This window comes from Nerophis ophidion, linkage group LG05, assembly GCF_033978795.1.
Source record: "Nerophis ophidion isolate RoL-2023_Sa linkage group LG05, RoL_Noph_v1.0, whole genome shotgun sequence".
Lineage (NCBI taxonomy): Eukaryota > Metazoa > Chordata > Actinopteri > Syngnathiformes > Syngnathidae > Nerophis > Nerophis ophidion.
The window spans coordinates 3139167-3211255 of NC_084615.1; the positions used below are offsets into that span (position 1 = coordinate 3139167).

The 72089-nt window shown below is 39.3% G+C and overlaps 1 protein-coding gene across 1 annotated transcript; it reads left to right on the forward strand.

Moving 5' to 3' along the window:
• Positions 1-12332: 12332 nt before the first annotated feature.
• Positions 12333-45438, forward strand: LOC133552515 (zinc-binding protein A33-like). Its single transcript, XM_061899732.1, has 6 exons — positions 12333-13274; positions 25718-25813; positions 37469-37702; positions 37803-37825; positions 43603-43718; positions 44753-45438. The coding sequence occupies exons 1-6, from the start codon at positions 12738-12740 to the stop codon at positions 45319-45321; spliced, it is 1575 nt and encodes a 524-aa protein (XP_061755716.1). The 5' UTR covers positions 12333-12737; the 3' UTR covers positions 45322-45438.
• Positions 45439-72089: the final 26651 nt, after the last annotated feature.

Below are 72089 nucleotides of genomic sequence, written 5' to 3' on the forward strand. Positions count from 1 at the left end.
GTAAACAGCATGTGACACTCTTAAACAGGACATTACTGCCATCTACTGTACATGATGCACCACAACACCTCCAGGCAACTTCAACCCTTTAATCCTCCTCCATTCACATCCCATCTCCCAGGATTGTAAATAACCTAATGTGAATAATCAAATGTATTTCTAATGTATATACTTGTTCTTATGCTATCTGGACTCACTATGTTCTCTGCTCGCTGTACATATCCTACCAAGTAAGATCTACACTGTTTCAATGTAGGAGCCTATCTCAGCTACAATCGGGCGGAAGGCAGTGTACACTCTGGACAAGTCGCCACCTCATCGCAGGGCCAACACAGATAGACAGACAACATTCACACACTAGGGACCATTTAGTGTTGCCAATCAACCTATCCCCAGGTGCATGTCTTTGGAGGTGGGAGGGGCCTATCCCCAGGTGCATGTCTTTGGAGGTGGGAGGGGCCTATCCCCAGGTGCATGTCTTTGGAGGTGGGAGGGGCCTATCCCCAGGTGCATGTCTTTGGAGGTGGGAGGGGCCTATCCCCAGGTGCATGTCTTTGGAGGTGGGAGGAAGCCGGAGTAGAACCCAAGCAGTCATGGGGAGGACATCCAAACTCCGGGCGCAAGATCGAACCCTGGACCTTCGTATTGTGAGGCAGACGCACTAACCCATCTACCGCCGTGCTTCCAATATCAATATTCATATCAATACAACCAAAATCTCACGATACATGGCCCCATTCATTCTTTCCTTAACACGGATCAATCGTCCTGTCCCCTTAGCAGAAAAACAGCCCCAAAGCATGATGTTTCCACCCCCATGTTTCACAGTAGGTATGGTGTTCTTTTTTGGTTTCATCTGACCACATGACATCCTCCCAATCCTCTGCTGTATCATCCATGTATCCATTTTGGTATAAACTCAACTGGTCGTGTTTGGCGGAAAAAGAATACTGAGTTGCATCCCAAGAACACCATACCTACTGTGAAGCATGGGGGTGGAAACATCATGCTTTGGGGCTGTTTTTCTGCTAAGGGGACAGGACGATTGATCCGTGTTAAGGAAAGAATGAATGGGGCCATGTATCCTGAGATTTTGAGCCAAAACCTCCTTCCATCAGTGAGAGCTTCGAATGGTTGACCAAATACTTATTTTCCACCATAATTTACAAATAAATTATTTAAAATTCCTACAATGATAATTCCTGGATTTTTTTTCCACATTCTGTCTCTCCCAGTTGAAGTGTACCTATGATGAAAATGACAGACCTCTGTCATCATTTGAAGTGGGAGAACTTGCACAATCGCTGGCTGACTAAATACTTTTTGGCCCCACTGTGTGTGTGTGTGTGTGTGTGTATTTATATATTAGGGGTGTAACGGTACACAAAAATTTCGGTTCGGTACGTACCTCGGTTTAGAGGTGAAGGTTCAGTTCATTTTCGGTACAGTAAGAAAACAACAACACATAAATGTTTTGGTTATTTATTTACCAAATTTGTAAAGAATGGCATAACATACATACACACACATATACACACATAACATACATATACACACATAACATACATATACACACATATACACACATAACATACATATACACACATATACACACATAACATACATAAACACACATATACACACATAACATACATATACACACATAACATACATATACACACATATACACACATAACATACATATACACACATATACACACATAACATACATATACACACATATACACACATAACATACATATACACACATATACACACATAACATACATATACACACATATACACACATAACATACATATACACACATATACACACATAACATACATATACACACATAACATACATATACACACATATACACACATAACATACATATACACACATAACATACATATACACACATATGCACACATAACATACATAAACACACATAACATACATATACACACATAACATACATATACACACATAACATACATATACACACATATACACACATAACATACATATACACACATATACACACATAACATACATATACACACATATACACACATAACATACATATACACACATATACACACATAACATACATATACACACATATACACACATAAACACACATATACACACATAACATACATATACACACATAACATACATATACACACATAACATACATATACACACATATACACACATAACATACATATACACACATAACATACATATACACACATAACATACATATACACACATAACATACATATACACACATATGCACACATAACATACATAAACACACATAACATACATATACACACATAACATACATATACACACATAACATACATATACACACATATACACACATAACATACATATACACACATAACATACATATACACACATATACACACATAACATACATATACACACATATACACACATAACATACATATACACACATAAACACACATATACACACATAACATACATATACACACATAACATACATATACACATACACACATAACATACATATACACACATAACATACATATACACACATAACACACATATACACACATAACATACATATACACACATATACACACATAACACACATATACACACATAACATACATATACACACATAACATACATATACACACATATACACACATAAACACACATAACATACATATACACACATAACATACATATACACATACACACATAACATACATATACACACATAACATACATATACACACATAACACACATATACACACATAACATACATATACACACATATACACACATAACACACATATACACACATAACATACATATACTCACATAACATACATATACACACAACATACATATACACACATAACATACATAAACACACATAACATACATATACACACATAACATACATATACACACATAACATACATATACACACATATACACACATAACATACATATACACACATATACACACATAACATACATATACACACATATACACACATAACATACATATACACACATAACATACATATACACACATATACACACATAAACACACATAACATACATATACACACATAACATACATATACACATACACACATAACATACATATACACACATAACATACATATACACACATAACACACATATACACACATAACATACATAACATACATATACTCACATAACACACATATACACACATAACATACATATACACACATAACATACATATACACACATATACACACATAACATACATATACACACATAACATACATATACACACATATGCACACATAACATACATAAACACACATAACATACATATACACACATAACATACATATACACACATAACATACATATACACACATATACACACATAACATACATATACACACATATACACACATAACATACATATACACACATATACACACATAACATACATATACACACATAAACACACATATACACACATAACATACATATACACACATAACATACATATACACATACACACATAACATACATATACACACATAACATACATATACACAAATAACACACATATACACACATAACATACATATACACACATATACACACATAACACACATATACACACATAACATACATATACTCACATAACATACATATACACACAACATACATATACACACATATACACACATAACATACATATACACATATACACATATACACACATAACATACATATACACACATAACATACATATACACACATAACATACATATACACACATATACACACATACCATACATATACACACATAACATACATATACACACATATACACACATAACATACATATACACACATAACATACATATACACACATAACATACATATACACACATATACACACATAACATACATATACACACATAACATACATATACACACATAACATACATATACACACATAACATACATATACACACATATACACACATAACATACATATACACACATAACATACATATACACACATAACATACATATACACACAGGGTCCATTGCCAGGGTTAATGTGGTCAACATATATAAAATAAAAACTAAATAAGTTAAGGCTCAGAATGGTTTCTTAACAAAACCTTTCTATATATAAAGTGCTTTTTTTTGATTGATTGAGACTTTTATTAGTAGATTGCACAGTACAGTACATATTATTAGTAGATTGCACAGTACAGTACATATTATTAGTAGATTGCACAGTACAGTACATATTATTAGTAGATTGCACAGTACAGTACATATTATTAGTAGATTGCACAGTACAGTACATATTCCGTACTATTGAGCACTAAATGCTAACACCCCAATAAGTTGTTGAACTTGTTTAAGTCGGGGTCCACCTTCATCAACACCGCCCGCAGTTTTTTGTGGACATGTTCCATAAATATTGATGTTAAAGATTTAATTTTTTTGTGAAGGAATGTTTATAAGTAAGTTGATGAATCCAGATGGATCTCTATTACAATCCCCAAAGAGGGCACTTTAAGTTGATGATTACTTCTATGTGGAGAAATCTGCATTTAGAATGTCTTTTCTTTTCATTTTTATAGTTTATTTGGAACATGAGCACATTTACAACACAATCCATCACACAGTTTCATATCACATCATGTCCGAAAAGGAGTAGGAAGAAGCAAAGTTTATTTAATCCTCGGCCTTTCCCAGGTCAGAGCGCCCACAAATAGATCATCTGCTGACTCTCCTTACAGCAAAATATCAAAGTGACATCCTTGAATAAGTAATACAACAGTTCTGTAATGTCATTCATGAATTCAGTCATCACCATCATACTGAGATGAAGAATATATTATTTTCAATAAGTTTGAAAGTGTTTCTCCTAATTCTTCTTTGTACTTTGTAAGCACTATTCATTTAAACATCCTCTTAAAGTGGATCATATCAGGACAATCTTTAACTTCTTTACTTCATCCATTCCATCATTTAATTCCACATACTGATATGCTAAAGGTTTTAAGTGTTGTACGTGCATGCAAATGTTTTAAGTTAGATTTTCCTCTAAGGTTATATTTCTCCTCTTTAGTTGAGAAGAATTGTTGTACATTCTTTGGTAGCAGCTTATAATTTGCTTTGTACATCATTTTAGCTGTTTGCAATTTGATCAAATCATCAAGCTGTAATATTTTTGACTCAATAAATAAAGGGTTTGTATGTTCTCTATATCCAACATTATGTATTATTCTATTTGATCTTTTTTCCAACAGTTAACAAATGTAGCGTTCCCCATATTTCTGTTGTGTCACATGCGGTCTGCTTCTTCCTCCGCTGCGGCGCACCTGGACACGCCCCCGCGCTCATCAAGCGGACCACGCCCACTCTCCGCCGCAGCTGGCCGCAGTCCACACCTGTGACTGATGACGTCAGCTGCTTAAAAGACCAGTGGACCCAGGGATCCTGGCGGGAACTTTCTTCTCTGAAGTACAAACTCTCCGTCACCTGCAAAGTGAGCTGTGCGTCTCACTCTTGACCAGGTCTCCTTCGTCCTCGGATTGCTTCCTTCGTCCCTCGACTCCTGGCTTCCTTCCCCGGACTATCCTGCCTGTCTTGCCATTATTGGACTGCATCGAGACCCCAAAAGGGAACAAGCGGTAGAAAATGGATGGATGGATGGAGTCTCTCAACACCAGCTCCAACACTTTGGTAAGACACTCCAGTTCATCCACACACACACAGTCTTACAACACACACTCTTGGCTTTTTGACACACACATCATTCTCTAGTTTATTAGTATTGTTATTATTATTATATTTAGTATTATATAATATAAATACATATATATTTTTACTTTGTATAAGATAAATCTTTGGACATTACTGCCATCTGGTGTCCGTTTGCCGTCACGTCCTCAGTAAACCATAACAGTTTCTGCACAATAACTCCGATATGTAACACTAGCGAGCAGAAGAGAATATAAAGTGATTTTTGGCACAGGACCTATTTTGCTTCATTCATTATTGAAATGTTTTTTGCACCTTATGTTGTATGTTTTGGATATGAGATTTCCAGTTCATTTTATCATCTATTAATACCCCCAAAAATCTGGTTTATTTTACCCTTTCAATGTCTACTCCGTCTATTTGTGTTCGTGTCTGATGCTCTTTTCTACTGTTACCAAATAGCATTATTTTAGTTTTACTGAGATGAGAATTGAATCACTTGTTTATTTTTCAAAAAGTTTTCAGTTATTTTTATATCTTTCTTTCCAAATAGTTGAAGAAAGACCACTAATTTGCACTGTTATACAATTTAATAAATCAGAAAGTGATGACATAGTGCTGTATTTTACTTCTTTATCTCTTTTTTTCAACCAAAAATGCTTTGCTGTGATTAGGAGGTACTTGAATTAAAAACATGTTCACAGGGGGTACATCACTGAAAAAAGGTTGAGAACCACTGTGTTATGGTAGTGTGTGTGTGTGTGTGTGTGTGTGTGTGTGTGTGTGGCCCTTTAATGTGTGCCGTCAGTGAGTGTGTGGGTGAGCGAGGTGAATAAAAGTGTGGTTAAAAAAAAAAATCTGAAAATATTACTTTATTTATCAAATTTTTTAAATTTCCTTAGAAATCAATATCGTACAATAGAACTATATTTTCAAAAAAATAAATTGCATTTTGTTATAAAGAGTTCTCATAAGAATTAAATTGTATATTTTCTATAAAATTCACTTTTCAACACAAAAGTCATAGAGTGCTGGTGTTTTGTTGCATTGGCTGTGTGTAAGACCTCCATAAAGCCACGATTCTCAACTAATTGCCGGACTCTTCATTTACCCTGGAGTCTGGAGCTGTGGAGACCCACCGCCCGGTAGAGTGAAGAGTTTGGTCCCCGAGAATACATCAGCCCTGGAGGGGTGTCTCCCCTGCGCTCCAGGAGAGCAGGGGAGACACTCTGGGAGCCGGAAGCAGACACTCTGGGACCCGGAAGCAGGAAAGGTGCAACACATGTTTGATGTGTTGTCAGAAGCAGCTGCTGAACAATGTCGGCAAACCTCCATCCTCCATTGTTGTTTCACGCAGCCAAAGTGTTCCCAAGTGGGAGATCTTAACGAGACAGGAGGGTCTTCCAGCTCTGGCTTTTACATGTTGTCCTAGCCCGGTCGCTGCTAGCATGTGTACTTGTTAAGTACACCTCCAAACCGAACCGAAACCCTCGTACCGAAACGGTTCAATACAAATACACGTACCGTTACACCCCTTAATAAATATATATATATATATATGTATGTATGTATGTATGTGTGTGTGTGTGTGTTTACAACCCCCTGGGCGCTGTTTTGTACTGTTTTTGTACTTATTTTGATTACTATTATTTCTCAATTGTTTGTAAAGGTTGCAATTCATAAATAAAGGTTGATTAAAAAAAAAGACTGCTTATGCTCTTTATATGAACTCAAAACAAGACATTTGTTGCCTACCGAACAAAAGGGCTATTAAGGGTTACTTTCAAACATTTGTCATCAACAGCAGTCATCAGTCAAGACCATTGAGTCTCTTTATAACAGCGCCTTGAAATTCCTGGACAAGAAGAGTATACGATATCATCATTGCCAAATTTTGACTAAATACAATATTTGAAGTTTTACCAATTGTATTTTGTTACACACAGTCAAACTGCTTATTAAATGCTTCAAAATATCTCTGCTCCCCAATTGCTCTGCAAGGCAATTACAAGACTTGCAAAGTGGTAGCAGATCTACCACCCGGGCAACGTCAAAAGGCAACTGTTATGTTCCATTCCGTAGAACATCTTTTGCCCGGACTGCCTTTTCCATAAAAGGAGCCCAAATATGGAACTCTTCACCTGACTCTTTGAAATGTACACCTGCACTTGTCACTTTCAAAAAAACAAACAAATTGTGGCTAGTTGAGCAACAATCGTGTTTTCATGTTTAGCTTTTACTAATTTTTACTAATTGGTTCTTATCTAGTTTTCACTTTGTCTGTGTTACTATTATTATTATTGGATTTTATCTAGTTTGCACTTGGTCTGTATTATTACTATTATCATCAACTCCTCTTTGCCTCCATCTTTTTATTTTCCTATTTTAATGATGCCCCAAGTGGAGGAGTTCAAGTACCTAGCAGTCTTGTTCACGAGTGAGGGAAGAGTGGATGGTGAGATGGACAGGCGGATCGGTGTGGACACTGTATCGATCCGTTGTGGTGAAGAAGGAGCTGAGCCGGAAGGCAAAGCTCTTAATTTACCGGTAGATCTACGTTCCCATCCTCACCTATGGTCATGAGCTTTGGGTTATGACCCAAAGGACAAGATCACGGGTACAAGCGGCCCAAATGAGTTTCCTCCGTCTCTCCCTTAGAGATAGGGTGAGAAGCTCTGCCATCTGGGAGGAACTCAAAGTAAAGCCGCTGCTCCTCCACATGGAGAGGAGCCAGATGAGGTGGTTCGGGCATCTGGTCAGGATGCCACCCGAACACCTCCCAGTAGGAGGCCACAGCGAAGACCCAAGACACGTTGGGAAGACTGGGAGGGATATATATATATATATATATATATATATATATATATACACACAGTTGTGATCAAAATTATTCAACCCCCACACAATTTTGGTGTTTTAGCAAGTTGGACATTTATTCCATATTTTGTTTATAGTCCTATCAAATAAAGATGTGTCAAATACACAAATGCAACTTAGATTGTAACACTGTATTTTACAAAATACCAAAAAAGGACATTTTTCTTAATATCTCATTGACAAAATTATTCCACCCCTTGAAGATCATAACTCTTAAGAACAACATTTTTTATTATTTTTATTTTATTTTTTTAATTTTTTTTTAATTTTTAAAAATTTATTTTAATCTTCTATTCTTTTCTCCCACCCCCCCTTGTTTACCTGTATGTCATCTTTTTTGTAAGGGGCGCTGGAAGCCGGCAGACCCGTCAGCGATCCTGTTCTGTCTCCCTGTAATGTTTGTCTGATCTTGAATGGGATTGTGCTGAAAATTGTAATTTTCCTGAAGGAACTCTCCTGACGGAATAAATAAAGTACTATCTAATTTGAATAAGGTTTTTTCAATCAGGTGTTGAAAACACCTGTTGATGTGATTAGAACCATAACGAGCAACAATTAAACTGTTTGAAAAAGACTGTGATGCTATGCTTCTTGTAGATGGTAAATGGTGTATTTGCAACATGGTGAAGTCCAGGGAGTGGTCAAAGAAGTCAAGAGAGGAGGTCATTTCTCTTCATAAGAAAGGATAAAGGCACAGTGAAAACACTACCTGGGCGTGGTAGAAAGAGGATGCTGTGTGAAAAACCCCCGGGTAACAGCTGAGGAACTACAACAGGACATTGCAGAGGGGGGACGCAGGTTTCGTCCCAGACAATAAGGCGCGCACTACGAGATGAAGGCCTCCATGCCAGAACTCCCAGGCGCACCCCACTTCTGACTACCAGGCACAAGAAAATAGACTCCAGTATGCCAAAAATCATCTGGACAAACCCCAAAGGTTTTGGGAAACTGTTCTATGGAGTGATGAGATAAAAGTGGAACTCTTTGGGCCTATGAATCAACGTTATGTCTGGAGGAGAAAAAAATGAAGCTTAGAAAAAGAAGAACACCTTGCCTACTGTGAAGCATGGTGGGGGGTCAATCATGCTCTGGGGCTGTTTCTCTGCCTCAGGTACCGGGAATCTCCAGCGCGTTCAAGGCAATATGAATTCTATTTCCTAGCAGGATATATTAGCTGCAAATGTCATGAAGTCAGTGAGGAAGCTGAGGCTTGGGAGACCTTGGACCTTCCAACAGGACAAGGATCCCAAGCATACCTCCAAATCAACATCAGAGTGCTTGCAGAAGAAGGGCTGGAAGACTCTGGAGTGGCCTTCACAGTCACCAGACCTAAATCCTCTAGAAAAGCTGTGGTGGGACTTGAAGAAGGCAGTTGCAGCACACAAGCCCAAGAATATGAATGAACTGGAGGCCTTTGCCCAAGAGGAATGGGCTAAAATACCTGTAGATGCTTGCAAGAAGCTTATGTATCACCTTTGAAGGATGTCATTACTGCCAAAGGGTGTTCTACTAAGTACTAAAGATGCATGGAACCAGGGGGTTGAATCATTTTGTCAATGAGATATTAAGAAAAATGTCCTTTTTTGCTATTTTGTAAAATACAGTGTTACAATTTAAGTTGCATTTGTCTATTTGACACATCTTTATTTGATATGACTATAAACAAAATACGGAATAAATGTCCAACTTGCTAAAACACCAAAATTGTGTGGGGGTTGAATAATTTTGATCACAACTGTGTATATGTATGTATATATATATATATATATATATATATATGTATATATATATATATATATATATATATATATATATATATATATATATATATATATATATACATACATATACACATATATATATATATATATGTGTGTGTGTGTGTATATATATATATATATGTGTATATATATACAAACATATATATATATATATATATATACATACATATACAAACACATACATACGTACACACATATATATATACACACACACAGATATATATATATATATGCACATACACATATATACATATATATACAAACATATATATATATATATACATATATATACATACATATACAAACACATACATACGTACACACATATGTATACATATAAATATACACACACCTATAAACACACTTTAATGGGTTGTACTTGTATAGCGCTTTTCTACCTTCAAGGTACTCAAAGCGCTTTGACACTACTTCCACATTTACCCATTCACACACACATTCACACACTGATGGTGGGAGCTGCCATGCAAGGCGCCAACCAGTACCCATCAGGAGCAAGGGTGAACTTTGTAATATATAATTTAGTGTTGCCAATCAACCTATCCACAGGTGCATGTCTTTGGTGGTGGGAGGGGCCTATCCCCAGGTGCATGTCTTTGGAGGTGGGAGGGGCCTAGCCCCAGGTGCATGTCTTTGCAGGTGGGAGGGGCCTATCCCCAGGTGCATGTCTTTGGAGGTGGGAGGGGCCTATCCCCAGGTGCATGTCTTTGGAGGTGGGAGGAAGCCGGAGTACCCGGAGGGAACCCACGCAGTCATGGGGAGAACATGCAAACTCCACACAGAAAGATCCCGAGCCTGGGATTGAACCCAGGACTACTCAGGACCTTTGTATTGTGAGGCAGACACACCTTCCGCCCGATTGTAGCTGAGATAGGCACCAGCGCCCCCTGCGACCCCAAAGGGAATAAGCGGTAGGAAATGGATGGATATATATATATATATATATATATATATATATATATATATATATATATATATATATATATATATATATATATATATTATTGCATTCTATTTTAGTTACTTTATTGAGTTTACAACTCCCTGGCGCTTTTTTGTACTGTTTTTGTACTTATTTGAATATTATTATTTCTCAACTGTTGAAATAAAGGTTAATAAAATAATACAAGAAAGACAGCTTATGCTCTTTATATGAACTCAAAACAAGATATTTGTTGCCTACCAAACAGAAAGTTTATTAGGGGTTACTTTCAAACATTTATTTACAATATCTAAGCTTAATAGCAGTATTCGGTGTCTTTTATCGCTAAGATTTATTTACAATATCTAAGCTTAACGACGGTATTTGGTGTCTTTTATCGCTAAGATTTATTTACAATATCTAACCCTAACGGCGGTATTTAGTGTCTTTTATCGCTAAGATTTATTTACAATATCTAACCCTAACGGCGGTATTTGGTGTCTTTTATCGCTAAGATTTATTTACAATATCTAACCCTAACGGCGGTATTTAGTGTCTTTTATCGCTAAGATTTATTTACAATATCTAACCCTAACGGCGGTATTTGGTGTCTTTTATCGCTAAGATTTATTTACAATATCTAACCCTAACGGCGGTATTTGGTGTCTTTTATCGCTAAGATTTATTTACAATATCTAACCCTAACGGCGGTATTTAGTGTCTTTTATCGCTAAGATTTATTTACAATATCTAACCCTAACGGCGGTATTTGGTGTCTTTTATCGCTAAGATTTATTTACAATATCTAACCCTAACGGCGGTATTTGGTGTCTTTTATCGCTAAGCCTGTTGCGGCTCGTCTTTTTCCGGTATTTGGTGAAAAAAAGAGAAAGAAAATGTCTCCAACTGAGGCCACGCCCTCCTGATGTCTCATGCCGACTTCAGCGAGGAGTGCAAGTCTTACAAGTCGACTCTCTTCTTGCCTGCCAGCACACAACACAACACAACATAACGACACAACACCACACAACACAACACGACACAACATAACACGACACAACATAACACGACACAACGCAACACAACGCGACACAACACAACACGACACGACACAACATAACACGACGCGACACAACACAACATAACGCGACACAACACAACATAACGACACAACACCACACAACACAACACGACACAACACAACACGACACAACACAACGCGACACAACGCGACACAACACAACGCGACACAACACAACATAACACGACACAACGCGACACGACACAAATCCCAACAGAAGAGGACTATGTGTATGAGTGCACGGGAGCACAATGGCGGAGGCCGGCGGTGCTCTTGAAGAACTCCAATCAGAACTCACCTGTCCGGTGTGTTTGGAGCTCTTCCGCCAGCCGGTCATCTTGGAGTGTGGCCACCACTTCTGCCGGGCCTGCATCGCCCAGTGCTGGGAGGCCAAGGCGGACGAACAGGCGACTTGTCCCAAGTGCCGCAAGACTTGCGGCCGCCACCTGCGACCCAACTCTCTGCTGTGCAACGTGGTGGATAGTGTCCGTCGAGCCCGGGCCATGGACGCCGCCGCCGGGGTCTCGCTGCTGCCCGGCTCCGACCACCCGGATGGTCTGCCCGAGGAGCTGGAGGAGCGGGAGGCCGGCTCGAGCATGGGCAGCGTGGCTTCATCCATCGGCCTCTGGCCGCGTCTTTATGGGCCGGACGTGTGCGAGGAGCATGAGGAGAAACTGAAACTTTACTGCGAGGACGACCAGCTGCCCATCTGTCTGGTTTGCGGCATGTCGAGGGACCACAAGACGCACAATGTCATCCCCATCAACGAGGCCTTTGACAACTACAAGGTACCTATTTGCTTCTTGTACTTACACTTAAGTCATCTTTGGAAGAATAATATACTTGAATATACTATTTGCTTCTTGTACTTACACTTAAGTCATCTTTGGAAGAATAATATACTTTAATATACTATTTGCTTCTTGTACTTACACTTAAGTCATCTTTGGAAGAATAATATACTTGAATATACTATTTGCTTCTTGTACTTACACTTAAGTCATCTTTGGAAGAATAATATACTATTTGCTTCTTGTACTTACACTTAAGTCATCTTTGGAAGAATAATATACTTGAATATACTATTTGCTTCTTGTACTTACACAGGCACTTAAGTCATCTTTGGAAGAATAATATACTTTAATATACTATTTGCTTCTTGTACTTACACTTAAGTCATCTTTGGAAGAATAATATACTTGAATATACTATTTGCTTCTTGTACTTAACACAGGCACTTAAGTCATCTTTGGAAGAATAATATACTTTAATATACTATTTGCTTCTTGTACTTACACAGGCACTTAAGTCATCTTTGGAAGAATAATATACTTGAATATACTATTTGCTTCTTGTACTTAACACAGGCACTTAAGTCATCTTTGGAAGAATAATATACTTTAATATACTATTTGCTTCTTGTACTTACACTTAAGTCATCTTTGGAAGAATAATATACTTGAATATACTATTTGCTTCTTGTACTTACACTTAAGTCATCTTTGGAAGAATAATATACTTGAATATACTATTTGCTTCTTGTACTTACACTTAAGTCATCTTTGGAAGAATAATATACTTGAATATACTATTTGCTTCTTGTACTTACACTTAAGTCATCTTTGGAAGAATAATATACTTGAATATACTATTTGCTTCTTGTACTTACACAGGCACTTAAGTCATCTTTGGAAGAATAATATACTTTAATATACTATTTGCTTCTTGTACTTACACTTAAGTCATCTTTGGAAGAATAATATACTTGAATATACTATTTGCTTCTTGTACTTAACACAGGCACTTAAGTCATCTTTGGAAGAATAATATACTTTAATATACTATTTGCTTCTTGTACTTACACAGGCACTTAAGTCATCTTTGGAAGAATAATATACTTTAATATACTATTTGTGTGTGAATGTGAGTGTGAATGTTGTCTGTCTATCTGTGTTGGCCCTGCGATGAGGTGGCGACTTGTCCAGGGTGTACCCTGCCTTCCGCCCGACTAGCTGAGATAGGCGCCAGCGCCCCCCGCGACCCCAAAAGGGAATAAGCGGTAGTAAATGGATGGATGGATACTATTTGCTTCTTGTACTTACACAGGCACTTAAGTCATCTTTGGAAGAATAACATACTTTAATATACTATTTGCTTCTTGTCCTTACACAGGCACTTAAGTCATCTTTGGAAGAATAATATACTTTAATACACTATTTGCTTCTTGTACTTACACAGGCACTTAAGTCATCTTTGGAAGAATAATATACTTTAATATACTATTTGCTTCTTGTACTTACACAGGCACTTAAGTCATCTTTGGAAGAATAATATACTTTAATATACTATTTGCTTCTTGTACTTACACAGGCACTTAAGTCATCTTTGGAAGAATAATATACTTTAATATACTATTTGCTTCTTGTACTTAACACAGGCACTTAAGTCATCTTTGGAAGAATAATATACTTTATTTGTACAAAAAACACTTTACATTGAGCCAACAACCTCAAAGTGCTACAGTGTATTAAAAAATAGAATAAAAATAAATAAAAGTAAGCGGTAGAAAATGGATGGATGGATGAATAAAACTAAAAACTATCCATCCACCTTCTTCTGCATATCCGAGGTCGGGTCACGGGGGCAGCAGCCCAAGCAAGGAAGCCCAGACTTCCCCCTCCCCAGCCACTTCGCCCAGCATTTCCCGGGAGATCCCGAGGTGTTCCCAGGCCAGCCGGGAGACATAGTCTACCCAAAGTGGACAGGGACAGTGTGGCTGTGCCAGCGACCTAAAGGTTGCTGGTTCAATCCCCTCTTTCTACCATCCTAGTCACGTCCATTGTGTCCTTGAACAAGACACTTCACCCTTGCTCCTGATGGGTCCTGGTTAGCGCCTTGCATGGCAGCTCCCACCATCAGTGTGTGAACGTGTGTGTGAATGTGGAAATAGCGTCAAAGCGCTTTGAGTTCCTTGAAAAAAGGTAGAAAAGCGCTATACTTTGTGTCCTGGGTCTTTACCGTGGCCTCCTAAAGAAAGAAAATAAAAACTAGAACAACCTAATAGCTAAAACTATCACAAATATAGCTTTAAAAAAAAGTTTTTTAAGTCTTTTTTAAAAGCATCCACAGTCTGTGGTACCCTCAAGTGGTCAGGGAGAGCGTTCCACAGCCTGGGAGCGGCGGAGCAGAAAGCCCGCTCTCCCATAGTTCCGAGCTTTGTCCTCGGAGGTTGGAGGAGGTTAGTCCGTCCGGAGCGGAGGTGTCGTTTGAAAGATTTGGGGGTAAGCAATTCCATGGAGGCACTGATGGGTTAGTAGGGAGACTTTGTATTCAACCTGAGTGGAACAGGAAGCCAGTGAAGGGATGGTGTGATGTGCTCGTATTTCCACACTCTCGTCAGGATCCTATCAGCAGTGTTTTGTAAGTACTGCAGCTTCTGGATGTTCTTGCGAGGGATCCCGACAAGAAGTGAGTTGCAGTAGTCTAGCCTGGAGGAGACAAAGGCGTATTTGTATTGCATTTACACCAGGGGCGTTAAACCTACGGCCCGTGGGCCGCATCAGGCCCACAAACAGTTTTTTTTCCGGCCCGCGTGATGAGTTTGCTTAGTATAAAAATGATCTGCTTTTTTTTCATGTAAGAAACTGCTGTTCTAAATGTGCCCACTGGATGTCACTATAGCAATTCTGTTAGGCAAGCAAAGGGCCAAGCAAGATGTACACAGGAAAGCAGGCCTTGGCAATTATTTTGACTCGGGTGGCCAAATTTAGAGAAAAAAATGTTTCTAGGGACCGGTATATATATTTTTAGGAACACTAATACAAAACCTCACAATATTTTTTTTATTTTCCTGACGGAACTCTCCTGAAAGAATCAATATCGTACTATCTGTCTGATTGAATGCTAAAAACGTTATGACAGATCGCCTTAAAAAACGGACTGGAATTCTACATTTTTTACTGAATGAGATACCCAGAATTGACAATATTAACTATGAAGAATTAAACACTGAATATTGACAAAATATGATCACACCCCCTCTTGGTCGACATATTTTACAATCAAGCGAAACGCAACAAACACAGCAAAATATGAACGCGAATGGTAAAAAAAACAAAACACCTACAATCTGATATATGTTATATATCACTAAGCTTTACCACTTTGTTGTAAAAATCTCCTTCCGCGTCTGTCCCTGACACCCACATTTCAGGCTGGCTCGTTGGAAACACTGTGGAAACACTGCTTGGTGCCTCATCTCAGCTGCTGTGACTTAGATGACCACAGTAACTCATTAGATGACCATAGTAACTCATTAGATGACCACAGTAACTAATTAGAAAACCATAGTAACTCATTAGATGACCATAGTAGCTAATTAGATGACCATAGTAACTAATTAGATGACCATAGTAACTCATTAGATTACCATTGTAACTCATTAGATGACCATAGTAACTAATTAGGTGACCATAGTAACTAATTAGATGACCATAGTAACTTATTAGATGACCATAGTAACTCATTAGATAACCATAGTAACTCATTAGATGACCATAGTAACTCGTTAGATGACCATAGTAACTCATTACATGACCATAGTATCTCATTAGATGACCATAGTAACTCGTTAGATGACCATAGTAACTCATTACATGACCATAGTATCTCATTAGATGACCATAGTAACTCGTTAGATGACCATAGTAACTCATTACGTGACCATAGTAACTCATTAGATGACCATAGTAACTCATTAGATGACCACAGTAACTCATTAGATGACCATAGTAGCTAATTAGATGACCATAGTAACTAATTAGATGACCATAGTAACTCATTAGATTACCATTGTAACTCATTAGATGACCATAGTAACTCATTAGATGACCATAGTAACTCATTAGATGACCACAGTAACTAATTAGAAAACCATAGTAACTCATTAGATGACCATAGTAGCTAATTAGATGACCATAGTAACTAATTAGATGACCATAGTAACTCATTAGATTACCATTGTAACTCATTAGATGACCATAGTAACTAATTAGATGACCATAGTAACTAATTAGATGACCATAGTAACTTATTAGATGACCATAGTAACTCATTAGATAACCATAGTAACTCATTAGATGACCATAGTAACTCATTAGATGACCATAGTAACTAATTAGATGACCATAGTAACTTATTAGATGACCATAGTAACTCATTAGATGACCATAGTAACTCATTAGATGACCATAGTAACTCATTAGATGACCATAGTAACTCATTAGATGACCATAGTAACTCATTAGATGACCATAGCAACTCATTAGATGACCATAGCAACTCATTAGATGACCATAGTAACTCATTAGATAACCATAGTAACTCATTAGATGACCATAGTAACTAATTAGATGACCATAGTAACTCATTAGATGACCATAGTAACTCATTAGATGACCATAGCAACTCATTAGATGACCATAGCAACTCATTAGATAACCATAGTAACTCATTAGATAACCATAGTAACTCATTAGATGACCATAGTAACTCATTAGATGACCATAGTAACTCATTAGATGACCATAGTAACTAATTAGATGACCATAGTAACTCATTAGATGACCATAGTAACTCATTAGATGACCATAGTAACTAATTAGATGACCATAGTAACTCATTAGATGACCATAGCAACTCATTAGATGACCATAGTAACTAATTAGATGACCATAGTAACTCATTAGATGACCATAGCAACTCATTAGATGACCATAGTAACTAATTAGATGACCATAGTAACTAATTAGATGACCATAGCAACTAATTAGATTAACATAGTAACTTATTAGATGACCATAGTAACTTATTAGATGACCATAGTAACTCATTAGATGACCATAGTAACTCATTAGATGACCATAGTAACTCATTAGATGACCATAGTAACTCATTAGATGACCATAGTAACTCATTAGATGACCATAGTAACTCATTAGATGACCATAATAACTCATTAGATGACCATAGTAACTCATTAGATGACCATAGTAACTCATTAGATGACCATAGTAACTCATTAGATGACCATAGTAACTCATTAGATGACCATAGTAACTCATTAGATGACCATAGCAACTCATTAGATGACCATAGCAACTCATTAGATGACCATAGTAACTAATTAGATGACCATAGTAACTAATTAGATGACCATAGCAACTAATTAGATTAACATAGTAACTTATTAGATGACCATAGTAACTAATTAGATGACCATAGTAACTCATTAGATGACCATAGTAACTCATTAGATGACCATAGTAACTCATTAGATGACCATAGTAACTCATTACATGACCATAGTAACTCATTAGATGACCATAGTAACTCATTAGATGACCATAATAACTCATTAGATGACCATAATAACTCATTAGATGACCATAGTAACTAGTATATCATGCATAAGTGCAAATTCCAAACATTGTAATACTTTGTATACTGTATTTCCTTGAATAGCCGCCTGGGCGCTAATTGATTTAAAACCTTCTCACTCCTGCGCTTATTCAAAGTGTGCGGTAAAAGTAAGCAGGCGCTAATCATTTTAAAACCTCTTCTCACTCCTGCGCTTGCCAATGGCATGCAGTAAAAAATTGAGTGTGATAAAATAACTAAATAATAAAAAATTATTCTGCGTTCGCGGCCTGGTGTTTGGGGACCACTGTTCTACAACATGTCATCGCGCCCACTTTTACACCATGCTGTCTGCGTGCCGGCCGGATGCATGCATTTCGCTGCTTCTTGTACAAGATTGCAATGCATACTTGTTCAACAACCATACCTTTTACACTGATGGTTGTGATATAAACAACTTTAAAACTCTTACTAATATGCACCACACTCTGTGAACCCACACGAAACACATTTCTGGAGAGCATTGGCTCTGTGGCACATTATAAACGCAGCATGGGGATTACCCATAATGCCGTGCATCCGTGATTCTTGGATATATTATACACGCGCACCCAACCCCGGCCACCTCAACCAACGAACAGAGGGGGGTGGAGGGGGGCGGGGTTGGGTGCCCATGTATAATATATCCAATAGTCACGGATGCACGGCATTATGGGTAATCCCTATGCTGCGTTTATAATGTGCCACGGAGCCAATACTCTCCAGAAATGTGTTTGCTATTCTTATTTGGTTAGGGTTCACAGAGTGTGGCACATATTAGTAAGAGTGTTAAAATTGTTTTATATCACAACCATCAGTGTGATCTGTATGGCTGTGGAACAAGACCCCTGCTTTACACACGGTAAAAGCAAAAAAAACTCCACCGTTTAGAAAATAATGGCAGGAGAAGCGTAACTTGTGACGTCACAAATTTGACCCGGTGGTAAAAGTAAGCATGCGCTTATTAATCTGGTGAGTGACTTTTACCCGGCAGTAATACAAGGCAGGTGCATTTGACATGTCCGGCGGTCGTTCAAGGAAATACGGTAGTTCAAGACTAGGACTCCCACAATATTATGCTAGATCCATTCGCGTGCGCTCCTCTCTACAGTTTCCCATTGTCCCATTGGGTTGAGTTTTTCCTTGCCCTGATGTGGGCTCTGAACCGAGGATGTCGTTGTGGCTTGTGCAGCCCTTTGAGACACTTGTGATTTAGGTCTATACAAATAAACATTGATTGAAGACTTACGGCCATTTGAAAACATCATTGTACATCATAATGGCAGCTACAGTTTATATTTTAAAGCTCCCCAAAAATTTGGGGGGAATATTCGGCGGGCCAGATTGAGAAGTTTAAGGGGCCTCATGTGGCCCCCCCGGGCTTTAATTTGCCCAGATCCGTAGTAAAGGGTGACCGTGGCTCCTCTTCCTTGCCCCAAAATGTGTCTGTCAAACACAAGACAGCGTATTTCCTTGAATTGCCGCTGGGCATATAGTATGCGCCTGCCTTGAAATACTGCCGGGTCAAACTCGCTTCGCAAAATAATTAGTGCATGCTTAGTATTACCGCCGGGTCAAACTCGTGACGTCACGAGTGACGCTTCCCCTGTCATCATTTTCAAAATAGAGGAGGCTGTTTTCAATACCGGTAATTTGAAATCGCATAAAGGGAATAAGATTATGAGCTATTCAGTAGGATTTAAGGTACAAGCTATTGAATACCGGTATGCTAAAAAGAACTGTAAGCAGCTACGTTTTATCAATATACCGGTACCTGTGGAGAGGTGGAGCTGACGGTCCGACACACAGGCAGGGCACGCTGGAGCACGGTCCAAGATGGCGGCGAGGAGACGGCAAGCGAGCGGAGAGGAGGACCGGAAGAGCGACCTGGACTGAGGTTTTATTGAAAAATAAACAAAGTCAAACTGCTCAAGCCATGTCCTTCCTTGGTGGTCCTGGGAACCCGCAAGACGACGGCTTGAGACCGTCACAATACCGTAACTGTGTGTGTCCAATATGAGTCATTAAATGACTCCCGCCTCCTGGTGGTAGAGGGCGCTAGTGATCCTTCTTGCGACTACCCGGCTGCAGAAGAAGTGACTGAGTGACGTGATATGTGCTGGGACGGATATGACGGACCTTCTGATAGCAGTTTTCGAAAATGGACTTTCAATCGAAGCAGCAGGCAATAAAGGAAGATCTCCATCGGAAAGTGTAGCTGCCATTATGATGTGCACTCATGTTTTATAATGACCGTAAGTCTTCAACTATACTAAGTCTTTTAATGCTTGGAATCTGTGCTTTTGCATGATATACTAGTTACTATGCTCATCTAATTAGTTACTATGGTCATCTAATTAGTTACTATGCTCATCTAATTAGTTACTATGCTCATCTAATTAGTTACTATGTTCATCTGCTTAGTTACTATGGTCATCTAATGAGTTACTATGCTCATCTAATGAGTTACTATGGTCATCTAATGAGTTACTATGGTCATCTGATTAGTTACTATGGTCATCTGATTAGTTACTATGGTCATCTAATTAGTTACTATGGTCATCTAATTAGTTACTATGCTCATCTAATTAGTTACTATGCTCATCTAATTAGTTACTATGCTCATCTAATTAGTTACTATGCTCATCTAATTAGTTACTATGTTCATCTGATTAGTTACTATGGTCATCTAATTAGTTACTATGCTCATCTAATTAGTTACTATGTTCATCTGATTAGTTACTATGGTCATCTAATGAGTTACTATGCTCATCTAATGAGTTACTATGGTCATCTAATGAGTTACTATGGTCATCTGATTAGTTACTATGGTCATCTAATTAGTTACTATGGTCATCTAATTAGTTACTATGCTCATCTAATTAGTTACTATGCTCATCTAATTAGTTACTATGTTCATCTGATTAGTTACTATGCTCATCTAATTAGTTACTATGCTCATCTAATGAGTTACTATGGTCATCTAATGAGTTACTATGGTCATCTGATTAGTTACTATGGTCATCTAATTAGTTACTATGGTCATCTAATTAGTTACTATGCTCATCTAATTAGTTACTATGCTCATCTAATTAGTTACTATGTTCATCTGATTAGTTACTATGCTCATCTAATTAGTTACTATGCTCATCTAATTAGTTACTATGCTCATCTAATTAGTTACTATGTTCATCTGATTAGTTACTATGGTCATCTAATTAGTTACTATGCTCATCTAATTAGTTACTATGTTCATCTGATTAGTTACTATGGTCATCTAATGAGTTACTATGCTCATCTAATGAGTTACTATGGTCATCTAATGAGTTACTATGGTCATCTGATTAGTTACTATGGTCATCTAATTAGTTACTATGGTCATCTAATTAGTTACTATGCTCATCTAATTAGTTACTATGCTCATCTAATTAGTTACTATGTTCATCTGATTAGTTACTATGCTCATCTAATTAGTTACTATGCTCATCTAATTAGTTACTATGTTCATCTGATTAGTTACTATGCTCATCTGATTAGTTACTATGGTCATCTAATTAGTTACTATGCTCATCTAATTAGTTACTATGCTCATCTAATGAGTTACTATGGTCATCTAATTAGATACTATGGCTATCTAATTAGTTACTATGGTCATCTAATTAGTTACTATGGTCATCTAATTAGATACTATGGCTATCTAATTAGTTACTATGGTCATCTAATTAGATAGTATGGTCATCTAATTAGTTACTATGCTCATCTAATTAGTTACTATGTTCATCTGCTTAGTTACTATGGTCATCTAATGAGTTACTATGCTCACCAAATGAGTTACTATGGTCATCTAATGAGTTACTATGGTCATCTGATTAGTTACTATGGTCATCTGATTAGTTACTATGGTCATCTAATTAGTTACTATGCTCATCTAATTAGTTACTATGCTCATCTAATTAGTTACTATGCTCATCTAATTAGTTACTATGCTCATCTAATTAGTTACTATGTTCATCTGATTAGTTACTATGGTCATCTAATTAGTTACTATGCTCATCTAATTAGTTACTATGTTCATCTGATTAGTTACTATGGTCATCTAATGAGTTACTATGCTCATCTAATGAGTTACTATGGTCATCTAATGAGTTACTATGGTCATCTGATTAGTTACTATGGTCATCTAATTAGTTACTATGGTCATCTAATTAGTTACTATGCTCATCTAATTAGTTACTATGCTCATCTAATTAGTTACTATGTTCATCTGATTAGTTACTATGCTCATCTAATGAGTTACTATGGTCATCTAATGAGTTACTATGGTCATCTGATTAGTTACTATGCTCATCTGATTAGTTACTATGCTCATCTGATTAGTTACTATGGTCATCTAATTAGTTACTATGCTCATCTAATTAGTTACTATGCTCATCTAATGAGTTACTATGGTCATCTAATTAGATACTATGGCTATCTAATTAGATACTATGGCTATCTAATTAGTTACTATGGTCATCTAATTAGTTACTATGGTCATCTAATTAGATACTATGGCTATCTAATTAGTTACTATGGTCATCTAACTAGTTACTATGGTCATCGAATTAGTTACTATGGTCATCTAATTAGTTACTATGGTCATGTCATTAGTTATTATGTCCATCTCATTAGTTATTATGGTCATCTAATTAGATAGTATGGTAATCTAACTAGTTACTATGGTCATCTAATTAGTTACTATGGTCATCTAATTAGTTACTATGGTCATCTAATGAGTTACTATGGTCATCTAATTAGTTACTATGGTCATCTAATTAGATACTATGGTCATCTAATTAGTTACTATGGTCATCTAATGAGTTACTATGGTCATCTAAGTCAGTGGTCCCCAACCACCGGGCCCGATTGGTACTGCAGAATAATTTTTTATTCATTTTTATTAAAAAAAATAAAAAATAAATAATTTTTATTTTTTTATTTATTTTTTATTAAATCAACATAAAAACACAATATACACTTACAATTCGTGCACCAACCACAAAAACCTCCCTTTATCTTGACAAAGGAAAAAAAAAGGACTCCCCCCTCTCTAGTTTTGTCCCATTTGTTTGTTCTCCATTTGTAACAGAACAGTGAATAAATAAATAAGTGAATACATTAATGTACAATAAGTAAGTAAACAAATACTAAATACATGAATATTAGACATACACACAATAATTAAAGTTATCGAAATTAAATAGTAAAGTGATATATGGTTCACCTTGGACAGGGGTCGGCAACCAAAACATTGAAAGAGCCATATTGGGCCAAAAATACAAAAAACAAATCTGTCTGGAGCCGCAAAAAATGAAAAGCCGTATATAAGTCTTAGAATGAAGGCAATACATGATGTAAGTGTCTATATTACCTATATTAGCCTACTATCAAAATGACTAAGTGTCGCAGGCTGAGGCAAATCTTCATTGACAGAAATTTTGAAATTTTATATTTATTCCACACATTTTTACAACACAAGAAACCATTAAATCAGAAGGTAAGATAATTCCTGGAAATTCCTATCATTTGAAATTGTTTTTGGAAATATTCGACATCGTGTCATCCGGACCAAACGGGAAGCGAACCATCCAGACTGTTATCCATGCAAAGTTGAAAAGCCAGCATGTGTGATGGTATGGGGGTGCATTAGTGCCCAAGGCACATCTGTGAAGGCACCATTAATGCTGAAAGGTACATACAGCTTTTGGAACAACATATGCTGCCATCTAAGCACCGTCTTTTTCATGGACGCCCCTGCTTATTTCAGCAAGACAATGCCAGGCCACATTCAGCACATGTTACAATGGAAAATGTGTGGCGCGTTATGAAGCGTAAAATAGGACAGCGGAGACCCCGGACTGTTGAAGGACTGAAGCTCTACATAAAACAAGAATGGGACTGAATTCTACTTTCAAAGCTTCAACAATTAGTTTCCTCAGTTCCCAAACGTTTATTGAGTGTTGTTAAAAGAAAAGGTGATTAACACAGTGGTGAACATGCCCTTTCCCAACTACTTTGGCACGTGTTGCAGCCATGAAATTGTAAGTTAATTATTATTTTCCCCAAAAAATAAAGTTTATCAGTTTGAACATCAAATATGTTGTCTTTGTAGTGCATTCAATTGAATATGGCTTGAAAGGGATTTGCAAATCATTGTATTCCGTTGATATTTACATCTAACATAATTTCCCAACTCATATGGAAACGGGGTTTGTAGTACTGGGTTTAATTTCCTTGCTTGGGCCCTGGTGTGGTGCAATAACACCAGACTAAAATACACTCCCATGACTTAAATGCAGTATTGTCTATTTGAGCATATCCAAATGAAAAGGGGTGTTGTATTCCTCTCCAAATGAAAACCTGTCCTACTTGTGTGATTGCACACACATTGCTGTAACAACTTTGTGTGGAGACTTTCATAAACTGTGGCATGGTTGGAATTTATTTTTTTGCTTTGTGTGGAGACTTTCATAAACTGTGGCATGGTTGGAATTTATTTTTTTGCTCTTGGCCGCCTTTGGTAGCAGTTTGTTTTTTGACAAGAATTCACCATGCCAGTGTGAGAACTCAAAACTACTCAGTCTGTTTAAAAGGTGCTTTACTGGACTTTTGTTTGACTTTCCGGGTCTAAGACTTCAATAAGTGGAGGGCCTCTGTCTTATTAGTCCCATTTAAGGTTGAGGAGAAAAGCAGTGAGCTCATCTTTTGATTTTAATCTTGTTTTTCTCCACTGCAGGATAAGCTGTCCGTGGCTCTGGAGAGAGTTCAGCTCCAGTCAGAGGATGCCTCACTTTTCCAAAAACAAACCAATGAGAAAATCCTTCTCATCAAGGTATACGTCTTTGTTTGCGTTGTGTAGTCATGTGCAAGTCTGGGGGAGAGAAAAAAAACGGAACTAGAAATTCTGCTTTTGCAATACGCCACCGTTAACTTCAAAACATTCAACAAGACGTCTGACAACATATGATTACGCAAGGATTGAAATACCTCCCGATCGCACAGCACAGGGACACTTTGAACTAGAGTCCCTTGCACTGCAAAAAGTGAAATCTAAGTAAGATGAAATATCTCAAATAAGGGTGATATTTGCTTATTTTCTGTCTGATAAGATCATTCTTCTCACTAAGCAGATTTTATGTTGGAGTCTTTTACTTGTTTTAAGGGTGTTGGTCCTAGATGATCTCAGTGAGATATTACAGACCCCGAGAGTAACAAGCGGTCGCCTTGTTGCCTTTCCATTAAGAAAAATAAACTAGTTTTTAGTGTAAGTTTGCTGGTTTCAAGAAATGTAATGTTATGTCAAGATAATGGCACCAGGATTTACTTCATTTAAGAATACTTTTCAACATACTGAGAAAAAAGGTCTCATATTTGTTTTTTCTACCAAGAAAAGTGCACTTGTTTTTAGTGAAAATATTTATTTCAAGGTATTTTGGGGTTCATTGAGGTTGGCTAATTTTACTTGTTTTGGAAAGTATTGACAAGCCAAATTTTCTTGTTCTATTGGCAGATAATGTTGCTCAGTTCAAGTAAAATACACCTCATTTTTGTCTTTTTTTCTCTGTTTTTGAACACTTACTTTTTGCAGTGTGCAAGATACAAATGGCTGCCGAGACATGCTGCACCGGGGGTGGTGCACAGACACGTCATGTCATGTTTGTCTTTCTCACACAGACACATTTAGAGAGCTCGCATGCCTAACAAGCTGCACAGAGGCTTTTTCCACTGCCGTTCGAAATAGAGCTGTGTGCGTGTGTGTTGAACACAGATATGACAGGAGCTTGTTTACAAGGTTGTTGCATCAGATAAGGCCATGTGCTTGTATCAATACAGTCAACTTAGGCGCTTCATTCCTCCTTTTAACACTGGAAACGTCTCACATTGAAATGAAATTGAAATCGATTTGATTGGAGCGTGCCCCCAATAGCAGCAGTTCTAACATGAAACGTGCCTTCAAAAATCAAAAAAATTGTACATGTATTAAAAACCAGTGTTGGTGCTAGGAACTTTTTAAAATGGGGTCCCAGGGGCCCCATCACGTCATTAAAATGGGGTGCCACAGTGAATTTTTGTAAGCGTTTTGAAAGGAGGGGAATGATTGATGGATTAATACTTTTATTAGTAGATTGCACAGTACAGTACATATTCCGTACAATTGACCACTAAATGGTAACACCCCAATAAGTTTTTCAACTTGTTTAAGTCGGGGCCCACATTAGTCAATTCATGGTACAAATAAATACTATCAGCATAATACAGTCATCACACAAGTTAATCATCATAGTATATACATTGAATTATTTACATTATTTTCAATCCGGGGGGTGGGATGTGGAGCTTTGGTTGATATCAGTACTTCAGTCATCAACAATTGCATCAACGGAGAAATGGACATTGAAACAGTGTAGGTGTGACTTAGTAGGATATGTACAGCCAGCAGAGAACATAGTGAGTTCACATAGCATAAGAACAAGTATATACATTAGAAGTACATTTGATTATTTACATTAGGTTATTTATAATCCGGGGAGATGGGATGTGAATGGAGGAGGGTATTAGTAAAGGGTTGAAGTTGCCTGGAGGTGTTGTTTTAGAGCGCTTTTGAAGGAGGATAGAGATGCACTTACTTTTACACCTGTTGGGAGTGCATTCCACATTGATGTGGCATAGAAAGAGAATGAGTTAAGACCTAAGTTAGATGGGAATCTGGGTTTAACGTGGTTTGTGGAGCTCCCCCTGGTGTTGTGGTTATGGCGGTCATTTACGTTAAGGAAGTAGTTTGACATGTACTTGGGTATCAGGGAGGTGTAGCGGATTTTCTCGACCAGGCTCAGTGCAAGTTGTTTTACTCTGTCCTCCACCCTGAGCCAGCCCACTTTGGAGAAGTGGGTAGGAGTGAGGTGTGATCTGGGGTGGAGGTCTAAAAGTAACCGGACTAGCTTCTTCTGGGATGTTTGGAGTCTAGATTTGAGGGTTTTGGAGGTGCTGGGGTACCAGGAGGTGCAAGCGTAATCGAAGAAGGGTTGAATGAGAGTTCCCGCTAGAATCTTCATGGTGCTTTTGTTGACCAGAGAGGAGATTCTGTAGAGGAATCTGGTTCTTTGGTTGACCTTTTTGATGACCTTGGGTGCCATTTTATCACAGGAAAGATTAGCCTCTAGAATGGAAGCTAGGTAGGTGATCTCATCCTTCCTGGTGATAACAATGTCACCCACTTTTATAGTCAAGTCACTGACTTTAAGAAGGTTGATGTGGGACCCAAATAGGATGGATTCCCTTTTACCTAAGTGTATGGATAGCTTGTTGTCAGCGAGCCAGGTGCAAATATTGAGGAGTTCAGCACTGAGAATTTTTTCCACCTGTGACTTGTCCTTGCCGGATACCAGCAGGGCTGAGTCATCCGCAAACAGGAACAATTCACAGTGGCATGCTGATGGCATGTCATTTACCTATATTAACAACAGTAAAGGTCCTAGTATACTGCCTAGGGGGACTCCACAGCTTACTGAGAGGGGAGGGGATACCTGTAGCACCTGTTTCCTCCCCTCCGAAGTAAGATTGCATCCAGCTCCATGAGGTTTTATCCAATCCGATTGCTCAGAGCTTATCCAACAGTATAGCGTGGTTAACCGTGTCAAAGGCCTTCTGAATGTCCAGCATGACCATGCCGCAGTATTTATAATGTCCAGCATGACCATGCCGCAGTATTTATAATGTCCAGCATGACCAGCAGTATTTATAATGTCCAGCATGACCAGCAGTATTTATAATGTCCAGCATGACCATGCCGCAGTATTTATAATGTCCAGCATGTCCAGCAGTATTTATAATGTCCAGCATGACCATGCCGCAGTATTTATAATGTCCAGCATGACCAGCAGTATTTATAATGTCCAGCATGACTGTGCCGCAGTATTTATAATGTCCAGCATGACCAGCAGTATTTATAATGTCCAGCATGACCATGCCGCAGTATTTATAATGTCCAGCATGTCCAGCAGTATTTATAATGTCCAGCATGACCATGCCGCAGTATTTATAATGTCCAGCATGACCAGCAGTATTTATAATGTCCAGCATGACCATGCCGCAGTATTTATAATGTCCAGCATGACCAGCAGTATTTATAATGTCCAGCATGACCAGCAGTATTTATAATGTCCAGCATGACCATGCCGCAGTATTTATAATGTCCAGCATGTCCAGCAGTATTTATAATGTCCAGCATGACCATGCCGCAGTATTTATAATGTCCAGCATGACCATGCCGCAGTATTTATAATGTCCAGCATGACCACGCCACAGTATTTATAATGTCCAGCATGACCAGCAGTATTTATAATGTCCAGCATGACCGTGCCGCAGTATTTATAATGTCCAGCATGACCGTGCCGCAGTATTTATAATGTCCAGCATGACCGTGCCGCAGTATTTATAATGTCCAGCATGACCAGCAGTATTTATAATGTCCAGCATGACCAGCAGTATTTATAATGTCCAGCATGACCGTGCCGCAGTATTTATAATGTCCAGCATGACCGTGCCGCAGTATTTATAATGTCCAGCATGACCGTGCCGCAGTATTTATAATGTCCAGCATGACCAGCAGTATTTATAATGTCCAGCATGACCGTGCCGCAGTATTTATAATGTCCAGCATGACCGTGCCGCAGTATTTATAATGTCCAGCATGACCGTGCCGCAGTATTTATAATGTCCAGCATGACCATGCCACAGTATTTATAATGTCCAGCATGACCAGCAGTATTTATAATGTCCAGCATGACCGTGCCGCAGTATTTATAATGTCCAGCATGTCCAGCAGTATTTATAATGTCCAGCATGACCATGCCGCAGTATTTATAATGTCCAGCATGACCGTGCCACAGTATTTATAATGTCCAGCATGACCATGCCGCAGTATTTATAATGTCCAGCATGACCGTGCCGCAGTGTTTATAATGTCCAGCATGACCGTGCCGCAGTATTTATAATGTCCAGCATGACCGTGCCGCAGTATTTATAATGTCCAGCATGACCGTGCCGCAGTATTTATAATGTCCAGCATGACCGTGCCGCAGTATTTATAATGTCCAGCATGACCGTGCCGCAGTATTTATAATGTCCAGCATGTCCAGCAGTATTTATAATGTCCAGCATGACCGTGCCGCAGTATTTATAATGTCCAGCATAACCGTGCCGCAGTATTTATAATGTCCAGCATGACCGTGCCGCAGTATTTATAATGTCCAGCATGACCGTGCCGCAGTATTTATAATGTCCAGCATGTCCAGCAGTATTTATAATGTCCAGCATGACCGTGCCGCAGTATTTATAATGTCCAGCATGACCGTGCCGCAGTATTTATAATGTCCAGCATGTCCAGCAGTATTTATAATGTCCAGCATGACCTTGCCGCAATATTTATAATGTCCAGCATGACCATGCCGCAGTATTTATAATGTCCAGCATGACCAGCAGTATTTATAATGTCCAGCAGTATTTATAATGTCCAGCATGACCAGCAGTATTTATAATGTCCAGCATGACCAGCAGTATTTATAATGTCCAGCATGACCAGCAGTATTTATAATGTCCAGCATGACCGTGCCGCAGTATTTATAATGTCCAGCATGACCGTGCCGCAGTATTTATAATGTCCAGCATGACCGTGCCGCAGTATTTATAATGTCCAGCATGACCGTGCCGCAGTATTTATAATGTCCAGCATGACCAGCAGTATTTATAATGTCCAGCATGACCGTGCCGCAGTATTTATAATGTCCAGCATGACCGTGCCGCAGTATTTATAATGTCCAGCATGACCGTGCCGCAGTATTTATAATGTCCAGCATGACCATGCCACAGTATTTATAATGTCCAGCATGACCAGCAGTATTTATAATGTCCAGCATGACCGTGCCGCAGTATTTATAATGTCCAGCATGTCCAGCAGTATTTATAATGTCCAGCATGACCATGCCGCAGTATTTATAATGTCCAGCATGACCGTGCCACAGTATTTATAATGTCCAGCATGTCCAGCAGTATTTATAATGTCCAGCATGACCATGCCGCAGTATTTATAATGTCCAGCATGACCGTGCCGCAGTGTTTATAATGTCCAGCATGACCGTGCCGCAGTATTTATAATGTCCAGCATGACCGTGCCGCAGTATTTATAATGTCCAGCATGACCGTGCCGCAGTATTTATAATGTCCAGCATGACCGTGCCGCAGTATTTATAATGTCCAGCATGACCGTGCCGCAGTATTTATAATGTCCAGCATGTCCAGCAGTATTTATAATGTCCAGCATGACCGTGCCGCAGTATTTATAATGTCCAGCATAACCGTGCCGCAGTATTTATAATGTCCAGCATGACCGTGCCGCAGTATTTATAATGTCCAGCATAACCGTGCCGCAGTATTTATAATGTCCAGCATGACCGTGCCGCAGTATTTATAATGTCCAGCATGACCGTGCCGCAGTATTTATAATGTCCAGCATGTCCAGCAGTATTTATAATGTCCAGCATGACCGTGCCGCAGTATTTATAATGTCCAGCATGACCGTGCCGCAGTATTTATAATGTCCAGCATGTCCAGCAGTATTTATAATGTCCAGCATGACCTTGCCGCAATATTTATAATGTCCAGCATGACCATGCCGCAGTATTTATAATGTCCAGCATGTCCAGCAGTATTTATAATGTCCAGCATGACCTTGCCGCAGTATTTATAATGTCCAGCATGACCATGCCGCAGTATTTATAATGTCCAGCATGACCAGCAGTATTTATAATGTCCAGCAGTATTTATAATGTCCAGCATGACCATGCCGCAGTATTTATAATGTCCAGCATGACCAGCAGTATTTATAATGTCCAGCATGACCAGCAGTATTTATAATGTCCAGCATGACCAGCAGTATTTATAATGTCCAGCATGACCGTGCCGCAGTATTTATAATGTCCAGCATGACCGTGCCGCAGTATTTATAATGTCCAGCATGACCAGCAGTATTTATAATGTCCAGCATGACCATGCCACAGTATTTATAATGTCCAGCATGACCATGCCACAGTATTTATAATGCCCAGCATGACCGTGCCGCAGTATTTATAATGTCCAGCATGACCGTGCCGCAGTATTTATAATGCCCAGCATGACCGTGCCGCAGTATTTATAATGTCCAGCATGTCCAGCAGTATTTCTAATGTCCATCAGTATTTGGTGGCGTCCACCTCATGTTTGATGTGGTCAGTCAGCTAGAGAAGACATGTGTCAGTGGAGTGCTTAGTTCTGAAGCTCGATTGGAATTTGTACATGAGTTTATTAGTAGCAAGGTATCTATCAACCTGTTCATAAACTATTTTTTCCATTACTTTCTAAATGGAAGTGAGAATAGAAACAGGTCGGTAGTTACCAGGTTCTAATGTGCTTCCTTTTTTATAAAGGGGGGTAACCAAACCCAGCCCCAAGTGGAGGAGTTCAAATAGCACAGAGTCTTGTTCACAAGTGAGGTACGAGTGGATGGTGAGGTCGACAGGCGGATCGGAAGACGCTGCATCGATCCGTTGTGGTGAAGAAGGAGCTGAGCCGGAAGGCAAAGCTCTCAATTTACCGGTCGATCTACGTTCCCATCCTCACCTATGGTCATGAGCTTTGGGTCATGACCGAAAGGACAAGATCACGGGCACAAAGTGTGTAGGGCATGTCCGACCGGTAGGAAGCCGCAGGGAAGACCCAGGACACGTTGGGCAGACTATGTCTCCCGGCGGGCCTGGGAATGCCTCGGGATCTGCCGGGAGGAGCTGGACGACGTGGCTGGGGAGAGGGAAGTCTGGGCTTGCTTGCTTAGGCTGCTGCCCCTGTGACCCAATCTCGAATAAGCGAAAGAAGATGGATGGAAAGTAAATAATAACTAAGTAAAACATTCAAAAATAAGAAAACGTGCACATGTCATAATATACAGAACATAAAGAATGTACAAAAAAAGCTACCGTATTTTTCGGATTATAAGTCGTTCCGGAGTATAAGTCGCACCTGCCAAAAATGCATAATAAAGAAGGAAAACAACATAAATACGTCGCACTGGAGTATAAGTCACATTTTGGGAGGAAATGTATTTGATAAAAGCCAACAGCAAGAATAGACTTTTGAAAGACAATTTCAAATAAATAAAGACTAATGAAGAACAGGCTGAATAAGTGTAGGTTATATGAGGCATAAATAAGCAACTGCTATGTTAACCTAACATATTATGGTAAGAGTCATTCAAATAACTATAACATATAGAACATTCTATACCTTTACCAAACTATCTCTCACTTCTAATCCATAAACCCTGTCTAGTCTTTTAAGTGAATGAGCTAAATCATATTATTTGATTTTTTACGGTAATGTGTTAATAATTTCACACAAGTCGCTCCTGAGTATAAGTCGCACTCCCGGCCAAACTATGAAAAAAAACTGCGACTTATAATCGGAAAAATACGTTATTTGTTTGTGGTGTAATGTTGACGCTCAAAATTCCAGGGGTTTGTGAATGTGACAATGCTCCCCATAACTGTCAATGGTACATCATGATTTAGTGCTATAATATTCTTGTTGCTGCGGTGCTAATAATACTTTCATTTAGCACCAAAATGAGGCACCAGTAACTAGTGTGCTTCATTTTTCAGTCTAACTTGCACAGTTTGCGTTGGAACTGGTGCCATTGTGTGACTGGGTCTTGGTGCCCTGTGCTAGTAAAACATACACAGTGTAACATAAAACTGTTTTTACATTACAATTAACATAAAGATTTGATATAAACATGCATTTCATCACAACTAATTCATGTTTCATTAAACAATGTGGTAATAAGTCAATTAATGTATATAACGTGTTTCATGGCCTGGTTTCTGGTCGACCCAGTTTTTGTGAACATTCACCCTTTCTCACTTCTATTTCTGTGCCAAAGTAAACAAATTGGAGGGCAAGTTAGCTAATTGTCCTTTTCCTCTCTGCGTGTTTCACATTCACTGTTAGTTGCTGTAATCAGGAGGGAATGTTCTCTACTTGCTGTAATCAGGAGGGAATGTTCTCTACTTGCTGTAATCAGGAGGGAATGTTCTCTACTTGGTGTAATCCGGAGGGAATGTTCTCTACTTGGTGTAATCCGGAGGGAATGTTCTCTACTTGGTGTAATCAGGAGGGAATGTTCTCTACTTGGTGTAATCAGGAGGGAATGTTCTCTACTCGGTGTAATCAGGAGGGAATGTTCTCTACTCGGTGTAATCAGGAGGGAATGTTCTCTACTCGGTGTAATCAGGAGGGAATGTTCTCTACTCGGTGTAATCAGGAGGGAATGTTCTCTACTCGGTGTAATCAGGAGGGAATGTTCTCTACTTGGTGTAATCCGGAGGGAATGTTCTCTACTTGCTGTAATCAGGAGGGAATGTTCTCTACTTGGTGTAATCCGGAGGGAATGTTCTCTACTTGCTGTAATCAGGAGGGAATGTTCTCTACTTGGTGTAATCAGGAGGGAATGTTCTCTACTTGGTGTAATCCGGAGGGAATGTTCTCTACTTGCTGTAATCAGGAGGGAATGTTCTCTACTTGGTGTAATCCGGAGGGAATGTTCTCTACTTGGTGTAATCAGGAGGGAATGTTCTCTACTTGGTGTAATCAGGAGGGAATGTTCTCTACTCGGTGTAATCAGGAGGGAATGTTCTCTACTCGGTGTAATCAGGAGGGAATGTTCTCTACTCGGTGTAATCAGGAGGGCATGTTCTCTCCTCGGTGTAATCAGGAGGGAATTTTCCCTCCTCGGTGTAATCAGGAGGGCATGTTCTCTACTCGGTGTAATCAGGAGGGCATGTTCTCTCCTCGGTGTAATCAGGAGGGCACGCAGCAGCACACCGCAGTCACGTTGGGAAGAACAACGGAACTTTTAAAGTTAAACACCAAGCTTGGGAATTTGGACTAGCATCAGGTCGGCAAATGTCCCCAGCAGAAGAGATTTGACACAATCAAAGGCAAATGTGTTATTTTTTTTGCATTTTAAAGTGGTAAACTTCTTTACACTTTTAGAAATGCACTTTTACACAAACAAGAGAGAGACGTAGGTGTGATCCGAGTCATTTTCATCTTTAATCTTTGTCGTTAAAGTTAGGTTTAATGTAAAACTAGTTGTGGTAATCTTATTTTTACTCTTAAATGTGTTCTAAATGAACTTAGACATGTCTGCACTGTTAATAAAGGATGTAGGATGGCCCTCTAATTATAATCCTCTCATTATGGAACATGTCTTTCTTTTCAACAAATGAGAGGTTTACTTGCATCACAGAGCAGGGCAATTATTTGGACTCGGGGGCCACATTGAGAGAAATAATGTGTCTGGGGGCCAATGTGTATAAATGATATATACACATTTAGCTGTACAGTATGTGGGTTGGGGTCCCTTTTTTTCAGGAACACTAATACCAAAAGTCAAGATGTCCGATAGAGTTCTAAAAAAGTTATGACGGACCACCTCAAAAAAACGGAAAGGAATTTTACAGTTTTTTACTGAATGGGACACCAAAATGTACATGAAAATAAAGAAAGTGGGATTTACAATATTAACTATGAACAATTGGGAAGGGCATGGCGAAGTTGGTAGAGTGGCTGTGCCAGTAATCTGAGGGTTCCTGGTTCAATCCCCACCTTCTACTATCCTAGTCACGGCCGTTGTGTCCTTGAGCAAGACACTTCACCCTTGCTCCTGATGGGTGATGGTTAGCGGCTTGCATGGCAGCTCCCTCCATCAGTGTGTGAATGTGTTAATGTGGAAATAATGTCAAAGCGCTTTGGGCTCCTTAAAAAGGAGTAAAAAAGTGCTATACATGTACAACCATTTATCATTTAGCAGCAATAAAACACTGAATATCAACAACATGAACATCGCTCCTCTTTTATGTGGGACTCACAATATTAACTATGAACAATAAAATACTGAATATTAACTACATATGAACATCACTCTTCTTTTATGTGGGACTTACAACATTAAATATGAACAATAAAACACTGAATATTAACAACATATAAACATAGCTCCTCTTTTATGTGGGATTTACAATATCAACTATGAACAATAAAACACTGAATACTAACAACATATGAACGTCACTCCTTTTGTATGTGGGATTTACAATATTAACTATGAACAATAAAACACTGAATATTAACAACATATGGACATCGCTCCTCTTTTAAATGGTAAATGGGTTGTACTTGTATAGCGCTTTTCTACCTTCAAGGTAGCGCTTTGACACTACTTCCACATTCACACACACATTCACACACTGATGGAGGGAGCTGCCATGCAAGGCGTTAACCAGCACCCATCAGGAGCAAGGGTGTAGTGTCTTGCTCAGGACAGAACGGACGTGAATAGGTTGGTACTAGGTGGGGATTGAACCAGGGACGCTCTGGTTGCGCACAGCCACTCTTCCACTGCGCCACGCCGTCCCTATGTGGGATTTAAAATATTGACTGTGAACAATGAAACACTGAATATTAACAACATAAATAAAGTACTATCTAATCTAATCTAATCATATGAACATTGCTCCTCTTTTATGTGGGATTTACACTATTAACTATGAACAATAAAACGATGAATATTAACAACATATGAACATCGCTCCTCTTATGTTGGATTGACAATATCAACTATGAACAATAAAACACTGAATATCAACAACATATGAACTTTGCTCTTCTTTTACGTGGGATTTACAATATCTATGAACAATAAAACACTGAATATCAACAACGTATAAGAGTCGCTCCTCTTTTACGTGAGATTTACTCTATTAACTACAAGCAATAAAACATTGAATATCAACAACATATGAACATCACTCCTTTTTTATGTAGGATTTACAATTTTAACTATGAACAATAAAACACTGAATATCAACAACATACGAACGCCGTTCCTCTTTTACATCTCAGACCAGCTCCTTGATAGTTTTGCATCTTTTACAATCAAGCAAAACACAACAAAACTGTAAAAAACAGCAAAATATGAATGCAAAGTGTAATAAACACCTACAATATGATATATTATCACGTAAAAATCTCCTTCCGCATTTGTTCCTGACACGCACTTTTCGGGCTGGCTGCTGTGAAAACAAACCCCGCCCACTCCGCTTTGTTCTTGGTCTGAGCTGCTGTGACATAGATTACCGTAATAACTCCTATAAAACACCCAAAAGTACAGATTTTGACCACAATTACTTTGTATAGTTGAAGACTTACATTCTTTTAAAAACAGCACTGCACTTCATAATAACAAATACAGTTCTGATGTTAAAGGTCTAAAAAAATGATGTAGAACGTCCGGCGGGCCGGATTGAAAATCTTATTGTGGCCTGCGGACCCTATTTTGCCCAGCTCTGCACTATCATGTCCTAAAAAGGTGGGGAAAAATACAAACCTTTCCTTTCAGGAGCGAGCTGGTGATTTGGATGAGCAGATCACTGCGGAGTTCCGTCATCTGAGGGAGTTCCTCCAGGAGGAGGAGGAGCGTGTTAAGGAGAAGGTGCAGAAGCAGAAAGAGGAGAAGGTGAGGCAGCTGGAGGAGGCGCTGACTGAGGCCGCGCAGCAAAGCACTCGGCTGGAGAACACGGTGGAGCAGCTGCAACTCAAACTGCTGGAGGAAGACAACCCTGAGCAACTGAAGGTGAGTGATGTCATCATCAAGGTGAGTGATGTCATCATCAAGGAACATCATCAGCTCATGGAAAATGATCCAAGTCTTGTTTGCATTTCTTCTATTTTAGGGGATTAAAGACTTCATTGGAGGGTGAGTAGCAGCTTGTGAAATCATTATTTTTCATTTATAGTTCTGTCGTATTTACATTGCCTCATTTTTGTCAGACTTTTTGAAAGTGCAATCAATCCGTGAAACCTTTGATTATTTTAATGATCCGCTTTACTTGTAGTGTGACTGACCTGCCACTAGAGGGCGGCCTTACAAATGGCAATAAATAACATGTTTACATGATAACTAGGTGAGAAAATGAGACTGGATATACTCCCACACAATCCAAAACAAAAATTGTGCCATATATTATTTGCCTGGACAAAGTATGTTTACAGACATCCTTTTGAAAAAAAAACTATTCTATTTACTTAGAAGTATGAATTGAATGGAGGTACTTATTAACAATCAATTATTTAACAGTTGCAAAATTAAATTTTTATTTACAAAATAAACACATTTTCAATAATGCTCAATTAGAAAAAGTATATATTGAATTGGTGTTAAATATGAATTATTCGGATTATTTGTTTGTTAATTTTGCAAATATTGTAACACGTCAGTTATTGTTAGTTAATTGATAAAAATCAAAACTATTCTGTTTTAGACGTATGAATTAAATGTAGTTATTTATTAACTATTAATTATTTTACAGTTGCAATCAAACTTATTATATATCTTATACTATAATATAAAATATCCCCGCCTTCCGCCCGATTGTAGCTGAGATAGGCGCCAGCGCCCCCCGCGACCCCGAAAGGGAATAAGAAAATGGATGGATGTATATTTTTAGATGTGTGTGTGTGTGTGTGTGTGTGTGTGTATATACATATATATATATCAATCAATGTATTTTATTTCGGCAATCTTCACATAAAACAAAGAACAACAACAAAAAAAGAAAAGAAAAAAAAACACTCATTTGAGCAATGATTGAGCCGAAAGGGTGTAGGTTGAGGCAACACTTATATAAACCTACCCCATACAACAAGAACAAGGTTCAAAATATATAAAATCTAAAACATGCTTCACTTATATTACTTTTTTTTTAAACAATATATAAGCAACATATATGTAGCACACGTCTCATGTACACGGTTTAACATTTAAATAAAACATATACATTTGTACACTTATATATATATATATATATATATATATATATATATATTATATATACACAATTTATTTAAATTCCATATTAAGTGGTAATATATACATTTTAATATAACCTATATGTATAATTATGCAATCATAAATTGTATTTATATACATATTATATATTGTTGTCTTTCTAAAACAATGTTTGCTCTTCTTTCTTATATTTACTAATGATAAATGATTTAAAAAGCTTTTTAAACTAGTTTATGTTGGTGCTGTGTTTTATTTCATCCTTTAAACAGTTCCATATTTTAACCCCTGCTATTGTTATACTCATTCCTTTCTGCGTTGTTCTACAATATTGGATCTTAAAAAGTAATTCTCCTCTTAAATTATAATTCCCTTCTCTCTGTAAAAATCTTCTCTGTAAGCCTGTTGGAAGTGAATCTTTACTTGCTTTATAAATCATTTGGGCAGTCTTGAGTTGGATGAGATCTGGTAGTTTTAAATCAAATGTTTTTATGCATAATCCATTAGTGTGTTGTCGGGGTCCTGTGTTATGTCTCAGTCTGATGGCCCTTTTTTGCATTATGAATAGTGGTTGGATGTCCGTCCTGTATGTATTTCCCCAAACTTCTAGACAGTAACTCAAATATGGTAAAAGAAGTGTACAATAAAGAGTGTGTGATGTTGTTTTACCCAGGACAGCAATACTTCTGGCCAACTTCCCTTTGATGTATGTCATGTGTGACTTCCAGCAGATCCTGTGGTCCAAGATCACACCCAAAAATGTGATTTTGTTTACTCTTTCTATACTAACATTGTTTATATATAATTTTACATCTATATCATTTCTCTTATTTCCAAATAACATAAAGTTAGTTTTATTTAGGTTTAATGATAATTTATTAGCATCAAACCATTTTTTTAGTTGACACATCTCCACGGTGACGGTCCTCAGGAGCTGCTGCAAGTCCACATCAGAACAGAGTACATTGGTGTCATCCGCAAAGAACACATATTTAAGGTTTTCAGTTACTTTACAAATATCATTTATATACATGATGAACATCTTGGGCGCCACATTTAATATTTAACCAACATGATTTTTTTTGTGGGGCGGTTTAGCTCGGTTGGTAGAGTGACCGTGCCAGCAACTTGAGGGTTGCAGGTTCGATTCCTGCTTCTGCCAACCTAGTCACTGCCGTTGTGTCCTTGGGCAAGACACTTTACCCACCTGCTCCCAGTGCCACCCACACTGGTTTGAATGTAACTTAGATATTGGGTTTCACTATGTAAAGCACTTTGAGTCACTAGAGAAAAAGCGCTATATAAATATAATTCACTTCACATATCTGTACAAACTGCTTTCTATCAGATAAATAACTTTTTATCCATTCCAGAACAATACCCCTAAAACCATATTTTTCCATTGTTCTAATAAGAATACTATGGTCTACTGTATCAAAAGCTTTCTTAAGATCTAAAAATACTCCTATTGTATATTTATTTTTTATCAATACTATCAGTTATTTCTTCAATTAAATCTGTTAATGCTTGTGCTGTTGATGGATTATTCCTGAAACCATACTGCCTATCTCTCAATAATTCATTTTTTTCTACAAAGCCATCGAATCTATTTCTAAATATTTGTTGTAATATTTTGGAGAACTGTGGTAATATTGAGATTGGTCTGTAGTTTGTGAACAAGTGTCCGTCTCCCGCTTTGTGAATAGGAACTACTTTTGCAATTTTCATGAGTTGAGGAAATCCTCCCATTTCAAATGAAAGGTTAAATAGATACGCTAATGGAGCACTAATTCCATCTATCACATACTTTAAAGTTTGCATGTCTATATCATCCACATCTTTGCTTCTTTTCTTCTTCAAACTTTTGACTATGTCCCTGATTTCTCTTTCTACTACTGGTTTTAAAAACATTGTTTTAGGGTTTGGGTTGATATCATCTGCTGCATCTATTTTTGTCCCTTCTACCTTTATCTCTTCTGCTAGTTTGGGTCCAATATTTATAAAATAATCATTAAATGTATTTACTATCACCTCCTTATCCTTAATCATGTTGTTATTTTCCATAAAGTATGGTGGGTATTGATTATCATCATTTTTATTTCTAATAATACCATTTCATATTTTCCATACACCTCTTATATTATTCTTGTTATATTCCAGTTTATTTATATAATAATCTTTTTTACACATTCTGATTATATTGATTAGTTTACTTTTATATTTTCTATATTTATTTTCATTTACTAAAGTTCTATTTTTTATAAATTCCTTATATAAAATATTCTTTTTTTTACAGGCATTTTGGAGTCCTTTAGTCATCCACGGTTTAAACTCGCCGTACTTTGACTTCCTTTTATAATTTACTACTGGACAATTTCCATCATATAGTATTTTAAATGTGTTTAAGAATTCTTCATAAGCTGTATTAACTTCGTTTTTATCATAAATAGTATTCCAATTTTGCTTTTGTAGTTCATTCTTGAATTTGTTGAGCGTTTTCTCTGTTATGATATATACTTTTAAAGGTATTTATTAACTGTCAATTATTCTACAGTTGCAATAAATTGTATTATGTATTTTATGTACTATGTCTATATTTAAGATAAAAATATGCATATATATACATATATGTGTATATTTTATCTATTACATTTATATACATACTTATGTATGTATAATTGGCAGTTAATAAATACATTTAAATGTACTATATATAAATTATTTATATATATATATATGTGTGTATATATATATATATATATATATATATATATGTGTGTGTGTGTATATATATATATATATATATATATATATGTGTGTGTATATATATATATATATATATATATATATATATATATATATATATATATATATATATATATATATATATATATATATATATATGTGTGTGTATATATATATATATATATATATATATATATATATATATATATATATATGTGTGTGTATATATATATATATATATATATATATATATATGTGTGTGTGTGTGTGTATATATATATAAATATATATATACACATACACAAACATATACATATATGAACACACATGTATGTGTATATATATATATAAATATGTATATATACATTTATATATACATTTATATATACATTTTGTGGGTTCTTCCGAGGATGTTGTAGTCGTAATGATTTGTGCAGTCCTTTGAGACATTTGTGATTTGGGGCTATATAAATAAACATTGATTGATTGATTGATATACATCTATATCAATAGAATTACATTTATTTACAAAATATACACATTTACAATAATGATCAATAAAAAAATCCATATATTGAGTTGATATGAAATATTTATTATTCTGATTATTTATGTTTGTTAATGTTGCAAATACTGTAAAGCCTCAATCATTGTTAATTGGTTCCGGACATGACCACGATAAAGTAATTTCTGCAAGTAGTAATCAGTAAATGTAAATCAAACATTGTCAGAGCTGGAGCATAAAAGCTGTTAAGTACCTTGTAATAATGAGAGCCCTGTAGATGTGCAATAACACGCTTGAAGCACCTTTACACTCTTTTAATCCAATATCCTAATGCTGGCTGAGGCTGAGCCCATCATTGCGGCTCGCTCTCATTAGTTTGATCTCATGGTGGCCAATACTAATGTCGTGTGGATCATCTGATTATTTCGCCACGTTTGTGCTTGAAATGCTTCATTTAGGTTAAAAATGTGATAGAAGATGCTTTAAAAATATTTTAAAAATATGCAATGTTTGAAGCGCATTGCGGCAAGAGATGCCTGTAAATACAATTAATAAATGTGGTTTAATATTTTGGAGTCTAATGATTATACACTATTTTTTGATGTAATATATTTCAAAATTATTTTTATAAGTATATATAATTTATCACTTATGCTTAAACATTGTCACAATTTGGTTTACTTGTGTTGTGTATACTATGTTAAGACTTCAATATATGTATAATATACATAATAAACAATAAACCAGTGGTGTCCCAACCCCATTTTGGTGCGTTTGCATCTTGAATTTGGCCCGCGAGACCACAGCCAAGTTCAATTGGAATAAGTAACTCATTCATTTAAATACCAAGGAGTCTGACAGGGGGCCAATGATCGCCATCTTGTGGACAATGTGAGAAACCCAGGCCAATGACCGTAATGTGTACTTTCTTGATATACAGAGTTCACTTATATAACCCGATCCAAACCACCTTTCCTAATCATGGTACAGATGAAACAATTCAAGCAGCACAAAAAGTCCACACAGATAGTCACACATAACACAACCTGCTCACTCAACTTTGTGGGTAAATGTATCAGAATTACACTCATTTAAATCCAATGTAAGTAGTTTTATTTTTTATTTCTGATTGATGAAAAAGCTTTAAAGAGGTCGTCACGGAAGTAAACAAGGTAGGAGTTGAACTTTCACATACTCTTAAAATTCAATTATAATGATTAATTATAGATCCATTGTATTATTATATGTAAACACACACACACATAGCTACTTTGCAACACATTTTTGTGGCCCCCTGGTCCAAAAGTCTGGACACCCCTGCAGTAAAGTGACTGTGAAGGAAGTTAACAGTGAAATGATGAGATGATCATTGGCTTTTCTTGTATTAATAGGAATTCACCTCAGCTGTTGTTACTCAGCCACTCTTTGGTCTTTACAGGGCCATGAGTTTGTTTGAGCGCCCCCCAGAGGTGAGTGAGGACCTGCAGTCAGGAGAGTTTCTGGGACCTCTGCAGTACAGGACCTGGAGGAAGATGAGCAAGGTTTTTCAGCCAGGTACAAATGCCTACACACTAGGGTTGTATGCCATACCGGTACTAGTCTAGCACTGCCATACTAATGAATCATATTCCGTACTATACCCACTCTAAAAAGAACCCCCCACCCCTCCCCTCCCCGCCTTTATTTAACGGGCATGACGGTGCGTCGTCGTCACATCGTGACATTGCTGGGACTACGGGCAGAGGAGCATGTTCGGCAGCGCACACACACAGAGTACTTACAAGCAGACACAGTTATAACACTGAAACACCCTCAGGAAGAGCTGCTTTAAGACATGGCTAACGTCCATCTGCAGTGTTTTAGCTACTTCTAAATCTCTAATCCTCGCCTCCGTGGCGACAAAGTAAGTTTCTTACATGTACCATTATCACTGGAGGACGAGGAGTCGCTAAACATGCTTCACTACACACCGTAGGAGGATACAATAGCTCATCGGCGTCACAATGTAAACAAACACCTTAGGTGGATCTACACCTGACATCCACTGTAATGATACCAAGTACAGGAGCGTATCTAGTCGATGCTACTATAATTATATCAATATTTTTTAGCATCACAATTTTTTTTGTAATGTATATTATGTTTATAAAGTCAGTAAATACGTCCCTGGACACATGAGGACTTTGAATATGACCAATGTATGATCCTGTAACTACTTGGTATCACATCGATTCCTAAATGTGTGGTATCATCCAAAACTAATGTCAAGTACCAAAGAAGAGAAGAACAAGTGATTATTACATTTGAACAGAAGTGTAGAGAGAACATGTTGAAACAGAAAATAAGCAGATATTAACAGTAAATGAAGAAGTAGATTGGACTAAACTGCAATAATAAACATATGTTTCATACACCTTAAGACGTTTTGTTCAAATAAAGCCAATAATGACATTTTCTGTGGTCCCCTTTCATTAGAAAAGTATCAAAACACATTTTGGTAGCGGTACCTCAGTGTTGGTACGGGGACAACACTACTACACTTACAAAAAAGGCGATAATAATTTGCTGTTTTCTGCTGCCCTGCCCAGCGGTGACAGCAGTGGTCCTGGACCCGGACACGGCCTACCCCTGCCTGTGGGTGTCCACCTGTGGCACCAGCGTGCAGGTGGGCAAACTCCAGCCCAACCTGCCCAACAACCCGGAGCGCTTCACTCGCTACAACATCGTCCTGGGCACCCGGGCCTTCTCGGCGGGCCGCCACTACTGGGAGGTGGAGGTGGGCTCCAAGACGGCGTGGGGTCTGGGCGTGGCTCAGGCCTCCGTGGACAGGAAGGAGGAGGTCAACCTTTGCCCCCAGGACGGCTTCTGGACCGTGGTGCTGAGGGACAACGGGGACGGCACGTGCGAGTACGAAGCCTGCATGGACTCGGAGGAGGACGGCTTGTTGTATCCCTCCAAGCCTCCTCGGCGGGTGGGGGTCTTTTTGGACTACGGCCGCGGACAGGTGGGCTTTTACGACGCCGGGGACATGAGCCACCTGTTTACCTTCTACGGTGCCAACTTCAAAGAGCCGCTTTTCCCTTACTTCAACCCCTGGCCCATTATGAACGGATACAACCGGGAGCCTCTCAGCATCGTCACACCACACTGGCATTAGATGCACACCTACTTATGTACATCCTCTCAGCATCGTCACACCACACTGGCATTAGATGCACACCTACTTATGTACATCCTCTCAGCATCGTCACACCACACTGGCATTAGATGCACACCTACTTATGTACATCCTCTCAGCATCGTGACACCACGCTGGCATTAGATGCACACCTACTTATGTACATCCTCTCAGCATCGTCACACCACACTGGCATTAGATGCACACCTACTTATGTACATCCTCTCAGCATCGTCACACCACGCTGGCATTAGATGCACACCTACTTATGTACATCCTCTCAGCATCGTCACACCACACTGGCATTAGATGCACACCTACTTATGTACATCCTCTCAGCATCGTCACGCCACGCTGGCATTAGATGCACACCTACTTATGTACATCCTCTCAGCATCGTCACACCACACTGGCATTAGATGCACACCTACTTATGTACATCCTCTCAGCATCGTCACACCACACTGGCATTAGATGCACACCTACTTATGTACATCCTCTCAGCATCGTCACACCACACTGGCATTAGATGCACACCTACTTATGTACATCCTCTCAGCATCGTCACACCACACTGGCATTAGATGCACACCTACTTATGTACATCCTCTCAGCATCGTCACACCACACTGGCATTAGATGCACACCTACTTATGTACATCCTCTCAGCATCGTCACACCACACTGGCATTAGATGCACACCTACTTATGTACATCCTCTCAGCATCGTCACACCACACTGGCATTAGATGCACACCTACTTATGTACATCCTCTCAGCATCGTCACACCACACTGGCATTAGATGCACACCTACTTATGTACATCCTCTCAGCATCGTCACACCACACTGGCATTAGATGCACACCTACTTATGTACATCCTCTCAGCATCGTCACACCACACTGGCATTAGATGCACACCTACTTATGTACATCCTCTCAGCATCGTCACACCACACTGGCATTAGATGCACACCTACTTATGTACATCCCGTGTGGGGTGAGAGAGGACCAGGTGCATGTCTTTGGAGGCGGGAGGAAGCCGGAGTACCCGTAGGGAACTCACGCAGTCATGGGGAGAACATGCAAACTCCACACAGAAAGATCTCGAGGCCGGGATTGAACTCAGGACTATCAACATTTTAAAAAACAGGCTGTGTCGCACATCAAATCAAGCACTTTCACAACACCGGCATGTCTTCAGCTGCCCATCGTCTTTAGACCCGTGAAGTCTATGAAGCGGCTTCTGCAGACGCCAGAGACCTTTGTGGTGACGGTCCCAAATGAGCTAATATTTGCAAAACAAAATAAGAAAGTTTACCAGTTTGAATGTTAAGTATCTTGTCTTTGCAGTCCAATCAATTGAAATTTTAATTTTTTTTTCAATAGTTTGAAAAAAAAATCTAACATAGGAACGTCGATCCTCAACAAAACTTCTGTTTCTTCTTGCTGTTAACTATCTGGTGAGCTGCACATGCTGGAAACTAGTAACAATGGCAGGATGTTGAATTTACTGACAGTGTAAAAGCCAATGTGTTTACTTTGCAATTAATTAAACTGTTTCAAAAGGGCGGCATGGCGGAACAGGGGTTAGTGCTTGTGCCTCACAATACGAAGGTCCTGAGTAGTCCTGAGTTCAATCCCCGGCTCGTGACTGCGTGGGTTCCCTCCGGGTACTCCAGCCTCCTCCCACCTCCAAAGACATGCACCTGGGGATAGGCCCCTCCCACCTCCAAAGACATGCACCTGGGGATAGGCCCCTCCCACCTCCAAAGACATGCACCTGGGGATAGGCCCCTCCCACCTCCAAAGACATGCACCTGGGGATAGGCCCCTCCCACCTCCAAAGACATGCACCTGGGGATAGGCCCCTCCCACCTCCAAAGACATGCACCTGGGGATAGGCCCCTCCCACCTCCAAAGACATGCACCTGGGGATAGGCCCCTCCCACCTCCAAAGACATGCACCTGGGGATAGGCCCCTCCCACCTCCAAAGTCATGCACCTGGGGATAGGCCCCTCCCACCTCCAAAGACATGCACCTGGGGATAGGCCCCTCCCACCTCCAAAGACATGCACCTGGGGATAGGTTGATTGGCAACACTAAATGGTCCCTAGTGTGTGAATGTTGTCTGTCTATCTGTGTTGGCCCTGCGATGAGGCGGCGACTTTTCCAGGGTGTACTCCACCATCTGCCCGAATGCAGCTGAGATAATCACCAGCACTCGGTAGAAAATGGATGGATGGATACATATTTGTTTTGCTATATGTCACTGTCCTAAACGTACAAAGAAGCCTTGATTATATTTAGCAATTGCTGTCTTTCGCCACAAGAGGGCGCCATTGCCCACTAATGCTGCTGCAGTTCCATTTCCTGGCTGGAGAAGTGACTTCCTACACTAAAATGACTTACTCTACTTCCTCAATCAGCTGTATTAGCTTTTAAGAAACTAGAAATTGAGCACAATGTTTATCATGTATGAAAGAGGTTAAAAAAAGCATGTCAGACAACATTTGAACACGGAGTGACCTTTTCATTCATTTTTTTAAAAATCTCCGTCATTGATGTGCATCTTTGATTGATAGATAATTATACCTAAATTATGCAATTTTACATTCACACAGCAACGCCTGAGAAGGAGCAGGATGAAGAAAAATCTTATATCTTCCTGCCCCCTTCAACATAATACGTAGTCTTACTTCATGGATATCATACAAAACAACAAATACATCCAAATGGAATGAAAACATACAAAAACACACAAAATCACAAGTGCAAATCTTCATGAAGTACAAACCGAACAACAAAATAATAACAACATGCACTTCACGGAATGATACAAAACAAATACAAAACCAGACCAAAAAAAATAAGTAAAATAATAAATAAAAAGCAAAATGTAAACATTTACGGCTGTTCATATGATCTTTTTGTTCTGTCTTTATATCTTTTTTTCAATTGAAATATATTTCTACAATCTTTTATCTCATTGTAAAGATAATTCCATAGTTGAACGCCCAACAGCGATGTACACTTTTGTTTTAAAGTTGTCCTTGAACACTGAAGTTTGATGTGTGTTTGACCTTGAAATGAACCTGGAGTAAACGTAGTAAATACCGAGTTCCACTTCATCAGCCGATTGCCTTTCTTTTTGTCACTTTGATGAAGAGCTTCATGCCGGCGGAGCCAAGCGACTGTCTCTCACTTCCCTGACCAACAAATAAATAATGAGAAGATCTGAGCCCAGCACAAGTATTTATTATTCATGGGGCCGTGTCCACTGGCTTCTTATTGGCTGCCAAGGTGACTTGAAGTGTGCTGATCTGTGATTAGATAGTATTGCAGGACAGGTAAACACCAGGTAACACAATACCAGGTGATTAGATAGTATTGCAGGACAGGTAAACACCAGGTAACACAATACCAGGTGATTAGATAGTATTGCAGGACAGGTAAACACCAGGTAACACAATACCACGTCCCGGCTCAGGTGACGCCCATCCAGCCTCGCCTTTTGTTCCCAGACACAGCGGAGGGACGAAACAGCCATTGGTCAGAGGAGGAGAGGCCAACCGGACGTAATTCTTCATCCCGGCACAACATTCACTGGCCATCAAACACTGGAAGATGTTATTTCCTCCACAGGAACATTTAATAGCACTTATCTAACCCAAATGATCATTATCATCACGGTATTGTTCAGTGTGTTCTAGTGTTGTACGGCATGCTGCTACTAGTATAGTACCGCCATATTCCCTACTATACTACCTTCAAAAAAGTACCCCCCTTTTTTTTTTTACAGGCATGACGGCGCGTCGTGACTTTGCTGGTTCTACAAGCAGAGGAGCATGTTCGGCAGCGCACACACACAGAGTACTTACAAGCAGGCACAATGTGGAGACAGAAAAGGGAGAATGGACGCATTTTGGCATTAAAAGTGAAGTTATAACACTGAAACACCCTCAGGAAGAGCTCTTTTAAGACACGCCCATCTGCAGTCTGCGGTCTTAGCTACTCCTAAATCACTAGTCCTCGCCGCCATGGCAACAAAGTATGTTTCTTACAAGTACTATTATCACTGGAGGACGAGAAATAGCTAAACATGCTTCACTTCACACTGTAGGAGGATACAATAGCTCACCGGCATCACAATGTAAACAAATGTACAGGAGCGTATCTACAATAGAATAGAATATACTTTATTGTCATTATATTTGCATACAAAGAGACTAAAGACTCCAACTTAAGGTGCGGTTGTGGGTACAAATATAGTGTAAAATAAATACCACAATTGAACTAACAATTGAAATAGACGACTATCCAATAAAAATAACAAGCAATGCTGTACAATATACAAAACACTATAGAAATACAAAATACTGTACAATATACAAAACACTATAGAAATACAAAATACTGTACAATATACAAAACACTATAGAAATACAAAATACTGTACAATATACAAAACACTATAGAAATACAAAATACTGTACAATATACAAAACACTATAGAAATACAAAATACTGTACAATATAGAGAAGAGGACAAGAGTACTGAAGTAATAAATAACAAGAGTATTGCACTGGAAGGATAGTCTTGCACAGCAGGGTATTGGGCCATGATATTGTAAAGGGGTGAATTATTATTATTATTATTATTATTATTATTATTATAAGTTAGAGTTCAACATGGTGACAGCTTTGGAAAAGAAGCTGACTCTGAGCCTGTTTGTTCTGGCTCTGATGCACCTGTAGCGCCCGCCCCATGGTAGCAAGTCAACAGGTGGAAGCCAGGGTGTGTGCTGTCCTTGCTGATGCTTTTTGCTTTCTTGAGGCTACGGGAGTTGTGTAAATCCTTCTGGGAGGCTTGGATGTGGTGGAGGACCAACCTCTCGGAGCACTTCATGGTGACAGGTGTGAGTCCTACTGGGCGATAGTCATTGAGGTTGTTTGTGGCAGCTTTCTTGGGTACCGGGATGATTGTGGCAGATTTAAGGCAGGGTGGCATGAGTGCCCGTGCCAAGGAGAGCTTGAAGAGGACGGTGATGATGTAGGAGAGCTGGTCAGGGCGTACTTTGACCACCGTCTGGACCACTCGCCTTCCGGGGCTTCACTGCCTTGAGCACCCGCCTGACCTCGTGCTCCTCAAGAGTGAGTGTGGGGGTGCTGGTGGTGCTGAGGGTGCTGAGGGTCCTGGTGGTGCTGGTGGTGCTGAGGGTGCTGAGGGTCCTGGTGGTGCTGAGGGTGCTGAGGGTCCTGGTGTTGTGGGTCCTGGTGGTGCTGGTGGTGCTGAGGGTGGTGTGGGTCCTGGTGGTGCTGGTGGTGCTGAGGGTTCTGGTGGTGCTGGTGGTGCTGAGGGTCCTGGTGTTGTGGGTCCTGGTGGTGCTGGTGGTGCTGAGGGTCCTGGTGTTGTGGGTCCTGGTGGTGCTGGTGGTGCTGAGGGTGGTGTGGGTCCTGGTGGTGCTGGTGGTGCTGAGGGTTCTGGTGGTGCTGGTGGTGCTGAGGGTGGTGTGGCTGTGACTGTTTGTGATGTCTCAAAGCCAGCAAAGAAGCAGTTCAGCTCCTCTGCTAGCGATGCATCCCAGTCCCCGGTTGCTGCGTCACAGGTGATGTGCCGCATGTGCCGGGTGTTGTTGTTGCTCCACAGGTGGTCTTCCATCCTCTCTTTGTAGTCCACCTTGGCTTCTCTGAGTCCTCTCTTCAGGTCAGCACGTATAGACCACTGTCACCTGACTTGAAGGCAGCGTCCCGGGCCTTGAGGAGCATGCGGACCTGGCTCGTCATCCACGGTTTCTGCTTTGGGTAAACCCGATGTTTTTCTCCACAGTGACATTGCTGATACAGTACTTTTTGTAGTCGATACTACTAGGATTACATCGATATTTTTAGCATCACAAAATGATTTTCCATTTTTAAAAACTGTATATTATGTTTATACACTCAAGAAATACATCCATGGACACATGAGGAATTAAATGATGACCAATGTATGATCCTGTAACTACTTGATATCGGATCGATACTTACATTTGTGGTATCACCCAAAACTAATGTCAAGTATCAAAGAAGAGAAGAATAAGTGATTATTTAGTAATATTAGAGTATTTAGTAATTAGTAATTAGTATAATAACGTGATACTAATGAGTCATATTCAGTACTATACCACCTTTTAAAAAGTACTTAAAAGTAAAAATACTATTATGATTACATTGATATTTTTTAGCATCATAAAAAAAAAAAAATAAAGTTAAAAAAAAAAAAGAAGATGTTTATAAAGTCAGTAAATACATTCCTGGACACATGAGGACTTTGAATATGACCAATGTATGATCCTGTAACTACTTGGTATCACATCCATACCTAAATGTGTGGTATCATCCAAAACTAATGTCAAGTACCAAAGAAGAGAAGAACAAGTGATTATTACATTTGAACAGAAGTGTAGAGAGAACATGTTGAAACAGAAAATAAGCAAATATTAACAGTAAATGAAGAAGTAGATTAATAATCAATTTTTACAGTTTGTCCTGCATGATGTTGACAAAATAATAGAATTTTAAATGACGGTATATGAGTATAATACCACCTCTAAAAAAGTACCTAAAAGTAAAAATACTACTACGATTACATCGATATTTTTAGCATCACAAAAAAAAAATGTTTAAAAAAAGTCTTTGCTGTCGTCCAGCATTCTGTTTTTGTTTACTTTGTAGTCAGTTTAGTTTTAGTTTCCTTTTATATAGCCATTCTTAAGCTTCAATGCCTTTTTCTTAGTGGCACTCATGTTTTGTTGATTTTTGGTTTAAGCTTTAGAGACCTTTTTACCTGCACGCTGCCTGCCGCTGTCCTCTGCATATTGTGATCACGACCAACATCTACAAAGCAATTAGCTACCTGCTGCCACCTACTGACATGGAAGAGTATTACACGGCTACTCTGCCGAGCTCTGGACAGCACCGACGCTCAACAACCGCACGTTTGCAAAAAATATTTTTAACCCAATTAGGTGAAATGACATCATCTCCCACGGCGCGGCACAGTGGTTGGAAAAACACTGTTTTAGCAGCACAAGGACCTGAAGCACAAAATATCAGAGGAATGACTTCAGGGCAAGTCTGGACATGTCCTTGAGGGACCCAGCTGGAGTCCACACTTGAACACCAATAAACATCTCTGGAGGGATCCAGAGGTGCATGAGGAATGGCACAAAGAGCCCAAGGAAAGGTGTGCCAGGCTGATGGCATCGTATTCTAAAATGGCACAAAGAGCCCAAGGAAAGGTGTGCCAGGCTGATGGCATCGTATTCTAAAATGGCACAAAGAGCCCAAGGAAAGGTGTGCCAGGCTGATGGCATCGTATTCTAAAATGGCACAAAGAGCCCAAGGAAAGGTGTGCCAGGCTGATGGCATCGTATTCTAAAATGGCACAAAGAGCCCAAGGAAAGGTGTGCCAGGCTGATGGCATCGTATTCTAAAATGGCACAAAGAGCCCAAGGAAAGGTGTGCCAGGCTGATGGCATCGTATTCTAAAATGGAACAAAGAGCCCAAAGAAAGGTGTGCCAGGCTGATGGCATCGTATTCTAAAATGGCACAAAGAGCCCAAGGAAAGGTGTGCCAGGCTGATGGCATCGTATTCTAAAATGGCACAAAGAGCCCAAGGAAAGGTGTGCCAGGCTGATGGCATCGTATTCTAAAATGGCACAAAGAGCCCAAGGAAAGGTGTGCCAGGCTGATGGCATCGTATTCTAAAATGGCACAAAGCACCCAAAGAAAGGTGTGCCAGGCTGATGGCATCGTATTCTAAAATGGCACAAAGAGCCCAAGGAAAGGTGTGCCAGGCTGATGGCATCGTATTCTAAAATGGCACAAAGCACCCAAAGAAAGGTGTGCCAGGCTGATGGCATCGTATTCTAAAATGGCACAAAGAGCCCAAGGAAAGGTGTGCCAGGCTGATGCCATCGTATTCTAAAATGGCACAAAGAGCCCAAGGAAAGGTGTGCCAGGCTGATGCCATCGTATTCTAAAATGGCACAAAGCACCCAAAGAAAGGTGTGCCAGGCTGATGGCATCGTATTCTAAAATGGCACAAAGAGCCCAAGGAAAGGTGTGCCAGGCTGATGGCATCGTATTCTAAAATGGCACAAAGAGCCCAAAGAAAGGTGTGCCAGGCAGATGGCATCGTATTCTAAAATGGCACAAAGAGCCCAAAGAAAGGTGTGCCAGGCTGATGGCATCGTATTCTAAAATGGCACAAAGAGCCCAAGGAAAGGTGTGCCAGGCTGATGGCATCGTATTCTAAAATGGCACAAAGAGCCCAAAGAAAGGTGTGCCAGGCTGATGGCATCGTATTCTAAAATGGCACAAAGAGCCCAAAGAAAGGTGTGCCAGGCAGATGGCATCGTATTCCAAAATGGCACAAAGAGCCCAAAGAAAGGTGTGCCAGGCTGATGGCATCGTATTCTAAAATGGCACAAAGAGCCCAAGGAAAGGTGTGCCAGGCTGATGCCATCGTATTCTAAAATGGCACAAAGAGCCCAAAGAAAGGTGTGCCAGGCTGATGGCATCGTATTCTAAAATGGCACAAAGAGCCCAAAGAAAGGTGTGCCAGGCTGATGGCATTGTATTCTAAAATGGCACAAAGAGCCCAAAGAAAGGTGTGCCAGGCAGATGGCATCGTATTCTAAAATGGCACAAAGAGCCCAAAGAAAGGTGTGCCAGGCTGATGGCATCGTATTCTAAAATGGCACAAAGAGCCCAAAGAAAGGTGTGCCAGGCTGATGGCATCGTATTCTAAAATGGCACAAAGAGCCCAAAGAAAGGTGTGCCAGGCTGATGGCATCGTATTCTAAAATGGCACAAAGAGCCCAAAGAAAGGTGTGCCAGGCTGATGGCATCGTATTCTAAAATGGCACAAAGAGCCCAAAGAAAGGTGTGCCAGGCTGATGGCATCGTATTCTAAAATGGCACAAAGAGCCCAAGGAAAGGTGTGCCAGGCTGATGCCATCGTATTCTAAAATGGCACAAAGAGCCCAAAGAAAGGTGTGCCAGGCTGATGGCATCGTATTCTAAAATGGCACAAAGAGCCCAAAGAAAGGTGTGCCAGGCTGATGGCATTGTATTCTAAAATGGCACAAAGAGCCCAAAGAAAGGTGTGCCAGGCAGATGGCATCGTATTCTAAAATGGCACAAAGAGCCCAAAGAAAGGTGTGCCAGGCTGATGGCATCGTATTCTAAAATGGCACAAAGAGCCCAAAGAAAGGTGTGCCAGGCTGATGGCATCGTATTCTAAAATGGCACAAAGAGCCCAAAGAAAGGTGTGCCAGGCTGATGGCATCGTATTCTAAAATGGCACAAAGAGCCCAAAGAAAGGTGTGCCAGGCTGATGGCATCGTATTCTAAAATGGCACAAAGAGCCCAAAGAAAGGTGTGCCAGGCTGATGGCATCGTATTCTAAAATGGCACAAAGAGCCCAAGGAAAGGTGTGCCAGGCTGATGGCATCGTATTCTAAAAGACTTGAGGCTGTACTTGCTGCCAAAGGTGCATCAACAAAGTATTGATCAAAGCCTCTAAATACAAACCCCGTTTCCATATGAGTTGGGAAATAGTGTTAGATGTAAATATAAACAGAATACAATGATTTGCAAATCCTTTTCAAGCCATATTCAGTTGAATATGCTACAAAGACAACATATTTCATGTTCAAACTCATAAACATTTTGTTTTGTGCAAATAATCATTAACTTTAGAATTTGATGCCAGCAACACGTGACAAAGAAGTTGGGAAAGGTAGCAAAAAATACTGATAAAGTTGAGGGATATTCATCAAACACTTATTTGGAACATCCCACAGGTGTGCAGGCTAATTGGGAACAGGTGGGTGCCATGATTGGGTATAATAGCAGCTTCCCAAAAAATGCTCAGTCTTTCACAAGAAAGGATGGGGCGAGGTACACCCCTTTGTCCACAACTGTGTGAGCAAATAGTCAAACAGTTTAAGAACAACCTTTCTCAAAGTGACATTGCAAGAAATTTAGGGATTTCAACATCTACGCTCCATAATATCATCAAAAGGTTCAGAGAATCTGGAGAAATCACTCCACGTAAGCAGCATGGCCGGAAACCAACATTGAATGACCGTGACCTTCCTTCCCTCAGACGGCACTGTATCAAAAATTGACATCAATCTCTGAAGGATATCACCACGTGGGCTCAGGAACACTTCAGAAGACCACTGTTACTAAATATAGTTTGTCGCTACATCTGTAAGTGCAAGTTAAAGCTCTACTATGCAAAGCGAAAGCCATTTATCAACAACATCCAGAAACGCTGCCGGCTTCTCTGGGCCCGAGATCATCTAAGATGGACTGATGCAAAGTGGAAAAGTGTTCTGTGGTCTGACCAGTCCACATTTCAAACTGTTTTTGGAAACATCCGACATCGTGTCATCCGGACCAAATGGGAAGCGAACCATCCAGACTGTTATCCACACAAAGTGTAAAAGCCAGTATCTGTGATGGTATGGGGGTGTATTAGTGCCCAAAGCATGGGTAACTTACACATCTGTGAAGGCACCATTAATGCTGAAAGGTACATACAGCTTTTGGAACAACATATGCTGACATCTAAGCGCCATCTTTTTAATGGACACCCCTGCTTATTTCAGCAAGACAATGTCAAGCCACATTCAGCACATGTTACAACAGCTTGGCTTTGTAAAAAAAGAGTGCGGGTACTTTCCTGGCCCGCCTGCAGTCCAGACCTGTCTCCCATGGAAAATGTGTGGCGCATTATGAAGCGTAAAATAGGACAGCGGAGACCCCGGACTGTTGAAGGACTGAAATTCTACATAAAACAAGAATGGGAAAGAATTCCACTTTCAAAGCTTCAACAATTATTTTCCTCAGTTCCCAAACGTTTGTTGAGTGTTGTTAAAAGAAAAGGTGATGTAACACAGTGGTGAACATGCCCTTTCCCAACTACTTTGGCATGTGTTGCAGCCATGAAATTCTGAACTAATTATTATTTGCAAAAAACCCCCAATGTTTATGAGTTTGAACATGAAATATGTTGTCTTTGTAGCATATTCAACTGAATATGGCTTGAAAAGGATTTGCAAATCATTGTATTCTGTTTATATTTACATCTAACACAATTTCCCAACTCATATGGAAACGGGGTTTGCACTGAAGTGGTAATCATGGGATATTGTGTGTAGATTTCTGAGGACAAAGACACATTTCTTTCATTCAGGAATAAGGCTGTAACAACAAAATATGGAAAGAGCAAAGCGCTGTGAATACTTTCTGAATGCATTGTATGTTTTGATGCTTTGGCGCCGTTTAACACAAGTGTCCAACATTGCAACAACATCCAACATTGCAACAACATCCAACATTGCAACAACATCCAACATTGCAACAACATCCAACATTGCAACAGCATCCAACATTGCAACAACATCCAACATTGCAACAACATCCAACATTGCAACAACATCCAACATTGCAACAACATCCAACATTGCAACAACATCCAACTTTGCAACAACATCCAACATTGCAACAACATCCAACTTTGCAACAACATCCAACATTGCAACAACATCCAACATTGCAACAACATCCAACATTGCAACAACATCCAACATTGCAACAACATCCAACTTTGCAACAACATCCAACATTGCAACAACATCCAACATTGCAACAACATCCAACTTTGCAACAACATCCAACATTGCAACAACATCCAACATTGCAACAACATCCAACATTGCAACAACATCCAACTTTGCAACAACATCCAACATTGCAACAACATCCAACATTGCAACAACATCCAACATTGCAACAACATCCAACATTGCAACAACATCCAACATTGCAACAACATCCAACATTGCAACAACATCCAACTTTGCAACAACATCCAACATTGCAACAACATCCAACATTGCAACAACATCCAACATTGCAACAACATCCAACATTGCAACAACATCCAACATTGCAACAACATCCAACATTGCAACAACATCCAACTTTGCAACAACATCCAACATTGCAACAACATCCAACTTTGCAACAACATCCAACATTGCAACAACATCCAACATTGCAACAACATCCAACATTGCAACAACATCCAACATTGCAACAACATCCAACTTTGCAACAACATCCAACATTGCAACAACATCCAACATTGCAACAACATCCAACTTTGCAACAACATCCAACATTGCAACAACATCCAACATTGCAACAACATCCAACTTTGCAACAACATCCAACATTGCAACAAAATCCAACTTTGCAACAACATCCAACATTGCAACAACATCCAACATTGCAACAACATCCAACTTTGCAACAAAATCCAACTTTGCAACAACATCCAACATTGCAACAACATCCAACATTGCAACAACATCCAACATTGCAACAACATCCAACATTGCAACAAAATCCAACTTTGCAACAACATCCAACATTGCAACAACATCCAACATTGCAACAACATCCAACATTGCAACAACATCCAACATTGCAACAACATCCAACTTTGCAACAACATCCAACATTGCAACAACATCCAACATTGCAACAACATCCAACTTTGCAACAACATCCAACATTGCAACAAAATCCAACTTTGCAACAACATCCAACATTGCAACAACATCCAACATTGCAACAACATCCAACTTTGCAACAACATCCAACATTGCAACAACATCCAACATTGCAACAACATCCAACTTTGCAACAACATCCAACATTGCAACAACATCCAACATTGCAACAACATCCAACATTGCAACAACATCCAACTTTGCAACAACATCCAACATTGCAACAACATCCAACATTGCAACAACATCCAACATTGCAACAACATCCAACTTTGCAACAACATCCAACATTGCAACAACATCCAACATTGCAACAACATCCAACATTGCAACAACATCCAACATTGCAACAACATCCAACTTTGCAACAACATCCAACATTGCAACAACATCCAACTTTGCAACAACATCCAACTTTGCAACAACATCCAACATTGCAACAAAATCCAACTTTGCAACAACATCCAACATTGCAACAACATCCAACATTGCAACAACATCCAACTTTGCAACAAAATCCAACTTTGCAACAACATCCAACATTGCAACAACATCCAACATTGCAACAACATCCAACATTGCAACAACATCCAACATTGCAACAACATCCAACTTTGCAACAACATCCAACATTGCAACAACATCCAACATTGCAACAACATCCAACTTTGCAACAACATCCAACATTGCAACAACATCCAACATTGCAACAACATCCAACATTGCAACAACATCCAACTTTGCAACAACATCCAACATTGCAACAACATCCAACTTTGCAACAACATCCAACTTTGCAACAACATCCAACATTGCAACAACATCCAACTTTGCAACAACATCCAACTTTGCAACAACATCCAACTTTGCAACAACATCCAACATTGCAACAACATCCAACTTTGCAACAACATCCAACATTGCAACAACATCCAACTTTGCAACAACATCCAACTTTGCAACAACATCCAACATTGCAACAACATCCAACATTGCAACAACATCCAACTTTGCAACAACATCCAACATTGCAACAACATCCAACATTGCAACAACATCCAACTTTGCAACAACATCCAACATTGCAACAACATCCAACATTGCAACAACATCCAACTTTGCAACAACATCCAACATTGCAACAACATCCAACTTTGCAACAACATCCAACTTTGCAACAACATCCAACATTGCAACAACATCCAACTTTGCAACAACATCCAACTTTGCAACAACATCCAACTTTGCAACAACATCCAACATTGCAACAACATCCAACTTTGCAACAACATCCAACATTGCAACAACATCCAACTTTGCAACAACATCCAACATTGCAACAACATCCAACATTGCAACAACATCCAACATTGCAACAACATCCAACTTTGCAACAACATCCAACATTGCAACAACATCCAACTTTGCAACAACATCCAACATTGCAACAACATCCAACTTTGCAACAACATCCAACATTGCAAAAACATACAACATTGCAACAACATCCAACATTGCAACAACATCCAACATTGCAACATTGCAACAACATCCAACATTGCAACAACATCCAACTTTGCAACAACATCCAACATTGCAACAACATCCAACATTGCAACAACATCCAACTTTGCAACAACATCCAACATTGCAACATCATCCAACATTGCAACAACATCCAACTTTGCAACAACATCCAACATTGCAACAACATCCAACTTTGCAACAACATCCAACATTGCAACAACATCCAACATTGCAACAACATCCAACATTGCAACAACATCCAACATTGCAACAACATCCAACATTGCAACAACATCCAACATTGCAACAACATCCAAAATTGCAACAACATCCAACTTTGCAACAACATCCAACTTTGCAACAACATCCAACATTGCAACAACATCCAACTTTGCAACAACATCCAACTTTGCAACAACATCCAACATTGCAACAACATCCAACATTGCAAAAACATCCAACATTGCAACAACATCCAACTTTGCAACAACATCCAACATTGCAACAACATCCAACATTGCAACAACATCCAACATTGCAACAACATCCAACTTTGCAACAACATCCAACATCCAGGTGTGAGACCTGAACTTGTCCTCTGCAATGGACATTTGAGTTCCGCAAAAGAGGGAAATGCGTAGGTTTGGCAAACAACATGGATGGAAAACAAAAGTTCCACCGCCGAGGATGCAGATTTTTGTGAGCTTGTAGAGTTGTGCAGCATGTCTACTGCAGGCTCTGCCACAAAGACCCCCGCTAAATAGAAAACCTCATAAAAACATCACCTCCACTCTGAACGTCAGCCTGTCTTGCGTCATCTTTTTCTGTAAATGGATCTCCTCTCTTTGCCTGGCCTGCCTCCAAATGTGTTTGCTGAGTTCTGTAGAATTCCGCAAAGTCTAGTTTCTAAAGGAGGCCCCCTGTGATTATTCCATCTGGTTTTAAACACTCCTTCGGTTAATCCTACGTACGTGTTGGATGTGTTAATGTCCTTTCGTGTTACCTTTGCTTGGTAAATGACTGATGTCTGTAAGCACCCTCCGTTGAGAGGGCAATCAGGTTTCTTGCGACAGTTACATTCATTATTGGTTTCAGAGTCGTTTAGTCTGGGGGTAGGCAGTCCTTTTGCAATTGCTTTGTTGTGGTTTGAAATGATTTGTTGCATGTTATTCATACAGCTGTAGCTCAATTTAATGTTGTTCTTGTTGAATATTTTTCTTAGGGTGTTGCCTTTGGGGAAGTGTTTGTCGATCAGAGTGAGGAACTTGTGGCCGATGTTGGTTGAGACGTTTTTGCTGAATGGCGGATTGTACCAGATGATGTTGTTTCGTTTTCTGCTCTTTTTTGGTTGGTTTCCTGGCGTGGGTTCATAGGTGAGGGTGAAGTTGTATCCGCTTTCATCAAGTGCTTTCTGGAACGGGGGGGTTGCTTGGTCCAATTCAGCTTTGCTAGATGACAGCATCGATAGCCTTTTATTGATTCCGGTAGGTATTCTTTTGGTGGTGGTGGGTGGGTGGTTGCTGTCATGGTGCACGTATTGGAGTGTTGTGTTGGGTTTGGTGAATGGTTGGTAGCTGTTATTTCTCAGGTTGAAAGTGATGTCGAGGAAGTTGACACGGAGCGCATTAAGAAAGTAAGCAACCTCATCATAGCCGCCGATAAAACCACAAATTTCTACAGAATGGACATACCAGAACATAACACTTTACTGGACAAAAGCATCACCAAATCATACAAAAAAGCGCAACCCAACACTTTACAGAACATCCACCTGGAAAACAAGCGGACCGCAACCGAACTGGATATTGAGGACAGGGTGGACGCCACAGCCAACAAAGAAGCCTTCATCACATTGAAGGACCACAAACTCAACTCTGCAAATAACCCAACATGCCGACTAATAAACCCAACTAAATCTGAAATAGGAAAAATCAGCAAAATAATCCTGGACAGAATCAACACAAAAATCAAGGACAAAACACCACTCAACCAATGGAGAAATACAGCAGGAGTAATCAAATGGTTTAACAACATCCAAGACAAACAATAACACAACTTTATCTCCTTCGACATCGAAGAATTTTACCCTTCCATCACGCAAGACCTACTGACCCAAGCACTAAACTTCGCCTCAGACTACGACTCAATCACAGGCAACGAAAGAAACATCATCATCCACACAAAGAACTCCATACTCATCCACAACAGTACACCATGGCAAAAAAAGAACAATTCAACATTTGACGTTACTATGGGGAGTTTTGACGGAGCAGAAACGTGTGAACTCGTTCAATCCAATCCAATCCACTTTATTTATAGAGCACATTTAAACAACAATAACGTTTCCAAAGTGCTGCACAGCCATGTTAAAAACAATATTATGCTCCACTAATGACTGAATAAAACAAAAAATGAATAAAAATAAAAACAATAAAAATAATATAAAAACAAATATGATTAAAAACTATTTTAAAGGGTAAAATCAATTAAAACAGTAAAATAGAAATTAAAGTGTATAAAAAACACAGAGGACAACAGAGGACAGAGGACCACACAACTCACGTAGTTAAAAGCCAAAGAATAAAAGTGGGTCTTAAGACGAGACTTAAAAGAGTCCACTGTGGAAGCAGTTTGAACATGGAGGGGCAGAGTGTTCCAGAGCTTAGGGCCGACCACAGAGAAGGCCCTGTCTCCCCTGGTCTTAAATCTGGTCTTGGGCACCACGAGCTGGAACTGGCTTTCGGACCTCAGAGCGCGTGCAGGGATGTAAATTTGGATGAGGTCCGAGATATATTGAGGTGCCAGTCCATGTAAAGATTTAAAAACAAACAGCAATGTTTTCAAATCAATTCTAAAATGAACAGGGAGCCAGTGCAAACTCTGAAGAATTGGGGTTATATGCTGTGGTTTCCTGGCCCCTGTTCAAAGTCCTGCTGCCGCCTTCTGGACTAACTGCAACCGGGAGAGAGCTTTTTGGCTAATGCCAGCATAAAGTGCATTGCAGTAGTCCAGGCCGCTTGAAATAAAAGCATGCACCACTTTTTCAAAAAGGTTAGAAGATAAAAACGGTTTAACCTTTACTAAAAGACGAAGGTGATAAAAGCACGATTTTAAAACGCCATTGACTTGTTTGTCTAGTTTAAAATGGCTGTCTATAGTGACGCCAAGGCTGGTGACTTTGGGACACACATCATTTTGCAATGGTCCCAAGTCAGTGAGGGCCGGGCCAAAAACTTAAATTTCCGTTTTTCCCTCATTCATTATTAAAAAATTCTGGGCTAACCAAGCCTTGACGTCACATAGACAGTTAAGAAGGGGCGTCAGGGGGCCCTGGCTTTTTGAAATCGGCATATAAATTTGGCAGTCATCTGCATAAAAGTGATAAAACACTCCATGTTTCTTAAAAATATCTCCAAGAGGGAGGAGATAAAGAGCGAACAGGATGGGGCCTAAAATAGATCCTTGGGGAACACCACAGTAAAGCGGGGCAGAAGAGGAGGTGGCGTCCCCCAGCCTGACAGAGAAGGACCTCTCAGACAGGTAAGATCTGAACCACTGTGACGCAGTCCCCCACACTGTCTCTCAGGCGGTCTAAAAGAATTGTGTGGTGGACTGTGTCAAAGGCAGCTGTAAGATCTAAAAGCACTAAAATGGCAGAGCTGCCAGAATCAGACATTAAAAGCAAGTCATTAAAAACCTTTAAAAGTGCAGATTCAGTACTGTGCAAAGCTTTGTATCCAGACTGAAATGGATCTAAAGTGCTATTTTCATCTAAAAAAGGCTGCAGTTGTGCCAGAACAGTTGGGAGTTTCCTCCTCTCCCAGCTTGCTAGCCTCAACCTGAACCTTGGTATTTACCGTGATGACGGACTGGCAGTGTGCCGCGCCTCGCCAAAGAGCAGCGAGAACACCAAGAAGCGCATATGCCAAATCTTCAAAGAAAACGGCCTACGGATCACGATTGAAGCCAACAAGCAAACCGTCAACTTCCTCGACATCACTTTCAACCTGAGAAATAACAGCTACCAACCATTCACCAAACCCAACACAACACTCCAATACGTGCACCATGACAGCAACCACCCACCCACCACCACCAAAAGAATACCTACCGGAATCAATAAAAGGCTATCGATGCTGTCATCAAGCAAAGCTGAATTCGACCAAGCAACCCCCCCGTTCCAGAAAGCACTTGATGAAAGCGGATACAACTTCACCCTCACCTATGAACCCACGCCAGGAAACCAAACAAAAAAAGAGCAGAAAATGAAACATTGTCTGGTACAACACACCATTCAGCAAAAACGTCTCAACCAATATCGGCCACAAGTTCCTCACTCTGATTGACAAACACTTCCCCAAAGGCAACACCCTAAGAAAAATATTCAACAAGAACAACATTAAATTGAGCTACAGCTGTATGAATATCAATCAATCAGTCAATGTTTACTTATATAGCCCTAAATCACTAGTGACTCAAAGGGCTGCACAAACCACTACGACATCCTCGGTAGGCCCACATAAGGGCAAGGAAAACTCACACCCAGTGGGACATCGGTGACAATAATGACTATGAGAACCTTGGAGAGGAGGAAAGCAATGGATGTCGAGCGGGTCTAACATGATACTGTGAAAGTTCAATCCATAATGGATCCAACACAGTCGCGATAGTCCAGTCCAAAGCGGATCCAACACAGCAGCAAGAGTCCCGTTCACAGCGGAGCCAGCAGGAAACCATCCCAAGCGGAGGCGGATCAGCAGCGCAGAGGTGTCCCCAGCCGATACACAGGCAAGCAGTACATGGCCACCGGATCGGACCGGACCCCCTCCACAAGGGAGAGTGGGACATAGAAGAAAAAGAAAAGAAACGGCAGATCAACTGGTCTAAAAAGGGAGTCTATTTAAAGGCTAGAGTATACAAATGAGTTTTAAGGTGAGACTTAAATGCTTCTACTGAGGTGGCATCTCGAGGGCATTCCAGAGTACTGGAGCCCGAACGGAAAACGCTCTATAGCCCGCAGACTTTTTTTGGGCTTTGGGAATCACTAATAAGCCGGAGTCCTTTGAACGCAGATTTCATATGGTACAATACAATCGGCAAGATAGGCTGGAGCTAGACCGTGTAGTATTTTATACGTAAGTAGTAAAACCTTAAAGTCACATCTTAAGTGCACAGGAAGCCAGTGCAGGTGAGCCAGTATAGGTATATACTGTATGTATGTATATATGTATATAAAGGTATATACAGTATAGGTATATATGTATGTATATATGTATATAAAGGTATATACAGTATAGGTATATATGTATGTATATATGTATATAAAGGTATATACAGTATAGGTATATATGTATGTATATATGTATATAAAGGTATATACAGTATAGGTATATATGTATGTATATAAAGGTATATACAGTATAGGTATATATGTATGTATATAAAGGTATATACAGTATAGGTATATACGTATGTATATATGTATATAAAGGTATATACAGTACAGGTGTAATGTTATCAAACTTTCTTGTTCTTGTCAAAAGTCTAGCAGCCGCATTTTGTACCAACTGTAATCTTTTAATGCTAGACATGGGGAGACCCGAAAATAATACGTTACAGTAGTCGAGGCGAGACGTAACAAACGCATGGATAATGATCTCAGCGTCTTTAGTGGACAGAATGGAGCGAATTTTAGCGATATTACGGAGATGAAAGAAGGCCGTTTTAGTAACGCTTTTAATGTGTGCCTCAAAGGAGAGAGTTGGGTGGAAGATAATACCCAGATTCTTTACCGAGTCACCTTGTTTAATTGTTTGGTTGTCAAATGTTAGAGTTGTATTATTAAATAGAGTTCGGTGTCTAGCAGGACCGATAATCAGCATTTCCGTTTTTTTGGCGTTGAGTTGCAAAAAGTTAGCAGACATCCATTGTTTAATTTCATTAAGACACGCCTCCAGCTGACTACAATCCGGCGTGTTGGTCAGCTTTAGGGGCATGTAGAGTTGGGTGTCATCAGCATAACAGTGAAAGCTAATACCGTATTTGCGTATGATGTCACCTAGCGGCAGCATGTAGATGCTGAAGAGTGCAAGGCCAAGGACCGAACCCTGGGGAACTCCACACGTTACCTTAACGTAGTCCGAGGTCACATTGTTATGGGAGACACACTGCATCCTATCAGTAAGATAAGAGTTAAACCAAGACAGGGCTAAGTCTGACATACCAATTGGTGTTTTGATAAGTTCTAATTAAATATTTTGATTGACGGTATCGAAAGCAGCGCTAAGATCGAGGAGCAGCAACATAGATGACGCATCAGAATCCATCGTTAGCAATAGATCATTAGTCATTTTTGCGAGGGCTGTCTCCGTGGAGTGATTTGCCCTGAAACCGGATTGAAAGGTTTCACATAGATTGTTAGACGCTAAGTGTTCATTTAACTGCTCCGCAACAATTTTTTCGAGGATTTTTGAAATAAAGGGAAGGTGAGACACCGGTCGGTAGTTTACCATGAGGTCAGGATCGAGGTTAGGTCTTTTAAGAAGAGGATGAATAACCGCTTTTTTGAATGCTAGGGGAACAGTGCCCGAGGAGAGTGATAAGTTTATAATATTTAGCACTGATGGACCTAATAATACAAAGAGCTCCTTGATCAGTTTCCCAGGAAGAGGGTCAAGTAAACATGTTGTTTGTTTTATTCCATTTACACGTTGTAACAATTCCTCTAATGTTATTTCCTCAAAACGAGAGAAACTATTTTGGAGGGCAGTATCCGCCGTATATACCATCTAGTCAGTGTTAATAGAACCCCGTTGTAGTTGTTACGCATTATCTTTAATCTCCTTTCTAATGACTTCAATTTTCTTACTAAAGAATTGCATAAAGTCATCAGCTGAGTGGGTGGAGCTACTGGAAGGAGTCCCTTGTTGGGTTAGCGATGCTACCATACTAAACAAAAATTTAGGATCGTTTTTATTACGGTGGATGAGATTTGAGTAATATTTAGCTTTAGCTAAGGTAAGCATGCGTTTGTAAGTTATTAAACCATCACTCCATGCTTGATGGTGCACCTCAAGTTTAGTCGTGCGCCATTTGCGTTCCAGCTTTCTACATAATAATTTCTGAGCTCTAGTTTCTTCTGTAAACCACGGGGTACGCTTTTTTGGAGCCTTTTTTAACTTTAGCGGTGCTATGTTATCAATGGTTTCGCGCAGGGCGTCGTTAAAGTTGTTAGTGAGGTTATCAATAGAGCCCACATACTTTGGGAATGGTGCCATTACCGAGGGCAGTAGGTCAGCAAGAGTTGTCGTTGTGGCCGTATTAATGTTGCGGCTGCTATAGTAGTTATTATTATTATTAGTTTGACGAACATGCGTCTGAACCTCGAATTTTATAAGGTAATGATCGGACAATACTTTAGTATACGGGAGTATCGTAACTTTGGAAACGGTGATACCCCTGACAAGCACTAGGTCTATCGTATTACCGTTGCGATGCGTGGGTTCATTTATTATTTGTGTGAGACCACAGCTATCAATTATAGTCTGGAGCGCCACGCACGGTGGGTCCGATGGGGTATTCATATGGATATTAAAGTCCCCCATTATGATTATATTATCGGCGTGTGTCACTAGATCAGCAACGAACTCTGAGAATTCATTTATAAAGTCCGAATAGGGCCCTGGGGGGCGGTAGATAACAGCCAGGTGTAGAGGCAGCGGTGTGACAGACCTCATCGTAAGCACCTCAAACGATTTATATTTATTATTTATGTTAGGACTAAGGTTAAAGTTTTCGTTGTATATTAGTGCGACCCCCCCACCCCTTTTAAGCGGACGGGCAATATGCGCATGTGTAAAGTTAGGAGGACATGCCTCATTTAGCGCAAAAAAGTCGTTTGGTTTAAGCCAGGTTTCGCTGAGACCGATGACGTTAAGATTGTTGTCTCTGATAATATCATTAACTAACAACGTTTTGGGAGACAATGATCTTATGTTTAAAAAACCTATATTATAGGTAGGGGGCTGTCTTAGGGAGTTTTTGATAAAATTATCCGTAGTAACAATATTAATAATGTTGTGTTTATTATGCCCAGTGCATTCAGTATAATTACGACCATATCTAGGAATTGATACGACGGGAATTTTCCGATTGTTTGATTGTTGCTTTGATAAACTGCACGCATCATAGTTAGCCTCCTCAGTAACGGGGATTTTCCGATTGTTTGTTTGTTGCTTTGATAAACTGCACGCATCATAGTTAGCCACCTCAGTAAAACACATGTCCAACTCTGAAACACTCAAAGCAGAAAAAACTTGTTCTAATTTAACTGACTCCTTACCCAGACCAGTAGTCTCGCATCTTCCATTTAAATACGGCTTCAGGATGGAGGGAAGTGGTGTTCTGTGGGGATTAGCCTTCTGCTTTGTTTTTAGCCCCGCTCGGCATCCGCGTTTCCGATCACACCGCTGGCGTCTGCTCCGTAGACGGCCCCCGCTGCTACTAGACTCCCTTGCTTCACAGGCCGCTGGATGTAGCCGTCAACGTATTCCCATGCTAGTTAGCACGTTTAGCACGCACGCGTCTATCAGTCCAAAACGGCCCGATATGTCCACATCCAGAAGTGTCTGGCGGTCGTACGTGATCACGGAGTGACTACGATGTGAGCCAGCCATTAAGTTTGTAGAATTGTCCGGTATTTCTGCCAAATGTTCCATCTTTAGCAAGAGCTCCTCGAGGTCGCAGCCTGTCCGGGCGCCGCCATCTTGAATAACATACAACAAATCATTTCAAACCACAACAAAGCAATTGCAAAAGGACTGCCTACCCCCCGACTAAACGACTCTGAAACCAATAAGGAATGTAACTGTGGCAAGAAACCTGATTTCCCTTTCAACGGAGGGTGCTTACAGACATCAGTCATTTACCAAGCAAAGGTAACACGCAAGGACATTAACACATCCAACACGTACGTAGGATTAACCGAAGGAGCGTTCAAAACCAGATGGAATAATCACAGGGCCTCCTCTAGAAACCAGACTTTGCGGAATTCTACAGAACTCAGCAAACACATTTGGAACCTCAAAGACAATAATGTTGAATATTCAATAACATGGCAAATTCTTGCATCCAGCACACCTTACAACAGTGGTAATAAAAGATGCAACCTATGCTTAAAAGAGAAACTGTTTATTATATATCATCCAGATCTATCATCCCTCAACAAGCGCAGTGAAATCATTTCAACATGCCGCCACAGACGGAAACACCTCCTAGGTAACACATGAGCCAATCACCACACCCTACACCTGCCTGTACCCACCCACTCTGTGCCCTATATAAACCATTGTATGTGAATGCTTCCATTAAAATCTCCTGATGATTGAGGGAACCCCTCATGAAACACTTCTGTAGAGATGAAGTAGTCTTGGGATTTTTCCCACACATACAAATTGCGCTCTACCACGGTATCGAGCACTATTCTCTGGATAATCCAATCAAGACATATATATATATATATATATATATATACATATATATATATATATATATATATATATATATATGTATATATATATTTATATATATATATATATATATATGTTTGTATACATATATATATATATTCATATTATGTTTGTATACATATATATGTTTATATACATATAAACACACACACACACACACACACACACACATGCACATATGTACAACCTACTCAGTGGCCTAGTGGTTAGAGTGTCCGCCCTGAGATGGGTAGGTTGTGAGTTCAAACCCCGACCGAGTCATACCAAAGACTATAAAAAATTGGGACCCATTGCCTCCCTGCTTGGCTCTCAGCATCAAGGCTTGGAATTGGGGGTTAAATCACCATAAATGATTCCCGGGCGCGGCACTGCTGCTGCCCACTGCTCCCCTCACCTCCAAGGGGGTGATCAAAGGGATGGGTCAAATGCAGAGGACACATTTCACCACACCTAGTGTGTGTGTGACAATCATTGTTTTTTTAACTTTAACTTTAACTTAACTTAACTTAACATAAATGTAAGCTGTGAAACTCTGCTATGTGTGCTTGGGTCTTTTTTTTAGGAAAACTAATACAAAACCTCACAATAATGTCTGATTGAATGTTAAAAACATTTTGACAGACCGCCTTAAAAAAGTGAATGGAATTTAATTTTTTTTGAATGAGACACCCAGAATGTACATGAATATAAAGAATGTGGTATTTGCAATATTAACTATGAAGGATAAAATACTGAATATTGACAACATATAAACATCACACCTCCTCCCCATACACATATTTTACAATGACGTGAGCAACAAAAATGTAACACAAATAACGAAATATGAACGCGAGAGGTAAAAAAAATCCACCTACAATCTGATATATGTGATATATCACTAAGCTTTACCACTTTGTTGTAAAAATCTCCTTCCGCGTCTGTCCCTGACACCCACATTTCAGGCTGGCTCGTTGGAAACACTGTGGAAACACTGCTTGGTGCCTCATCTCAGCTGCTGTGACTTAGATGACCACAGTAACTCATTAGATGACCATAGTAACTCATTAGATGACCATACTAACTTATTAGATGACCATAGTAACTCATTAGATGACCATTGTAACTCATTAGATGACCATAGTAACTAATTAGATGACCATAGTAACTAATTAGATGACCATAGTAACTTATTAGATGACCATAGTAACTCATTAGATGACCATAGTAACTCATTAGATGACCATAGTAACTAATTAGATGACCATAGTAACTCATTAGATGACCATAGTAACTAATTAGATGACCATAGTAACTCATTAGATGACCATAGTAACTCATTAGATGACCATAGTAACTCATTAGATGACCATAGTAACTAATTAGATGACCATAGTAACTAATTAGATGACCATAGTAACTAATTAGATGACTATGGTAACTAATTAGATGACCATAGTAACTAATTAGATGACCATAGTAACTAATTAGATGACCATAGTAACTAATTAGATGACCATAGTAACTCATTAGATGACCATAGTAACTAATTAGATGACCATAGTAACTAATTAGATGACTATAGTAACTAATTAGATGACCATAGTAACTAATTAGATGACCATAGTAACTAATTAGATGACCATGGTAACTAATTAGATGACTATAGTAACTAATTAGATGACCATAGTAACTAATTAGATGACTATAGTAACTAATTAGATGACCATAGTAACTAATTAGATGACCATAGTAACTAATTAGATGACCATAGTAACTAATTAGATGACCATAGTAACTAATTAGATGACCATAGTAACTAATTAGATGACTATAGTAACTAATTAGATGACCATAGTAACTAATTAGATGACCATAGTAACTAATTAGATGACTATAGTAACTAATTAGATGACCATAGTAACTAATTAGATGACCATAGTAACTAATTAGATGACCATAGTAACTAATTAGATGACCATAGTAACTAATTAGATGACTATAGTAACTAATTAGATGACCATAGTAACTAATTAGATGACCATAGTAACTAATTAGATGACTATAGTAACTAATTAGATGACCATAGTAACTAATTAGATGACCATAGTAACTAATTAGATGACCATAGTAACTCATTAGATGACTATAGTAACTAATTAGATGACCATAGTAACTAATTAGATGACCATAGTAACTAATTAGATGACCATAGTAACTAATTAGATGACCATAGTAACTAATTAGATGAGCATAGTAACTAATTAGATGACCATAGTAACTAATTAGATGACCATAGTAACTAATTAGATGAGCATAGTAACTAATTAGATGAGCATAGTAACTAATTAGATGAGCATAGTAACTAGTATATCATGCAAAAGCACAGATTCCAAGCATTGAAAGACTTAGTATAGTTGAAGACTTACGGTCATCAGAAAAGATGAGTGCACATCATAATGGCAGCCACACTTTCCATCTTAAAGATCTAAAAAAATGATTTGGGAATGTCCGGCAGACCAGACTGAAAAGCTAAACGTGCCTTAATTTGTCCAGGTCTGAAGTACGTAGAGACAATGCGTGAGAGCAGCAACAACAACAACAAATGCTTAGCCTAAAAATAGATGAGCAAGGCCCACCTGTGTGTGCTTAATGCTGCTTGCTGGATGACATCATGCATGCTGGACAAGCATCAGCTTGCTAGATGACATCATGCATGCTGGACAAGCATCAGCTTGCTGGATGACATCATGCATGCATGGATGACATCATGCATGCTGGACAAGCATCAGCTGCAGCCTGCCTTCAAGCACTAACGCATGTTTTGATCCTAGCCACGCAATTTGAGGGCAAAAAAACAAACAAAAAACAAAACACCACTAAATGGATTGCTGACCTGGGCAAATGGGAAAGAATCCAATTTGTTTGTTTTCAGATACGCAAAAGGGGATTGAGGACAGACGGAGGGAAAGCGAGAGGAGAGGACATGAGGATTACTGTCAGGGTGGAATGATGTACAACAATAAAGATGGTGAGGAAATTGGGCCTAAGATTTGGATTTAGGACAGGGGTC

What these genes read in the sequence shown, in the direction of transcription:
- LOC133552515 (XM_061899732.1), top strand. Translation starts at nt 12,738, where the DNA reads ATGGCGGAGGCCGGCGGTGCTCTTGAAGAACTCCAATCAGAACTCACC. An exon ending in AGAAAATCCTTCTCATCAAG is followed by an intron (nt 25,814 to 37,468) that starts GTATACGTCTTT and finishes CTTTCCTTTCAG; the next exon opens with GAGCGAGCTGGTGATTTGGA. An exon ending in ATTAAAGACTTCATTGGAGG is followed by an intron (nt 37,826 to 43,602) that starts GTGAGTAGCAGC and finishes TGGTCTTTACAG; the next exon opens with GGCCATGAGTTTGTTTGAGC.